The 72,089-nt window shown below is 34.0% G+C and overlaps 1 protein-coding gene across 1 annotated transcript; it reads left to right on the forward strand.

Annotated features, from left to right (window-relative positions):
• Positions 1–3,117: 3,117 nt before the first annotated feature.
• On the forward strand, positions 3,118–54,916 carry LOC132721128 (serine/threonine-protein kinase 11-interacting protein-like; the record flags this gene model as incomplete). Its single annotated transcript, XM_060705382.1, is given in 5 exon segments — positions 3,118–3,212; positions 10,210–10,388; positions 22,658–22,819; positions 32,791–32,957; positions 54,478–54,916. Coding segments are annotated over 5 exon segments (801 nt in total). The 3' UTR covers positions 54,694–54,916.
• Between the last annotated feature and the right edge of the window lie 17,173 nt (positions 54,917–72,089).

Below are 72,089 nucleotides of genomic sequence, written 5' to 3' on the forward strand. Positions count from 1 at the left end.
TAAGCATGAAACATCTTCTAGTGAGTGTCAACAAAGTTTGTTCAAATAAAAGCCCTGGGGTCAAAATTGGCCCCGCCTCGGGGGTCATTGATTTTCCTGATATGTGTAAAGCAAAAACTTAAAAATCTTCTTTGAAAAAACCCAAATAGCTAGAGTTTAGATATTAAGCATGAAACATCTTCTAGTGAGTGTCTACCAAGTTTGTTCAAATAAAAGCCCTGGGGTCAAAATTGGCCCCGCCCCAGGAGGTCATTGATTTTCCCTATATGCATATAGTAAAAACTTAAAAAATCTTCTTTTAAAGAATTCAAAGAGCCAGAGCTAAGATATTTAGCATAAAACATGTTCTAATGGGTGTCTACCAAGTTTTTTCAAATAAAAGCCCTGGTGTCAAAATTGGCCCCGCCCCAGGGGTCATTGATTTTCCTTATATGTGTATAGCAAAAACTTAAAAAATCTTCTTTGAAAAAACCCAAATAGCTGGAGTTTAGATATTAAGCATGAAACATCTTCTAGTGAGTGTTTATAAAGTTTGTTCAAATAAAAGCCCTGGGATCAAAATTGGCCCCGCCACAAGGGGTCTTTGATTTTCCTTATATGTGTATAGCAAAAACTTAAAAATCTTCTTTGAAAAAACCCAAATAGCTAGAGTTTAGATATTAAGCATGAAACATCTTCTAGTAAGTGTCTACAAAGTTTGTTCAAATAAAAGCTCTGGGGTCAAAATTGGCCCCAACCCGGGGGTCATTGATTTTCCTTATTTGTGTATAGCAAAAACTTAAAAATCTTCTTCAAAAAATCCGAATAGCTAGTGTTCAGATATTAAGCATGAAACATTTTCTAGTAAGTGTCTACAAATATTGTTCAAATAAAAACCCTTGGGTCCAATATGACCCTGCCCCAGGTGTGTCATTGTTTTTAACTATATGCGTAAAGAAAAAACTTGACCAGCTAGACCTTAGATGTTTAGCATGAAACATCTTCTAATGGGTGTCTACCAAGTTTGTTCAAATAAAATCCCTGGGGTTTAAACTGGCCCCGTTACTGGGGCCTATATACAGGTGAGCGACTTCAGTGCCATCATGGCCCTCTTGTTTAAGTATTTACGCATCGTTAATTCAATCAGTCACAGAGTAGAATAAAGCTATGTTAAGTAATGACAATTGACCATGTCGTTTACCTGAAACATTCGCTGAATCTTTTAGACTTCATCACCTCAGATTTAGCGGTAATTTTCACGGTGTTTGACCACTAATAACTGCCTCCAGGCGGATTAAATTTATACTGGCCAGTTGCTAATTACAGTGTATGACACCTTCGCTCAGGAAGCCACAGGGGGTAAACAATTAATCTTTCAATTGATCAAAATTATTGCCGATAAGTAATATAAAGAGCATCGAAACACGAGGCTATCCGATTTGTATGAGGGGGCGTAGTCCCCGAGTATTAATCAGATTGCCGAGTGTTTTGATGTTTTTTCTCTTTTGTATCATTGTCACACGTTCCCTGTTGTCACAATATGAAACCCCAGAAAAAGGGAACCAATGAACGAGCATCTGAATATGATATTTCTGTCGCTTTCCCTGTCCATGCCGTCACAATAAGTAATGAACCAATTAATGGGCATGCTCCGGAGTGCGGGTAACTAATACCTGTACTCCAGTTAACGCACTGTGCATGTATATGTATACGATTTAACTCTGACACATTTTAAACAGAAAGGTCCCCAAACTATGATACAATTGTTTGTTGGAAGGGGCACTTAGATATACCAGTCAAAGGATTAGTGTCACCATTGCAATGCTGTTAGGGGATATTCGTTTGTTAATAGCATTCTAGACTAGTTTATAAAAACTTGACAATAAAATTATATAAAAATGTAAAATTTCTTGCTTCAAAGTAGATTATTTTTTACGGGGACATAAATCATCTCCGGGACAGACACCTGATTTCCGGGACTGTCCCTGACATCCGGGACGTTATGGCATGTATGGTCAAGGTCACACTTGGAGGTCAAAGATTAACATAGTCTGTTACAGGGTATATTTTGTGTCCGGTCCATAACATTTTCATAGATCAAAAGATTTTGTAAATACTTGCCACAAATAGACACTACAATAAGACAATGTGTCATGCACAACACCTGCAATCCTACCTCCAAGTTCAAGGTCACACTTAGGGTCAAAAAGTAACATAGTCTATTTAAGGGTATATTTTGTGTCCGATCTAGAACTTCTTCGGGATTTTGAAATAACTTGGCACAAATAGTCACAAAAATAAGATGATATGTCAAGTACAACACCTACATCCCTACCTCCAAGGTCACACTAAGAGGTCAAAAATTAACATAGTCTGTTATAGGGTATATTTTATGATCTATTACTTTTTCATAGTTCAAGGGATTTTGAAAATACTTGGCACATATAGTGACAATAATAAGACGATATGTCATGCACAACACCTGCACCCCTACCTCCAAGTTCAAGTTCACACTTAGAGGTCAAAGCTTAACATGATAGATTTTTAAATTCCTCGTTTCATTTTATTTCTTTAATAAATTTATTGTTGCATTTGCAGATATAGCATTGATCATAAACTTGGACTGATAGCCCTGAGATCCATACCTCAATCTTTTGAAATAGCACAATTTTATGCTTCATATAAAACTTCCCCGAGGCGGGGGACGTTGGTAACTCTGTTACAAATTCTTGATCAAAAAGGATCAATGAGTACATGTCAAAATAACCAGACACACCATCAATGTACTTTTTTGACATTAACTTTCACTTTCTAACTGTTGACCTGCCTTGAGTTTGTGTGTGACATGTTTCTATAGCCACAAAAGTATGCCTAGTTATTTCCATTCATGATTGACAGAATTGATGACTAGATATGAACATCAATGTACTTTTATGAAAATATAATGTGATCTTGATTTTTAAGCTACAATCATGTTGTCATCACAAAATGTTTTAATGTACTATATATTTATTTAAGCCAAATTGTTTCAAAATATGTTAAAGGAACAACTTGAATCATACTTACTTGATCAAACCACATAATTGGAATTGCTCAGTCTTTGCAATGAATTTTATCTATGTTTTCTCTTTGTTTCAGTGTGATATTGTACAATATATGAAAGAAGAAGTAATTAAAAGTTTACTTGTCATCTCTACACACCGTATCATAATCTTTAGAATTGGAGTGGAAAGGTTAATATTTTTCTTTCCGTTTTGTTTTGTTTTTTTTGTAAAATATTTCACATGTAATGCATATTTTAAAAGAAAACCACGCAACAAATCCTAAAAGTACCTGCAGTGTAATCCTTTTATCCCCATTATTAACTAGGTTTTCAACGAAAACCGGTTATTGTAATGCTGAAGTCAGCGGGCAGAAGCAACTTTAAATTTAGTATAAGGATTGTACATGACCAGAAGATGACTCCTATTGATTTTGGGGTCAGGGTCACATTGTAGGTTAAAAAAGTTAATAACTTGACAACCCATGGGCAGTTGGCCTTCAAACTTCGTAACATGATCTTGGCATGTTGAAGACCCCTATTGATTTTAGGCTCAAGGGGTCAAAGGTCAAGGTAAAAGTAGGTAAAAACGGTTTCCAATCAATAACTTCACAACCCATGGGCTTTTGGCCCTCAAACTGCATAGATGCATTGGTCTTGGTCAGTAGATGACTCCTATTGATTTTGGGGTCAAAGGTCAAGGTCACATTGACCTTGCAGGTAAAAACGGTTTCCGATCAATAACTTGACAACCTATTTGCTGTTTGCCATCAAACTTCGTAGGTCTTGGCAAGTAGATGACCCTTTTTAGCTCACCTGTCACAAAGTGACAGGGTGAGCTTTTGTGGTCGCTTTTCGTCCGGCGTCCGTCCGTCCGTCCGTAAACTTTTACTTTAAATGACATCTCCTCATAAACCACTATGCCAATTTCATCCAAACTTCACAGGAATGTTCCTTTGGTGGTCACCTTTAAAAATTGTTCAAAGAATTTAATTCCATGCAGAATTCTGGTTGCCATAGCAACCGAATGAAAAAACTTAAAATATCTTCTTTTAAAAAACCCAAAGAGCTAGAGCTTAGATATTTGGCATGAAACATCTTCTAGTAAGTGTCTACCAAGTTTGTTCAAATAAAAGCCCTGGGGTCATTGATTTTCCCTATATGCATATAGTAAAAACTTAAAAAAATCTTCTTTTAAAAAACCCAAAGAGCTAGAGCTAAGATAGTTAGCATGAAACATCTTCTAGTGAGTGTCTACCAAGTTTGTTCAAATAAAAGCCTTGGGGTCCAAATTGGCCCTGCCCCAGGGGGTCATTGATTTTCCCTATATGCATATAGTAAAAACTTAAAAAAATCTTCTTTTAAAAAACCCAAAGAGCTAGAGCTAAGATAGTTAGCATGAAACATCTTCTAGTGAGTGTCTACTAAGTTTGTTCAAATAAAAGCCTTGGGGTCCAAATTGGCCCCGCCCCAGGGGGTCATTGATTTTTCCTATATGCATATAGTAAGAACTTTAAAAATTCTCTTTTAAAAAACCCAAAGAGCTAGAGCTTAGATATTTGGCATGAAACATCTTCTAGTGAGTGTCTACCAAGTTTGTTCAAATAAAAGCCCTGGGGTCAAAATTGGCCCCGCCCCGGGGGGTCATTGATTTTCCCTATATGCATATAGTAAAAACTTTAAAAATCTTCTTTTAAAGAACGCAAAGAGCTAGAGCTTAGATATTTAGCATGAAACATTTTCTAATGAGTGTCTACCAAGTTTGTTCAAATAAAAGCCCTGGGGTCAAAATTGTCCCCACCCCAGGGGGTCATTGATTTTCCTTATATGTGTATAGCAAAAACTTAAAAATCTTCTTCGAAAAAACCCAAATAGCTAGAGTTTAGATATTACGCATGAAACATCTTCTAGTAAGTGTCTTCCAAGTTTGTTCAAATAAAAGCCCTGGGGTCAAAACTGACCCCGCTCCAGGGGTGTCATTGTTTTTAACTAATTATGTGTCTATTAAAAACTTAAAAAATCTTCTTTTAAAAAACCAAATGAGCTAGAGCTCAAATGTTTAGCATGAAACATTTTCTTATTGGTGTCTACCAAGTTTGTTCAAATAAAAGCCCTTGGGTTAAAATTGGCCCTGCTGGGGAGGGGGGGGAAGGTCATTGTTTTTCATTATATGTGTATAGCAAAAACTTAAAAAATCTTCTTTGAAAAAACCCAAATAGCTAGAGTTTAGATATTAAGCATGAAACATCTTCTAGTGAGTGTCTTCCAAGTTTGTTCAAATAATAGCCCTGGGGTTTAAACTGGCCCCGCTCCGGGGGCCTATATACAGGTGAGTGACCTCAGGGCCATCATGGCCCTCTTGTTGATTCTGGGGTCAGCAGGTCAAAGGTCAAGGTCATATTGACCTTGTAGGTAAAAACGGTTTTTGATCACTTTAAAAATATTGTGAAGCTTAGACTACGAGATCAATTTTTAGCTCACCTGTCACAAAGTGACAGGGTGAGCTTTTGTGATCGCTTTTCGTCCGTCCGTCCGTCCGGCGTCCGTAAACTTTTACTTTAAATGACATCTCCTCATAAACCACTAAGCCAATTTCATCCAAACTTCACAGGAATGTTCCTTTGGTGGTCACCTTTGAAAATTGTTCAAAGAATTTAATTCCATGCAGAACTCTGGTTGCCATGGCAACCAAAAGAAAAAACTTTAAATATCTTCTTCTGTTTTGTTATAGTTATGGCCATTGACTTAGCAAAAATTGCAATTTTCATTTTTAGCTCGACTTTTTTTTTTTTTTTTTTTGAAATGAAAAGTAGAGGTATTGTTTTAGTCGCGGCGGCGTTGCCGTCCGCAAACTTGTACCTGGATCATAACTTTTTTATTTCTTGGTGTATTGTCTTCATACTTGGCCACAGCAACTCTTGGGACAAGACCTTTCAGTAGACCACACTAACCTTGACCTTCATCCATAAATGACCTTGACCTTCAAGGTTAAAAGTCCAAATTTTGCTTGTTCATGCTGTAATTGGCTGTAACTTTGTTATTTTTGAATGGATTGTCTTCAAACTTGAACATAATAATCTTCAAGGATATCCCTTAAAAATAACCCGACAAACATTGACCTTCACTCATAAATGACCTTGACTTTGAAGGTCAAATTATTGAAATTTTCATGTTTTTGGCTATTATTGGCTGTAACTTTGTTATTTTTGAATGGATTGTCTTCAAACTTGAATATAATAATCTTCAAGGATAACCCTTAAAAATAACCCTACAGACCTTGACCTTCACTCATTAATGACCTTGACTTTGTTTTGGCTGTAACTGGCTGTAACTTTGCTATTATTGAAGGGATCAACTTCATATTGTAACAGAACATACTTAAGGACAAGACCTTGTTGTTTATCGTGACTTCATCACGAGACTTCACCACGTGACTTCACCACGTGACACCACCAGGTGACTTCACCACGTGACTTCACCACGTGTCTCCACCACGTGACCACCACGTGCCTCTACCACGTGACTCCACCACGTGTCTCCACCACATGATTCCACCACGTGACTCCACCACGTGTCTCCACCACGTGACTCCACCACGAGACTTCATCACATGTCTCCACCACGTGTATCTATTTATAGAATTTTCTATTTATAGAATTGTGTGTTTCTATTTATAGAATTTTCTATTTATAGAATTGCGTGTCTCTATTTATATATATATAAATTAGTATATTTGTATATAAAAGATATATAGACAAAACTAATGTGACAAGACAGAATGATTAATTTTATAAAAAGGAAATGTTAAGATTTTGTTCAAACATTTCTTTGTTTGCTTTTAGAGAAAGTAAAAAGTCGAGCGTTGCCCCCGCCCGGCGGTGGCTCTTGTTTGTCTTGCGACTAGCTCAAAAAGTATTTGACCTAAGGTCATGAAACTTGACAGAAATGTTGGTCAGCATGGGAAGTTGTGCACCTGCAGGTTCTCTTGTGAATGTATTCAGTATTTGTAGAGTTATTGCCCTTGACTTTGTAAAAATTAACAATTTTCATCTTGTGTGGTGCGTAGCTCAAATAGTGTTTGACTTATAGTCATGAAACTTTACAGGAATGTTAATAAGCATATGAAGTTGTGCAGGACAGGGGTTTCTGTTGTGGATTTATTAAGTTTTTCTTGAGTTACTGCCATTGAATTAATAAAAACCATTCCAAAATGTTGTTATATGTACCTTGAGTGCTTGAGTCAGAACAGGAATGATAATCAACATCACTGTGAAGCTGTGCACCTGCATGCTGTTTTGCATGTGGATTTTTTTTATTATTTTAGTAATCGCCCTTGACTTGTATAAATTATAGACTTGTTCATGCATAGCTCAAAAAGTATTTGACCTGTAGTCCTGAAAGTATACAAGAATGTTGGTCAGCATGTGTAATGCACATTGGGACTTGCTTCTGGATATATTCAACATTTGAAGAGTTTGTCATTTACTAAGTAAAAGATTTTCAGTTTTCAACTTGTGTGACATGTATCCCAAAAACATTTGACCTAGAGTAAGTAGATTGATAAAACAATGGAATGTGGGGGCATCCGTGTCCTATGCGCACATTTCTAGTTACTAAATACAGTCGGCATCATACTTGTGTCCACCTTTATTAAGCAACTTTTTGTGCCCCCACTATAGGGAGGGCATTTAGATTTACCCTTGTCCGTCCGTCGTCCATCCTTCCATCCGTCCGTTCTCTTTTTGTGTCGCATGTAGCTCAAAAAGTAATTGACCTAGAGTCATGAAACCTTACAGGAATGTTGATCAGCATGTGTAGTTGTGCACCTGGGTATTTTTGTGTGGATATATTTACTATTTTTAGAGTTATTGCCCTTGAATTAGTAAAAATTTCCAATTTTCAACTTGTGTCGCACGTAACTAAAAAAGCATTTGACCTAGAGTCATGAAATCTTACAAGAATTTTGCTCAGCATGTGTAGTTGTGCACCTGCGTATTTTCGTGTGGATATTTTTAGTATTTTAGAGTTATTGCCCTTGACTTAGTAAAATTTTGCAATTTTCAACTTTTGTCGCACGTAACTCAAAAAATATTTGACCCAGAGTCATGAAACCTTACAGGAATGTTGATCAGCATGTGTAGTTGTGCACCTGGGTATTTTCTTGTGGATATTTTTAGTATTTTTAGAGTTATTGCCCTTGACTTAGTAAAAATTTACAATATTCATCTTGTGTTGCACGTAACTCAAAAAGTATTTGACCTGTAGGCCTGAAAATTTACAAGAATGTCGGTCAGCATGTGTACTTATGCACCTTGGGGTTTTCTTGTGGATTTATTCAGTATTTGTAGTATTTGCCATTTACTTAATACAATATTTTTAGTTTTCAACTTGGGCACATGTAGCCAAAAAAATATTTGACCTCGAGACATGAGATTGACAAATTGGTGGAGTGTGGGGGCACCCGTGTCCTATGGACACATTTCTAGTTTATTAAGCAGCTGCATAAAATCCCTCCCGATGATTTTCACTATATAAATTAATTCCATTAAATGACGTTTTTTATCGCGGCCAGCATCCACTAAATGTCGGCCAAAATATATTAAATTAAGTATTAAAGTATCAATTAAACGACCGTGGCAAATAATCATCGTTTAAAACCGAATGGAATGACAATTTCAATCGTTTCAAAGTCGGAAACGAAAGAAACAGTTTTCCGAGCAGTAACGTACCACAACACCGCTTTTGCACAGTTTTGTCATGTGCTCGGAGTGAATTCCCTTGCAGAAAATCAAATCGAAAATGACGTCGGAACGAGCGAAAAAATGACAGACAGCTTAAAAGACCGGTTAAATCAAATGAGGAAATCGTGTGTAGAATTGAGTCTGAATAAATAGCAAATGTCATCGTTTGAAGTCGAAAAAAAAATGTGAAACGTACTTCAGTAAGGTGCAGGTGCTAATCTGATGCTTAATAAAATATATGTAGTACCCCATTAAATATGACCCTTCGACAAAAAAAATCCTAGATCTCTAAAAAAAACCTCGGGTAGTGTAAAAAACTAATTGCTGAAAAAATCAAGAAGATTAAAACTAATTGCATGAAAAATTATCTGGAACTCTGGCTGAGATTTGAAAGTATGCTCAGCTGGAGATGTGCATGAACATATTAACAATATAAGACAATATGTTTTGTTTCATAGTCACAATGACCTGCTTGATAGTATTATGAGTGTAGGTCACATTTGTACACAAAATTTCTTCTTAAAAACAAAAAACAAACACATTGATGACTTTTTAAAAAAAGGCATAATGTAATTATGAAACTGTAATACATACATAATATTGTTCAGTTCTTGTTATTATAAAAAGATGCTATTATATCTTTGACTTGTAGTATAGAAAAGAAACCCTTGAGTCTCGAATTTTCTAGAATTCTATTGAGAGACCACTTTATTAAAAGACCACTTTTTGGCAGTCCCTTGAGTAGTCTTTTAATACAATGTTGACTGTATACACAACTTTTTTCTAAGTGTATGTGCATTTCAGCCTAAAATTGTTTCGCAGTAAACAGCTAGGTGCAAAACAACCGTGTTATGTATGACACAAAAAAGGTGGCATTGCAGAATTTGCCCTGTATTGTTAATATTGGAGCAATTGTTATACAGTTGCTCAAAATATAAATAAGCTACAGTGTGTATAGTCTTATTAGTCTCTACATACTTTTCTATGAAATTTAAAAGGAGTTACTGCACTCGATAAATCTGATAAAAAAAGCATTTCTATTTAAATTATAACTCTTAGTGACATATTTAAGAAACAGTCAAATTTGCGTGCATGTGTGTGCTTGAGTGTCAGTATATCTATCTCAGACATGTAATGTTAGAGCCACTGCTCAGTTTTTTTGCCAGTATTTGTAAAGAAACCTAAATGCCACCCCCACATCCAAGCTTTAGTGATGGGTCATTGTTTGAATGAAGCCAGAAAATAATATCTTTTTAAACCAAATATTAAACTGGTATGTTAGTTTTTAATCAAAATGTGCACAAATGTCTATATGGAACACTGTATGCATTTGTAGCATATTATGCCTATTTATCGTGATTTAAACCAAGATGTATTATTATTTTGTCTCCAGAGCTGATATAACATATTTTAGAAAGTCAAATGCCTATTGCCTTGTTGATATTTCAGTGCTGCCTCAACTGACTGGTTGAAATCATATGAGAATCAGCCAATCTCAGAGCTCCGCTATATAGATATAGGCTTAGGATACCAAACATTACGACTAGAATTTGAGACAGAGTGTTCTAGCTATACATTATTGATTGCTGATGAAGGAAAGTGCAAACAATTCCTTACTCTGATATCAGGTACAAATGTGTATGCCATTATAACCATTTGATATGGTAAATTGTCTTATTTGATAAATCTCTCATAATATCGTAAAGATACTACTTTGTGTTGCTTAAGTTCTTATATGGGTGACAAACATGTACTTAAAAAATTGTTTCTTCAATTTATTATACCCCCGCACAACAAAGTTGTAAGGGGGGTATACTGGAATCAGCTTGTTCGTTCGGTCATCCGTCGGTTTTTAGCTCGACTATACGAAGTATATGGAGAGCTGTCCTACTCGCCCCGGCGTCCGCGTCCAGATTTCAGATTAAAGTTTTGGTGCAGTAAAATATTTGTCACTATAACTTTGTTATTTCTTAAGGTATCAACTTCTAATATATGTTCCTTATCATCAACCACATCTTATGTGACAAGGTTCATAACTCTAGCACCAATATTTTCAGATTTATCTCCCCTTGAACTTAGAATTTTCCTCAAAAAATACTGTTTTTTACTGTTACTTCTTTATGTCTTAAAGGATCAACCTCATACTTCAAATATATGTACCTTATTATCATCCCCATCTTATGTGACAAGGTTCATAACTGTAGCACCAATATTTTCAGATTTATCTCCCCTTGAGCTTAGAATGTTCCTTAAAAATATTATTTTTTACTGTTACTTATTTATTTCTAAAGGGATCAACTTCATACTTCAAATATATGTACCTTATCATCATCCACATCTTATGTGACAAGGTTCATAACTCTAGCACTAATATTGCAAGAATTATCTCTCCATAAACTTAGATTTTTTTACTAGAAAAATTATATTTTTTACTATAACTTTTTTAGTTTTAAAGATATCTACCTCAAACTTCAAATACTTATTCCTTATCTTCAATTACATTTTATGTGACAATGTTCATAACTCTTGAAGCAATATTTACAGATTTATTTTTCTTTGAACTTAGGATTTTCTTTAAGAAATATTATAACTTCTTTACTTTTTAAGGTATCTACTTCAAACTTCAAATATTTATTTCTTATCATTACACACATGTTGTGTGACAAGGTTCATAACTCTAGCATGACTATTTCTACAATTATTCCCCTTGATCTTGGAATTCATGTTAACAAATGTTATTTTTTTACTATAACTTAATACATTATTATACATAATTGATTTTTCTTTCCGTATTTTATTAGTCGAGCTTCGCTGTCTCCTGTGACAGCTCTTGTTCCTTGTCCGCCCAGTCACTTGAGATTCCTTTGACCCACAGTCTTCATATTTGGTATTTAGATTGGTCATGATTAGTAGATAACCCCTAATGATTTTGAGGTCACAGGGTCAAAGGTCAATGTCACAGGGGCCTTGAGTAAAAAAATCTTGTCCGCCTAATAACTTAAGATTCCTTTGACCCACATTCCTTATATTTGGTATTTAGATTGGTCATGATTAGTAGGTGATCCATATTGATTTTGAGGTCACAGGGTCAAAGGTCAAGGTCACAGGGGCCATGAGTAAAAAAAGCTTGTCCGCCTAATAACTTAAGATTCCTTTGACCCACAGTCTTAATATTTAGTATTTAGATTGGTCATGATAAGTAGATGGTCCCTATTGATTTTGAGGTCACAGGGTCAAATGTCAAGGTCACAGTGGCCTTGTGTAAAAAACGCTTGTTCGCCCAATAACATAAGATTCCTTTGACCCACAGTCCTCATATTTGGTATTTAGATTGGTCATGATAATGAGATGATCCCTATTGATTTTTAGGTCACTGGGTAAAGGTCAAGGTCACAGGGGCCTTGATTAAAAAATGCTTGTCCGCTCAATTGCTTAAGAATGCTTTGGTCAACAGTCTTCATATTTGGTATTTAGGTTGTTTATGACTAGTAGATGACCCCTATTGATTTTTAGGTGACTGTGTCAAAGGTCAATGTCACAGGGATTTTTACTATAATAAGCTTGTCTGCTCAGATGCTTAAGAATGCACAGTGTATTGATTTGGACATTTTCACATTTCAAGTATTGACTGGCTTAGTAACCTCAGATTTGGCAGGGAGGTTGTCCTTGAGCTCTAAATAGCCACTGTTGATTCTGACAAAGTTGTTTGCGGGGGTATTCACGCCATGACAGTGGCAGTTCTAGTTTAAGCTGTAAGCCTAGAAAAGTGAACTATGCATAGCTTAATTGACTCAAAACAAAATATTGAAACTTGCCTGTACTAACATGATGAATTACTCTTGTAACCAGAACAAGGGATGTACAGATTGGTACAGGATAAATAAATAATCATAAGTCTTATTTTAAGTTGTCACGTGATTTGTACAGATAACATAAAGTTTAGCTGTCACATGATAGGTACTGCAGCGCTAGGATAACATTATAGTTATATTTCCCTTCAGATGTACACAAATGTTTACAATTATTGTCTGAATAGACAAAACATTGCATAATATATAGAGGAAATAAAGTGTAGTGTATTGAACAGGTAAAATAGGTATTAAAGAAATTATTACAAAGTAATTTAGCAATTAGATTGTAAAGGATAGCGACCTTTGTAAAGTCATTTACATTGCACAAATTTGAACATCGAAGAGTTTGTCTCATTTTAAGCTAGAATAACAATACTTTTTATATGCCTGAAAGAATTTCGGGCATATTATGTTATACCCCCTGGCGTCTGTCCGTCCGTCTGTCTGTCTGTACGAACCCAGAGGTACTTGTGTGATTTGGAGAACAATGGGTAACACTAAATTCTCTTTGATCCTATTCATTCCGTTTTTACTTGTGTGTCTTTTTTTAAGCCTTGTGTGACTAAAAATGGCCAAAAAGATCAAAGGAAAAGTCACATAAGTACCATTTTGTGAGTATGTCTGTCTATCCGTCCGTCTGTCCGTTAGCAATTTTGTTTCCGGAGCATAACTTAGTTCCATTTGGCCCACAATATTCAAACTTCAAATGATGATTGTTCATATTGGGTAGAAGACCCCTATTGATTTTGGGGTCACAATGTCAAAGATCAAGGTCACTATCACCTTAAAACTGTAAACAGTTTCCAGAGCATAACTGAAGTTCCATGTGGCCCACAATATTCAAACTTCCTAGGATGATTGTCCATATTGGGTAGAAGACCCCTATTGATTTTGGGGTCACAAGGTCAAGGTCACTATTACCTTAAAACTGAAAACAGTTTCCGGAACATAACTTAAGTTTCATTTGGCCCACAGTGTTCACACTTCATAGGATGATTGTCCATATTGGGTAGAAGACACCTATTGATTTTGGGGTCACAAGGTCAAGGTCACTATTACCTTAAACCTGAAAACCGTCTCCAGAGCATAACTTAAGGTCTATTTGTCCCACAATATTCAAACTTCATAGGATGATTGTCCATATTGGGTAGAAGACCCCTATTGATTTTGGGGTCACAAGGTCAAAGGTCAAGGTCACTTTTACTGAAAACAGTTTCCGGAGCATAACTTAAGTTACATGTGGCCCACAATGTTCAAACTTCATAGGATGATTGTCCATATTGGGAAGAAGACCCCTATTGATTTTGGGGTCACAATGTCAAAGGTCAAGGTCACTAGTACTGAAAACAGTTTCCGGAGCATAACTTAAGTTACTTGTGGCCCACAATGTTCAAACTTCATAGGATTATTGTCCATATTAGATAGAATACCCCAATTGATTTTGGGGTCACAAGGTCAAAGGTCAAGGTCACTATTACTTTAAACTGAAAACAGTTTCCAGAGCAAAACTTAAGTTCAATTTGGCCCACAATATTTAAACTTCATAGGATGATTGTCCATATTGGGTAGAAAACTTAATTGCTTTTGGGGTCACAAGGTCAAGGTCACTATTACCTTAAAACTGAAAACAGTTTCCAGAGCATAACTTAAGTTCCATTTGGCCCACAATATTCAAACTTTATCGGAGGATTGCTATTTGAAGGAGGTAATACTTTATTTAATTTATGCAATGTCTTACAAATGCTTCATCCTTACTAAAAAAAAACACTTTCGGGCATATAATGCTCTGCCTAGCGGTGCTCTTGTTTTACTCATGCCAGTGTCAGCGTCTATGAAAGTGTCATACTTTGGTTATTTTTTTGCGTGCAAGCTGGTATCTCCAAAACTAGTGAAACTTCACCCGCTTGTTCTCTGTGATTATCTAACATGATGGGCACAGGTCCATTCTGCGATGCTATGCAGTGGCAAATAACAATTCACCTGTGTACGTGCGTGCGTGTTTGTGTTATAGATTATATAGTGAGCTTAAAAAAAAATCTTCTTTAAAAGTTCAGGTCTGTTTTCATCCAAACTTTCCAGGAGAAGGGCTTCCAAAGTAGTCCAGAGAATTTGGCTCCATGTAGAAATCTGGTTGTCATGGCAAGCAAAAGGAATTGTAGAAAATAATTAAAAAAAACTTACTTCTCTAGAACTAAATGGCCTGGAGCATAGATATTTTACACAGGGCATTGGCTTGTGGACCTCTAACAAGACAAATTATGTCCTGGGTTCAAATTGACCTGGCCCCAGGGGTAATGTGTTTTCGTTATATGTATTAAGTAAAAATTTCAACTATCTTTTTCTTCAAAACTACTAGTCCTAGGGCTCAGAATTTTAGCATGAAACATTGTCTAGTGAACCTCTATTAACGTTATTCAATTTATAGCTTTGGGGTCCAAATTTGACTTGGCCCAAGAGGTCATGCCTTTCCATCATCCTATGAAATACTGTTCAGCTTATGAGTTAAAAAATGAAAAGGAAACTCGTCCAACTCATACTGGAATGTTTTTATGCCCCAAAAGGGTGGTATATTAAAATCTAACTGTCCGTCTGTCTGTCTGTCACTCAGTTGTCAATCTGTCCATCCCGCTTTATACATATAGACAGTGGCGATCGTGTCCGCTCTGAAACTTCAGTATGCATGAAAGGATTTTAATTTTTCTTTCATATATGAAATAACCATAGATGTATGGTGTGTTGCGAACAAGACTCAGGTTCCTACGACTAAGGTCAAGGTCACTGTGGGGGTTCAAACTTTGTCATTTTTGTATTTTCTGATCGAAGATCAGAAAATTCAATGCTGACAATTTCAATCTCTGACACATAATTTTCACGACAAACCTAACAACAAGTAGTTCTCAAAACAGCTTAAAACTAGCGATGTAAAAGAAAGAAATATTTTTATTTTGTTACAAGTATCCAACAAATTACAACGCATTCAAAGTTTAAAAGAATATAGAATTGGCAATAAATGCACAATCACAAATTACGCGGATGAATATCATTTTAATCAATGAAAATGCTATTTTTAGTGATGTTGATGCGTAATTTTACACAAATAAATCTGACTGCCGAGTAGTGGGATATATACATGTCGGACTGATTTGGCGAGAAGATTTTCGCTGAATTATTTACATTAGTGTTAAACAACAGGTTTATGGTGAACAAATTACCTCGAAATTAATAAGGATTACAAACCCGAAATGGAATTTCAAAATTTACAATTATTTGATTTTATTCAGGCTCTCTATGTGTAACTTCTCCGTGGTGCAGGGGTAACGCGCTCATTTAGCGGTGGCATATAGCGATTCACCTGTGTGTGTGTGTGTGTGTTTTTGTGTGTGTTCTATAGATTATATAGTGAAAATCTTCTTGTGAAAAACCACTAAGTCCATTTTCAACTAAACTTGGCAGGATTGATCCTTGAGTGAAGGGCTTCCAAAATTGTTCAAAGAATTTCATTCTATGCAGAAATCTGGTTGCCATGGCAACCAAAAGGAATTATAAGAATAAATTTAAAAAATCTTCTTGTAAAGACCCAAAAGGCCTAGAGCTTAGATATTTTGCATAAGGCATTGTCTGGTAGACCTCTACCCAGGTTGTTTAAATCATAGCCCTGGGGTCAAAATCCACCCCACCCCAGGGGTCATTGGTTTTCCTTATTTGTATATAGTAAAAACTTATCGTAAAAACTTAAAAAAAAATAATATTCTAGCAATTGTCAAATGCTAGAGGTTAGATATTTTGCATGAAACATTGTGTTGTGAACCTCTTGCATGATTGTACAAATTATAGCCCTGGGGTCAAAATTGCCACGCCCGGGGGGTCATTGATTTTCAATATATACATATAGCAAAAAATCAAAAAATCTTATTGTCTGAAGGTACAAGGCTTAGAGCTTTAATATTTGTTAAATGATATCATCTATAGGTACTCTACCAAAATTGTTCAAATTTTGCCTCTAGTGTCAAAAAAAATTTACAAAGGCTAGAGTTAAGATATTTTGCATGAAACATTGTGTAGTGAACCTCTAGCAAGATTGTACAAATTATAGCCCTGGGGTCAAAATTGGCCCCACCCCCAGGGGTCATTGATTTTCACTATGTACATTTAGTAAAAAAATGAAAAATATTTTTGTCTGAAGATACAAGGCATAGAACTTTGATGTGTGCTATATAGACCCTTTCATTTAAGACCGTATTCAAGTTGTCGCCCTTGGATGACGTCATTGGGGGATACGGTTGACAATGCCGATACGATTAAGTACAATAATAGAGGGATATAAAGAGCTTAATCCTTTCTTTTGTAAGATTGGCAGATTGAAATTGCCAAAATTCTGTGTAATTGAATAATATATTACACAAAAAGAATGGTGAAATGAATAAAAAGGTTTACTATAATAAGGTTAACGATTTGTTTTAATAGTAGACCATATTCCTGAGTAACTGATCATGATTACCATTTTCGTTAGATTCTTAATAATTCAAATTTTACCAGGCAGTTAAATCGGACTAACTAACAGAGATATAGATAATGTATCTATGTCTCTGCTAATAAACAATACCCAAAATATATTTGGAGTTTCAAAAATGTAAGGATTCTGTAGTTTCGAAAAAAGGCTGCGTAATAATTAATTGCAAGATACTCGTTTATTAAAAATCATTTTGATTTAAGCATTACTAAGACAAAGAAAAGAAAACAATATAAATCTATGTAATTTCAAAACAAAAAAATGTAAAAGGCAAAATCCTTTAAAAATTCTTTTGAATGTACCTGACTGTATACTATTTGAATTATAATTTTACGTATTTTTGACTGTGCCAGTTGGTAGGACTCTGGATCGAGTATCAAATCAGTAAGACATGACCAATAAAGTCCCTAGGATGATCCATAACAAAATTCGGACCACAACTAACAAAAGTGACGTAATCTGATGTAATGTTATAACTCTAAAAAATGCACCCTGGTGATTTATGATATCACAGCCAAGTGCCGCTTGATACAACATATGCACCCTGTTAATTAATATGTTACGACCCAGTGGCGCTTAAATATACACATCTATTTATCTAATGCTCAAGTCTGAAAATAATAAAATATTTGTTCTGTTCTATTAAAATTAATAAGTTGCTGGGAAAAGGTCTTTAAAGGTCTTTTAATATCAAAATTATCTTATTATCGTCTGTTGCGAATCTAAAATTATAAAAGTCAATGCCACATGTTTTTAGCTCACCTTGCACAAAGTGCAGGTGAGCTTTTAGTATGGCCAACCAAATGGCGTCCGTCGTCAGTCGTCCGTCCACATTTTAAATATTCTAAGGACATCTTCTATGATACCGCAAGGCCAATGTTAATGAAACTTGGCAGGAATACTCTTTGTATAAAGCTCTATCAAGATTGTTCAAAGAATTCCATTTCATGCAGAACTCTGGTTGCCATGGCAACCGAAAGAAAAATCTTTAAATATCTTCTTTTAAAGAACCCAAAGAGCTAGAGCTTAGATATTTGGCATGAAACATCTTCTAATGAGTGTCTACCAAGTTTGTTCAAATAAAAGCCCTAGGGTCAAAATTGGCCCCGCCCCAGGGGGTCATTGATTTTCCCTATATGCATATAGTAAAAACTTAAAAATCTTCTTTTAAAGAACCCAAAGAGCTAGAGCTAAGATATTTGGCATGAAACATCTTCTAGTGAGTGTCTACCAAGTTTGTTCAAATAAGAGCCCTGGGGTCAAAATTGGCCCCGGCCCGGGGGTCATTGATTTTCCCTATATGCATATAGTAAAAACTTAAAAAAATCTTCTTTTAAAGAACTGTAAAAGCTAGAGCTTAGATATTTGGCATGAAACATCTTCTAAAGAGTGTCTACCAAGTTTGTTCAAATAAAAGCCCTGGGGTCAAAATTGGCCCCGCCCCAGGGGGTCATTGATTTTCCCTATATGCATATAGTAAAAACTTAAAAAATCTTCTTTTAAAGAACCCAAAGAGCTAGAGCTAAGATATTTGACATGAAATATCTTCTAGTGAGTGTCTACCAAGTTTGTTCAAATAAAAGCCCTGGGGTCAAAATTGGCCCCGCCCCGGGGGGTCATTGATTTTCCCTATATGCATATAGTAAAAACTTAAAAAATCTTCTTTTAAAGAACCGTAAGAGCTAGAGCTTAGATATTTGGCATGAAACATTTTCTAGTGAATGTCTACCAAGTTTGTTCAAATAAAAGCCCTGGGGTCAAAATTGGCCCCGTCCCAGGGGGTCATAGATTTTCCCTATATACATATAGTAAAAACTTAAAAAATCTTCTTTTAAAGAACCCAAAGAGCTAGAGCTAAGATATTTAGCATGAAACATCTTCTAATGAGTGTCTACCAAGTTTGTTCAAATAAAAGCCCTGGGGTCAAAACTGGCCCCGCCCCGGGGGGTCATTGATTTTCCTTATATGTGTATAGCAAAAACTTAAAAATCTTCTTTGAAAAAACCCAAATAGCTTGAGTTTAGATATGATACATGAAACATCTTAAAGTAAATATCTACAAAGTTTGTTCAAATAAAAGCCCGGGGGTCAAAACTGGCCCTGCCCCAGGGGTGTCATTGTTTTTAACTATATGTGTATAGTAAAAACTTAAAAAATCTTCTTTTAAAAAACCCAATGAGCTAGAACTTAAATTTTTAGCATGAAACATCTTCTTATGGGTGTCTACCAAGTCTGTTCAAATAAAAGCCCTTGGGTAAAAATTGGCCCGGGGGGGGGGGGGCTATATACAGGTGAGCGACCTCAGGGCCATCATGGCCCTCTTGTTTGTTCTTTCCGGAATATTTATAAAATTATATCCTTCACTGGTTCTTTGAAATATTTTTATACGGCATAATGAAGTATTGACAGAATGCATTCTGTTATTATTCTATTAAAGCTTGAAAAACAATCATTAACAGACATTGGCAATCTTATTTTCAGGTTTGTCACAAATACGCCGGAATTTTCTAAATGACAGAAAATAACACAGAAAACTAGAAAATGGCCATTTAATTTATAAAAGGCAATTTAAGTGTGTATGAGTGTTTATAAAATATTAAAAGTTGATTTAATTAATAGCTTTTTATCCTGGCATTAGAGAAAATCTAGATCTAATAAAAATATTCACTTTGAAATTCCTCTGTTTTACCCCGTAGCAAGAATTAATCTAAATATTTGTTTTTGGATTTGTTTATGTCTTAATATGGAATTTATGTATGATAAAGTTAAATTTTTCATGTTATAATCATAATTGAACGATCAGTATTTATGCATTTAACTTTTCAATAAGCTAACTTTCTATGCTGCATGCATAGTTTTATCCCCCATTTACGTCACATCGGTAAGGGAAGTAACTCTTCCCTGACTGTTATCGCTTAAATGAAAGGGTATATAATATCATCTATGGGTCCTCTACCAAAGTTGTTCAAATTTTTCCCCTGGTGTGAAAATTGGCCCTGTCAGGGGGCAATGATTCTCATTATGTACACATAGTAAAAACAGAAAATAAAACAAATGATTTCTGAATGGGAGAACGCTACAGCTTAGATATTTGACTTGAAATGTTGTTTGGTGGACCTGTATCAAGATTGTTTTGAATTAAACCCTTTGGTCAAAATTTTGCCTTGCCCAAGGGGACAGTGATCTACTTTCTTGTCCTTTGATGTACAGCAATGAAATTTTGACCATGTGCACAGTTTTAGTTGTAAAATTGAACTTATATATCAGGTGACCTAGATTTTGATGATGTGACCTACTTTCTTGTCCCTTGATGTACAGCTATGAAATTTGAACCATGTGCACAGATTAAGATGTAAAGTGAACTTTGATATCAGCTGACCTAGATTTTGACAAAGTGTCTTACTGTGTTGTCCTTTGATGTAGTCATGAAATTTAGGCTGTGTGAAATATGACCTTCACCACCAAATTCACCAGACTCAAGTGCATTGATATAATCCTACTCTGATCTTTTATTATGCCACCGCAGCATCTGCGATGCGGTGGCATATAGCGATTCACCTGTGTGTGTGTGTGTGTGTGTGTGTGTGTGTGTGTTTGTTTGTGTGTGTGTGTGTTATATAGGTTATATAGTGAACTTCAAAAATCTTCTTGTGAAAAACCACTAGTCCAATTTTAACCAAACTTGGCAGAATTGATCCTTGGGTGAAGGGCTTCCAAAGTTGTTCAAAGAATTTCATTCCATGCAGAAATCTGGTTGCCATGGCAACCAAAAGGGATTATAAGAATAAATTTAAAAAATCTTCTTGCAAAGACCCAAAAGGCCTAGAGCTTAGATATTTTGCATAAAGCATTGTCTGGTAGACCTCTACCAAGATTGTTCAAATTATAGCCCTTGGGTCAAAATCGGCCCCGCCCCGGGGGTCATTGATTTTCACTATATGTACATATAGTAGAAACTTAAAATACCTTCATGTAAATACCCAAAAGGCCTAGAGCTTAGATATTTTGCATAAGGCATTGTCTGGTAGACCCTTACCAAGATTGTTCAAATGATAGCCCTGGGGTCAAAATCGGCCCCGCCCCCGGGGGTCATTGATTTTCACTATATGTACATATAGTAAAAACTTAAAATACCTTCTTGTAAAGACCCAAAAGACCTAGAGCTTAGATATTTTGCATAAGGCAGTGTCTGGTAGACCCTTACCAAGATTGTTCAAATGATAGCCCTGGGGTCAAAATCGGCCCGGCCCAGGGGTCATTGATTTTCACTATATGTACATATAGTGAAAACTTAAAATACTTTCTTGTAAAGACCCAAAAGGCCTAGAGCTTAGATATTTTGCATAAGGCATTGTATGGTAGACCTCTACCCAGATTGTTCAAATTATAGCCCTGGGGTCAAAAGTGGCCCCGCCCCGGGGGTCATTGGTTTTCCTTATATGTATATAGTAAAAACTTATAGTAAAAACTTTAAAAAAAAATTCTAGCAATTGACAAATGCTAGAGGTTAGATATTTTGCATGAAACATTGTGTAGTGATATCAGCTGACCTAGATTTTGACAAAGTGTCTAACTGTGTTGTCCTTTGATGTAGTCATGAAATTTAGGCTGTGTGAAATATGACCTTCACCACCAAATTCACCAGACTCAAGTGCATTGATATATTCCTACTCTGATATGTTATTGGATTAACAATAGATTTAACCACTAATCTGATAATAAGAATTAGATAGGTCAGGGATCTATGCATTATGACAATCTTCAATTGCATAGAAACAAAAAAAATCTGTTCCTACACTACTATTTAGTGTTGTATTAATGCGGTGGCATAGCATTTTTCTCAAATGCAATCTTGTTGAATTAACAATAGATTTAACCACTAATCTGATAATAAGAATTAGATAGGTCAGGGATCTATGCATTATGACAATCTTCAATTGTATAGAAACAAATCTGTTCCTACACTACTATTTAATGTTGTATTAATGGGGTGGCATAGCATTTTTCTCAAATGCAATCTTTTTTTTTCTTTAGTGTCGTATTTAAGGAAATAGCCACGATATGCAAGGATAAAGTGTAGCTGTCTAAAAAAAATTAACATAAATGATTTTTTCTAGTCATGCAAAATTCCGTATATATCAAACTCAAACTGTTAAAGTTAAAACACTAAACGCAGACGCTGCATCTTGGTGCCCTGTAAGATGAATTATAGTATATAAAAATAAACTTTAAAAATAATCTTTTAAAATAGCACAATTTTGTGCTTCATGTAAACTTCCCTTAAGCGGGGGACTTCGGTAACTTTGTTATAAATTCTTGTTTTATAAAGTATACAGCTAAGGTAACATTGACATAAACCATGTGACTTAGTAACAACATACTTCTGCAGTGAAGAGTTGTGGGTTTTTCTAGGAATATATATATCAAGTAAGTGATTCTAGGCCACCATATCCCTCTTATTATATGTTTGTCACATTTTTATCAAAGATAATTTCAATGATTATCATTGCTTATAATTATCTGTGTTTTGTTTCAGATATTGTTGCCCATTCAGACCATAGTCATTTGGAGGGAATAGGGAAGTCAAACCCAACAACTTACACAAATTTGGAAAATCAAGTCTTAAAAGCGGATGATAATTCCAGTTATCAGAAGCTAGTCAGCTTCTTAATGCTGAAATACACTCATGCAAACACTGGTTAGCTGAATATATTTTATGCCATTTGCTTTATGATACACATACAGACACTGGTAATACTGAATATATAGCTGAATGTAATAAATACATTCTATTTGCTTCAATATACAGACAACTATAAGCTGAATATACATTTTTGTGCTTCCGAAGGGCGGCATATTAAAATCGCATCATCTGTCCGTCCCTTACACAACATTTGTTTCCGGACTGTTACTTTGTCATCCATTGAAATATTTTTAGCTCACCTGTCACAAAGTGACATGGTGAGCTTTTGTGATCGCTTTTCTTCAGTCCATTCCTTACCTTTAAATTTACTTAAAATGACATCTCATAAACCGCTAACCCAATTTCATCTTAACTTCACAGGAATGCTCCTTTGGTGGTCACCTTAAAATTTTTTTTAAAGATTTTAATTCCATACAAACTCTAGTTGCCATTGAAACCAAAAAAAACCCTTAAATATCTTCTTTTAAAAACTCAAAAAGCTAGAACTTAGATATTTGGCATGAAACATCATGCAAATAAGGGGGTTATTGATTCTCCTTATATGTATATAGTGAAAACTTTAAAAATCTTTTTTTAAAAAGACAAAAGAGCTAGAGGTTAGATATTAAGCATGAAAATTTTCTTATGGGTACCTACCAAGTTTCTTCAAATAAAAGTCCTGGGACAAAAATATCTACCATATCATGATCTTCCTCCACTAGTAAAGATTGAATGTTGCAATATATCCTTATTTAGGCCTATATGTGCTAGTGCAACATAAAAACACAATGAAATAATTACAATTATTTTTATAATACTGCACGTTTGTAACGTCGCTTTTCATTGGATAATCGTGACGTTTATATAGTTTTATATACACGGCTGTTGTCGATTCATGAAGAAATCTTACTTTTTTCTCAAAAAAATGATGTTTGCTGTATTATAAATTCGTTATAAAGATTGTTGATAGGTTATATGGCCGTATATAAACAGCTGTTTGCAATATAACCCTCGCCTAGCGGCTCGGGTTATATTTACAAAAAGCCGTTTATATAGGGCCATATAACATGTCAACAATCTTTATAACTAATAATATACATTATAACCTCTTTTATTCAAATTGCCAAGGACTGAACATTTACTTTGAATAATCGATGGGTACAAATAATCGAAATCGGGATATAGTTGTTGACTACAACTACCCAACTTTGACTATACGCCAGTCATAGAAAATCTACCGTTTACAACACACCTGTCGAGAAAAATAAATAAAGAACAAAAGATGCTTAAAAATTCTTCTATTGGTATTTACTTGCATTTTTTTCCACATTATGTATACATGAAAATATTCGCTTTCATTTTCAAGCATTAACAGTAACAACACTGGACATAGTAAAATAGAAAAATTATTTATAAATACTTAGTTTAATTTTATTATTATTATTATTATTTAAAATTTTTATCTTCAATCTTTAATTAAAATTATTAAATTCAACTCCTTTATCTTAACAATTATTAAAACAGAAATCCCTTGCACACAATGAATTTTCGGTTTAAAAGTTAATTATTATAAGCCCCAATGAATTACGGCGTATATTGTTATGCCCCGTGTTCACAAAGATTTAAGGATCAAGATCAGGATCAAATCTAAAAACTCAAATATTCTCCATTGTTTATGATATCGTCGTAGATTAAATATTTAATATTAAAATGATAAAACAGGACTTGAAATAGCATGTTAATGAAATTTTAGAACAAATTTATTGTTATGTTTGCAAGACATGTGCATTTTACAGTTCATGTGGCGCGATAGCTCAGTTGGTTAGACCACTGACTGTCACTCCTGAGGTTCCGGGTTCGATCCTGGGTAACACCCTTAAGATTTTTCAGAAACACTTTCAGTGTTTCCCAACTAACTAGAGCTTTACTGGTACGAAACCCAGGTAATCCTCGCATGTATCAGTGCTATACACTGGGCATGTAAAAGAACCAAGGAATCTATTCAATAAGAGCTAGGGACTGACTCCCGGATTTCCTTGTATCTCATAGCTGTCTCTACTGGAAATAAGTGCTTGCACTTTCGTAGGTCATCCTTGACCGCCCGGTCTAAGAAAATCAATCAATCATCAAAATATTGATCTTGATCCTAAAATTGATCCTTATTTTGATCCGCTTATTTTTGTATTTGTTTTATTATTCATCGATTTTATCCCATAATAGTTTGGTTTCTTTGCAAATCAGCAATTGTTTACATTTTGAATATGTACCATTTAATTCTAGCAAAATACGATCAATATAAGTTATATAAAATAAAGAAAAGAAAATCAGGATCACTTGATCCTGATCCTGATCTTTTCTTAGTGAACACAACATCTGGTTATCCGTCTGTCTGTTAGCAGATTTTCTTGTCCAGTCTGTATCTTTTGAACTGATGGAAAGAAATTGAAACTATTTGGCAGAAATATTAACCAAATGAGGCGATGTGCAAAGGGCAGGTTTGAACTTTCTCAGGTCAAGGTCACACTGAGACATTTAATATCAATTTCAAAATTTTAGTCCGCTCTGTATCTTTTAAACTGATAGTATGAAATTAAATCTATTTGGTAGAAATATTTATATTACTGAGATGATGTGCAGTGCGCAATTTTGGACTACCTCAGGTCAAGGTCACACTGACTCATTCAAAATCCTTATATCAGTGTTTATATTACAATAGGAGATGAATGATTTTACTAATTTGTTTCCTCCCAATATATATATATTTACCTCCTTTTATTTTCCAAAATCTGTTACTTTATAATTGTTTTTATTGTTTTTTTTTGTTTTTTTTTACTAAACTTCATATTTTTAGAATTTTTTCCTGTTAAGATTATAATAATTTAGGAGCTTTTATAGGTTTATATGATTTAATTATTTTGAAATAAAACAATCTTACTAATAGAAACTGATGTTACTTAAGATATTTAAAATCACTAATAATAAGTTGTAAATGAGGCATATAAAATGTCATTTTTAGCTCGACTATTCGATAAGAATAAGTAGAGCTATTGCAGTCACCCGAGCGTCGGCGTCAGTGTCGGCGTCTGCGTCGGCGTAACCACTTATGTTAAAGTTTTTGTAATAGTTCAACTATTTTCAAAGTCCATTGACATTTGGCTTTGAAACTTTGCACACTTGTTCACCATCATGACCCCAACCTGTAGACAGGAGGAGGTAACTCTATCAAGCATTTTGACAGAATTATGCCCCTTTTTCGACTTAGAATTTATGTTAAAGTTTTTGTAATACCTTAAATATTTTCCAAGTCCATTGACATATGGCTTTGAAACTTTGCACACTTGTTCACCATCATGACCCCAACTTGTAGACAGGAGGAGGTAACTCTATCAAGCATTTTGACAGAATTATGTCCCTTTTTCGACTTAGAATTTATGTTAAAAATTTTTGTAATACCTCAAATATTTTCAAAGTTCATTGACATATGGCTTTGAAACTTTGCACACTTGTTCACCATCATTACCCCAACCTGTAAACAGGAGGAGGTAACTGTATCAAGCATTTTTTTTTACTATCAAGCACTAAGAATAGTCGAGCGTTGCTGTCCTACCGACAGCTCTTGTTAATGTTGTTTATCAACTTTAAGACATGAATACTCACAGTTTTGCTATATTGTGGGTAGTCAGTCTCTATTTGAATATGGGCTGATGTTAGGTACCTGGCTTTTCCTTTCTTATTATACATTAAAACAACATATATGTTCATAGGAAAAAATACAAATATAATAAGCTTAGCCCATGTCTACCACTGCATTTTGAATTGCTGAATTTTAAAGCTTCAAATCAAAGAAGGTAATAACAACACATTTTCATATGCCAAAAAATATTATATTTATGTTAAAACTAAGATATTTTGCATGAAGTATCCTTGTCTAACCATTTCAATTTTGAAAATGACATAAAAATTCAATATCATAGAATCAATTGATAACGATAAAAGTACAATTAACAGAAGGATTCATGAAGAGTTTTGGATAAACAAGTTACGAACATGGTCACCTATCGGACTGAATATCAAAACAAAATAAGACTTATTATTAAAATTACTATTGCTGTCATAATCACTATTGCTGGTATTTTTGTTATTGTAATTATTGTTAGAATAACATTGTTGTTATTAATAATGATGATTGATATAATGGTCATGATGGTGGTGGTGTTGGTGATTATGATGATATTAATAATATTATTGTTGGTATTATTGTTATTATCATTATTATTAGTGTCATTGGTAGTGTTGCTGTTATCATTAGTATTGTTGTTAAGATGATTGAGATGGACTTGATGATGATGATGGGTGTTGTAGGAATTATCAGTGTTATTGTTGTTTATGATAGTAATTATTGCATTCATCAGTATTGTTGTAATATTGTGTTTTTTTTTTTAATTTTGATCGATTTTAATTTTCTAGCTACTAAAACAATATTAATTTTGTATTTTCACTACTTATCATTATTATTATTATTATTATTATTATAGTTTCCCCCCTGGTGGCTGGTTGGGAAGCTGGCCGGCAGCGTCCGATTTTTGTCCGGAGCAGATCTCCTAAACCCATCTCCTAAACCCATGGAAAAATTTAATGAAACTTCATAGAAATGTTAACCACTATGAGAAGCAATGTCACGCATGGACCAGGCCACTAGGTCAAAGGTCAAGGTCACACTTAGAGGTCATTGAAAAACGATTGTCCGGAGCAAAACTTCTACATGCAGAGAGGGATTTCAATATAACTTGGCACAAATGTTCACTATTAAGAGACAGACTGTTGAGTGCAAAATTTAGGTCCCTGCGGCCAAGGTAAAGGTCACACATAGGGGTCAAAGTGCAGATAAAAAAATCACAAGAGATGATAATATATCCAGATATTTTCCGGATATTGCCCAGAGCATATCTCCTATATGCATATATATAATGCCCACATCTCTGTCAAAAGCTTCTGTGACGGACGTATATTGTGACAATGTTGCCCTTGTTATTATTATTAGCTCACCAGAACCGAAGCTTCGGGTGTCCGAGCTATTAGTATCAAAGGGAGATGCTCCGTCTTCCATTGTAATGCATCAACAAACGTCTTCTTCTCTGAAACTGCTGGGCAGATTAACTTCAAATTTGGTCTGTAGCATCCTTGTGACAGTTACACTTGAATTTGTTCACGTCATTTCAATTGGCCCCTTTTAGGGGTCAACAGAGCTCAAAATAGAAAAACCTTCAAACATGCTTTTCTACAGAACTAATTGATGGATGATCACGAAACTTTGTCTATAGCATTCTTGGGTAGTCTTTTATCAAGTTTGCTCATATTAATTTGATTGGCCCCTTTTAGGGCTAAAAATAGAAAAACCTTTAAACATCTTCTTCTATGGAACTATTGGATGATCACCAAACTTTGTCTGTAGCATTTTTGGGTAGTCTTTTATCAAGTTTGCTCATATTAATTTGATTGGCCTCTTTTAGGGGCTGCTAAATCTAAAAATAAAAATACCTTTAAATGTCTATTTCTACAGAACTAATTGATGGATGATCACCAAACTTTGTCTGTAGCATTTTTGGGTAGTCTTTTATCAAGTTTGCTCAAGGTAATTTGATTGGCCCCTTTTAGGGGCCACTAAAGCTAAAAATACAAATACCTTTAATGTCTATTTCTACAGAACTAATCGATGGATGATCACCAAACTTTGTCTGTAGCATTCTTAGGTAGTCTGTTATCAAGTTTGCTCATATTAATTTGATTGGCCCCTTTTAGGGGTATCTGGTGCTAAAAATAGAAAAACCTTTAAATAACTTCTTCTACAGAACTAATTGATATTGGATGATCACCAAACAATCTTGGGTAGTCTTTTATCAAGTTTGCTCATATTAATATGATTGGCATCTTTTAAGGGCCGCTAAAGCTAAAAATAGAAAAACCTTCACCCATCTTTTACTACAGAACTAATTAATGGATGATCACCAAACTTGGTCTGTAGCATTCTTAGGTACTCTTTTATCAAGTTTGCTCATATTTATTTGATTAGCCCCTTTTAGGGTCCACTCCAGCTAAAAATAGAAAAACCTTTGAACATCATTTCATACTGAAAAAAATTGATAGATGATCACCAAACTTTGTATCATTCTTTGGTAGTCTTTTATCAAGTTTGCTCATAGTAATTTGATTGGCCCCTTTTAAGAGCCACTAAAACTAAAAATAGAAATACCTTTAAACGTCTATTTCTTCAGAACTAATTGATGGATGATTACCTAACTTTGTCTGTAGCATTCTTTGGTAGTCTTTTATCAAGTTTGCTCATATTAATTTGATTGGCCCTTTTTAGGGGTCTCTAGGGCTAAAAATAGAAAAACCTTTAAACATCTTCTTCAACAGAACTGATTGATGGATGATTACAAACTTTGTCTGTAGCATTTTTGGGTAGTCTTTTATCAAGTTTGCTCATAGTAATTTGATTGGCCCCTTTTAGGGGCTGCTAAAGCTAAAAATAGAAATATCTTAAATGTCTTTTTTCTACAGAACTAATCGATGGATGATCACCAAACTTTGTCTGTAGCATTCTTAGGTAGTCTGTTATCAAGTTTGCTCATAGTAATTTGATTGACCTTTTTTAGGGGCCACTAAAGCTAAAATAGAAAAAACTTTAAACATCTTCTACAGAACTATAATTGATGGATGATCACCAAACTTTGTCTGTAGCATTCTTGGGTAGTCTTTTATCAAGTTTGCTCATAGTAATTTGATTGACCTTTTTTAGGGGCCACTAAAGCTAAAAATAGTAATACCTTTAAACGTCTATTTCTACAGAACTAATTGATGGATGATCACCAAACTTTGTCTGTAGCATTCTTTGGTAGTCTGCTATCAAGTTTGCTCATATTAATTTGATTAGCTCCTTTTAGGGGCCGCGTAAGCTAGAAATAGAAAAATCTTTTAACATCTTCTACAGAACTAATCGATGGATGATCACCAAACTTGGTTTTTGTAGCATTCTTAGGTACTCTTTTTATCAAGTTTGCTCATATTTATTCAATTAGCCCCGTTTAGGGGCCACTTAAGCTAAAAATAGAAAAACCTTTGAACATCATTTCCTACTGAAATAATTGATAGATGATTGCCAAACTTTGTATCATTTATTGGTAGTATTTTATCAAGTTTGCTCATATTAATTTGATTGGCCCCATTTAAGCTAAAGCTTAAAAGCCCCAGGTCATGGCATTTCTTCAAATTATTGTTTAAACATATTCTATGCTCAAATTTAATATTAGAAAGTATTGACAATTGTCAATTTCCAACACTGAAAAGCAGTTGTTTCTGGTGAGCGACTCAGGACCATCATGGCCCTCTTGTTATTATTACAGGCCTTCAACCGTTCCTACTTTATCCTTCTTTTTTATTGCTTTCCTACTTTTTCCTATTTTTCTTCCAAAACCTCCTTCTACTCCTACTTTTAAAAAAAAATATAAAGAAAATGAATGAAATGTTAAAATAGATAAAAAAAAATAAAATGAAAACAAGACATGTCATTGGAAACAGACAAATGCCTCCCAAGTAGGGCCTAGTAGAGGAACATTGACCTTTGACTTACAACAAGGCAAAGATTACTATAAAAAGAGTGTTACAAGAATATAGAAACATTAACAGATACTTTCTCATATTCTTAGGGTGCCAAATTATTTCAAGAAGCATCCATGAATTAATGACAAAGATATGACTAGACACAATGTACTACTGTAAAATCATTATTATTCGTGGGGCACGAATTTTCGTGGTTTTCGTGGGTAGGTCAATCCACGAATTTAAGATCCGACGAAATTTTATCCCAACAATTACTTCTAACCATGTCTCTATTCTATACATGCGTCGATTATTGTGTTATGATGGTATAAAGATAATCAGGTTAATGACAGATTAAATCTATAATTAGTTTAGGTTTGCAATATTTAAGAAACTTGAAAGCAACGTCGACTTTATGTCCTGATTTTCGGTCGTATATACACATCAGTGAGACTGCTTAATTGTTGAAGGCTACTTGATTGTGTAATCCAGAATATTTGACATAATCGAGTAAAAATGGGAAACCAGTGCAATAATTAGCGCTAATATAAATTGTCAGTTTGCTCTCATTAATTGTTGTTAATAGAATTAAAGAAATCTTTGATATAAATGTCGTAAGTAAAGAACACAAAAAATAATAAACAATCATTAAAACGGATGAATTGTACATCCTTTTGTCGTCTTTAAATGGTCCAGTTTAGATTTTAATCTGTAATTGTGCGACTGCTATTCCGTAAACATCAAAGACGCTGCCGACTTCTTAATATATCCACACAATCTCGTATTATTCACTCATATTTATTTATATGCATGTAAATTTACACAGTCGATGTGATGTTGCGTGTAGATACTGCCAAATACAGTAAGACCGATTCAGAGTGTAAACTTTTTAAACTCGCTGGTTAAAACGTGTCAGGGGTTGTATTAATTATGCAATGTTTACATCGGCGAATCACAGGGGCAGTGTGTACAATGGAGCTGCATATCATGTCATCTAGATGTGTAAATTGCAGTCAATTATCGGCAATAGCTGCTATCTTTATGTTATTCCTAAAGGCAAGGATTAGATTATTGACAAGCGCTGTAAAGATATGTTCACGCGGTAAGTTAAAATGCGCGACGGTTAATTTTAAGATTACTTTTCATTAAGTTTTTTTTTTTGACAAGAAAATGAAAATCCACAAATTTAAGAACCCACGAAAAGGCCCGTTTAGATAAAACCACGAAATTTCATGCCCACGAATATAAGTGAATTTGCAGTATTTTGACATATAAGTATATATGTAACCTTCACCTTTCTAGCTGATGTTTGTTTGTAATGTACCACAAAAGTTTGCCTAGTTGTCTTGAAATCCATCAATGAATTACATAATTGATGACTGGATATGATAATGCCAAGTTATTCTAGAACCATCCAAGAATGATGAACATCAGCTCACTTTCATGAAAAAATCATATCAGGATTTTGGTAATTCAAGTGTGACAATGACCTTTGAGCTAGGGTCCTGATTCTCGCGCACAACACATGGTCAACACAATAACTAGAGTTAAGAATGAAATATTGTAATCAAACTTGATGTATAGCAAGCTTATGTGAAGACCCCGGTTGGTATTGCATTTTGACCCCCTGGGGTCAAGGTCACCATCACTAAAAAAAGGAAAATGGTTTCCGGGCAAAAACTCGAGTGAGGAATGAGATATAGTAATCGAACTTGATGTACAGGAAGCTTATATGAATACCCCGGTTGGTATTGCAACTGGACCCCCTGGGGTCAAGGTAAAGGTCACCGTTACTAGAAATAGAAAAATAGTTTCCGGACATTAACTGGTGTTAGGAATGAGATATTGTAAATAGCAAGCTTATATGAAGACCACGGTTGGTATTGCATTCAGACCCCTGGGGTAAAGGACAAGGTCACCATTACTAAAAATAGATAAATGTTTTCGGACAATAACTAAAGTTAGGAATGTGATATTGTAATCAAACTTTGTGTAAAGCAAGTTTATATGAAGACACCTGTTTGGATTTCAATTAATTGAAATAATTCTTTATACACAGTTGATACTTCATTTACTGTAGGTTGAGTTCAAAATTTTCTTCAGACTACTTATTTTTCAAAAAGTCAAAGTTGCTGGTGGGGGGTATTTATCACCTTCAGTGATAAGTCTAGTTTATATAGAGATATAAACTGGCCGTCCATCTTTTTTGGATAATTCCGGGTATTCGAATAAAGGGTTTCCGATTAACCAGGGTTTGTCAGACTGTATTGTATAAATACCTTATATTTGAAATGTTTTACAAGTTGAATTGATAGTTTAGTTTACTATATTGACAAATGTTTAGAAGTCTATCATCTGCTAAAATAGTTTTGTTTGTACTGTTGTAGATGAAAAAGTCAGAAAGAGTTTAGCTATTACTCAGACAGATCTTGTATTAATTGATGAGAACCATCAGTGGCCATTACCAAGGTTACAGGCTTCATTAGCAGGTGCTATAAAAAAAAGACAATTTACTATTGTCTGGAGAGAGAAAATCAACAACATTGGCACACTGGTAATAACTATTAAATATTACAATCATTAAATTATTAAAATTAAAGCATGTAGAAACCATCGTTTTTAGCTCACCTGTCACAAAGTGACAGGGTAAGCTTTTGTAATCGCTTTTCGTCCGCCGTCTGTCCATAAATTTTAACTTTAAATGACATCTCCTCATAAGCCACTAAGCCAATTACATCTAAACTTCCCTTTGGTGGTCACCTTTAAAAATTGTTCAAAGAATTTAATTCCATGCAGAACTCTAGTTGCCATTAAAAAAAAACTTAAAATATCTCCTTTTAGAAAACCTAAAGCGCTAGAGCTGGGATATTTATCATGAAACATTTTCTAGTGGGTGTCTACCAAGTTTGTTCAAGTAAATTTTAAAAAGCCCTGGGGTCAAAATTGGCAAAGCCCCGGGGTCATTGATTTTCCTTATATGAATGTAGTAAAAACTTAAAAAATCTTCTTTTAAAAAAACCAAGCAGTTAAAGCTTAGATATTAAGCATGAAACATCTTCTAATGGGTGTCTACCAATTTGTTATGCCCCCGCCATATAATGGCTGGGGCATATAGTGTTACCCTGTTCCGTCATTTTGTCATTCCGTCATCATCAGTTTCCGTTCATTATCTTAGTAACGGTAGCACACATTCAACTCAAATTTGGCATATGGATATCCCATGAAAAAATACAGGTCAAGTTCGAATTTGGTCATGGTTCGATGAATTTTGTCAGAGTTATGCCCCTTTTACTTTGAAAATAACATGAAATTTTCAGTTTCCGTTCATTATATCCCCAATGGTATAACACATCAACTCAAACTTGACAAATAGATATGTCATGAGAAAATACAGGTCACGTTTGAATTTGGTCATGGGTCGATGATTTTTGGCAGAGTTGAGCCCCTTTTACTTTGAAAATAATAGGAAATTTTCAGTTTATGTTCATTATCTCCCCAACAGTATTACACATTCAACTCAAACTTGACATATGGATATGTCAAAGGAATGCGCAGGTCAAGTTCAAATTTTGTCATGGTTCGATGATTTTTGGCAGAGGTATGCCCCTTTCACTTTGAAAACAATAAGAAATTTTCAGTTTCCGTTCATTATCTCCCCAACAGTTTACACATTCAACTCAAATTTGACATATGGATATGTTAAAAGAATGCGCAGACCAAGTTTGAATTGGGTCATGGTTCAATGATTTCTGGCAGAGTAATGCCCCTTTCACTTTGAAAATAATATGAAGTTTCTGTTTCTGTTCATTGTCTCACCAACAGTGTTACATATTCAACTCAAATTTTACATATGGATATGTCAAAGGAATGCACAGGTCAAGTTCGAATTTGGTCATGGTTCGATGATTTTTGGCAGAGTTATGCCCCTTTTACTTTGAAAAAAGGAAATTTTCAGTTCACATTCATTATCTCCCCAACAGTTGTACATATTCAACAACAAATTAAAGATATGGATATGTCATAAGAATGCAATGGTCAAGTTCGAATTTGGTCATGGTTTGATGATAGCTGACAGAGTTATTCCTCTTGAACTTTGAAAAAACATCAGAAATTTTAAGTTTCCGTTCATTATCTCCCCTATAGTTGTACACATTCAACTCAAATTTAACATATAGATACATCTTAGGAAAAAGCAGTTCAAGTTTGAATTTGGTCGTGGTTCAATGATTTTGGACAAAGTTATCTTTCTTGAATTTTGGAAAAAATTTGAATTTTCAGTTTCAGCACTCATACTTTTGTGGAAATGTATGTACCCATTATTTTGGCTACATATATGCAATATGCAATTTACAAAAGGTTAACACTGAATAGTTTCAGTGCCTTGAACTTTGTATAAAAATGGTTTGTGTTAACATTGAATAGTTTTAAGGGCTTTGAACTTAAAATGAAAAAAATAATTTGTGGAAAGAAATTTGGAACTAAATATTATAACATCTGAAATTTTGGTTGCATGTGGGGGCATCCGTGGCATGATGACACATTTTAGTTCAAATAAAAACCCTAGGTTCTAAATTGGCCCCACCCCAGGGGGTCATTGATTTTCCCAATAATGTATATAGTAAAAACGAAAAACAAAATCTTCTTTTAAAAACCCAAAGAGCTGAAGCTTATATATTTAGCATGAAACATCTTCTAATATGTGTCTACTAAAATTGTTCAAATAAAAGCCCTAGGGTCAAAAGTTCCCCCACCCCAGGGGGTCGTTGATTTAAGAGCTTAGATGTAAAGCATAAAAAAATCTTCTTATGTGTGTCCACCAAGTTTGTTCAAATCAAAGCCCTGGGGTCAAAAGCCCAAGGGGATCATTGATTTTCCATATGTATATTGTAAAAACTTAAAAAATCTTCTTTTAAAAAACCAAAAGAGCTAGAGCTTAGATAAATAGCATGAAACATCTTCTAATATGTGTTTACCAAGTTTGTTCACATAAAAGCCCTAGGTTCGAAATTGGCCCGATCCCGGGTTGATGGGGTTCATTGCCTTTCTCTTTATGTATGTAGTAAAAACAAAAATCTTCTTTTAAACAACCCAAAGAGCTTGAGCTTATATATTTAGCATGAAACATCTTCTAATGTGTGTTTACCAAGATTGTTAAAATAAAAGCCCTAGGGTCAAAAGTTCCCCCGTCCCGGTGGTCATTGATTTTTCTTATATGTACAAAGTAAAAACTTAAAAATCTTCTTTTAAAATACCCAAAGAGCTACAGCTTAGATATAAAGCATGAAAAAATCTTCTAATGTGTGTCCACCAAGTTTGTTTAAATAAAAGCCCTGGGGTCAAAGTTGGCCCGGCCACATCAGGTCATTAATTTTCCCTATATGAATATAGTAATACAAAAAAAATCTTCTTTAAAAAAATCGAAGGAGCTAGAGCTTAGATATTTACCATGAAACATCTTCTAATGGGTGTCTACCAAGTTTGTTCAAATAAAAGCCCTGGGGTCAAAATTGACCCCTACCTTGGGGGTCATTGATTTTCCTTATATGTACATAGTAAAAACTAATAAAATAATCTTCTTTTAAAAATCCAAAGGGCTAGAACTTAGATCTTAAGCATGAAACATCTTCTTATGGGTTTCAACCAAGTTTGCTCTAATAAAAGCCCTTGGGTCAAAATTGGCCCCTCCCATGGGTGTTATTGATTTTCCTTATATGTACATTGTATGTAGTAAAAACTTTAAAAATATTATTTTATTAAAAATCCCAAAGAGGTTAGATATTAAGCATGAAAAATCTTCTGATGGGTGTCTACCAAGTTTGAGCAAATAAAAGCCCTGGGGTCAAAATTGGCCCCGCCCCAGGGGGTCATTGATTTTCCTTATATGTACATATCTTTTAGAGCAAGAGGAATCAATAAAAATGTTTTTACACATGTAATATTTCAGATACAACTATGAACTTCGTGATATCAGATTAAGATTTAGATTTTACACCTGCTTTCTTTATAGTTTACAATATTACTAGTTCCTTGTCATTGAGAGTTTCTATATTCAGGTGAGCGACTTCAGGGCCATCATGGCCCTCTTGTACACTGATGTTTTCATGTTTGAAAGGATGATAACTTGCATCCGTTGGCTGGAGTTTGGGTCAGTTGGATCAAGGTCACAATTGTTAAAAATTGATTTTAACCCTTTTGCCCATACAGCCTTTATTTTTGGACAGATGTTTTTCATATTTGATAGGAAGATATCTTGCAATTTGCATGTTTTGTTAGTCCCCTACCGGTTTAACCGGAGGGAACTTTAGGTTTACCCTCCGTCCGTCTGTCTGTCAGTCCGTCCGTCCACAAAACTGGATCCCGCGATAACGCAAAAAGTACTGAAAATATTTTTATGAAACTTGATATATGGATAGATGGCAGTATGGAGATTATGCACATGTTTTTCTTTTCTTTCTATGTTGAAAATTCTGGTTGCTATGACAACAAATAGTCTGAAAATATGGCAAATTTAACACATAAACTGGATCCAGTGATAACTCAAAAAGTACTGACAATATTTTTATGAAACTTGAAATATGGGTAGATGGCAGTCTAGAGATTATGCCATCTTTTTCTGTTCTTCCTGTGTTGAAAATTCTGGTTGCTATGGCAACAAATAGACTGAATTTCAAGATTTCTGATTTAAATTTTTAAGCTTTTTCACTATAAGTTCTTCATTTCTTAAGGTGTTTACTTCAAACTTTAAATATAAGTTTCTGGTCATCAATCACATCATATGTGACAAAGTTTACAACTCTAGCACAAAAAATATCAGAATTACCTCCTTTGAACTTAGAATTTGTATGAAAAAAAATGTTTTCTTTTTTAAATAACTTCTTTATTTCTTAATGTATCTACTTCAAACTTCATATATATGTTTCTTATTATCACTGAACATTTTTGAGAAGGTTAAATACTCTAGCAAGACTATTTCCAGAATTATGTCCCCCTTGAACTTAGATTTTTTTTCGAGAAATTGGTATTTTGTACTCCAACTTCTTCATTCCTTATAGGATTTACTTTAAAATCCCACATCATAATATGACAATGTTTATCAATCTAGAATTCAATTTTCCAGAATTATCTCCTCCTTAAACTTTGAATTTTTCTTTTTCATTCTTTAACTTTCTACTTTTTTCTTCATGGATTTTCTTCAAATTCAAAATAAACATTTATTATCAACACCTACCTTATATTTCTTTTTTAATTTTCATCTTTGTTACTTACTATACATTATAGTTAATGCTATATTTGAAAATTGTTATTTTTTTACTTATCTTCTTTGTGACTATAAATGGTATCTTTAAACTTAAAGTAAAACTCACATCATATATGACAATGTTCATAAATTTAGCATCTTTATTTCAAGAGTTATCTTCTCTTTAAGAATTTTGCATTAAAATAATAATAAGAGGATATTTTTTCGTTTGCGTGAAATATGGAATATATTTTCACGAAACATGATAAAATGCCACATATTTTCACGAGCCAGAACGGCGAGTGAAAATATGTGGCATTTTATCATGTTGAGTGAAAATATATACCATATTTCACAAAAAACGAAAAAATAACCTTTTTATTTAATTTCATCATCAAACAAAATGGTAACGAATTCCCTTGCTTGCTACCAACTGCAATTGTACAGCGCGCAGTAATTTATGCGTAAGCACGCGCTGTTTGGCGCTACATTGTGACGTCATGTAAACAACTCTTTAAACGTCTGTACAGCGTTAATTACTGAATTAAAGATATTGGTGTTCGGATTAATTTTCTTAGTTAGACCGTTTTCTATCATGCTAGATAGCTTTCAAAACAATATTCAAGAAAAAGTTGTTTTGTATTTATCAGATTTTTCAAACAAAACGGCGAAAGAAGTCCCTTAAAATAAATATGAGTTTTGACTCCGCCCACTTTCATATTTATATTTCATATTTATTTTTAAAAAATATGAAATATATTTGACTGATATAGCACCATATTTCATGGGTAAAATTAAATAATTATGTTATATTTTGGTAACAGGGATGTTTGAAAAAATAACTTTAGAGTCTCCTTCAGTCTGTCTGTATGTATGTCTGTCTGTCTGTTCATAAAAACTGTTTCCTGAGATCACTTTTAAAGATTTTTTCCAACAAATTTACTTAAAATAGAGAAAAGTTGAAACATTAGTTATTCTTATTCATCCTGAGAAAATTGGACCTGTAAAAATATAATTTCCTTACTAGGCAGGGAAACTTAACACATTACTGTGATATAGACAAACTTAGAACTCAAAAGATTTAAGTTCATTCATGTCATTCATTCACTGGTAAAATTGAATGGCCAATGGCCCATCAGAATGTTGCTGGGGTTCTAACTGGTAGGGGACTTATGGATTGCTTGCAATACTATGATAATTGCTTGTTTTCCTTGATATTTAGTAAGAGGTCAGTGGCTGAAGGTCAAGGGTGCTGAAAAAATATTTTTAGGTCGACTTTATTTTTCTTTTCTTTTTTGTGTCGACTTGAAATAGGCGACATATAGGGGTTACTTTTGTCGGCGGCAGTGGCGTCCCCTTAGTCTTGTCCGGAGCATAACTCAGTAACTATATGTCAGATTGACTGCAATCTTGGTGTGCCTGCTCCTTTCAATGACCCAAAGTGCAGTGCACAAGAATCGTTACTTTGCACGTCTTGTTTTTTAGCTCACCTTGCACATAGTGCAGGTGAGCTTTTAAGATGGCCTATCATTTGCGTCCGTCGTCCGTCCACATTTTATTCAAATGACATCTTCTATGATACCACTTGGCCAATATTAATGAAACTTGGCGAATACTCTTTGTATGAAGCTCTATCAAGATTGTTCAAAGAATTCCATTCCATGCTAATGGCAACTAAAAGAAAAAACTTAAAAATTCTTATACTTTAAAATTGAAAGGGCTAGAGCTTAGATATTTCTCAAAAGGCATTGGCTTGTTGGTTTCTACAAAGCATATTCAAATTATGGTCCAGAGTTGAAAATTGGTCTCTGTTTTGGTGGTGAAAGGGTTTTTTTATTGCAGGGATACATAGACTTTCTTTGTAGGGATAAATTGAGATATTGTATATTGTATTTTTGTTTCAACTGACATTGTTATAAAGATTTTTTCTATTAAAGCTTTAGAAAGATGAAAAGGTTGTTGAATTTGAATGTTAATTCAAAACAGAGTCAATCAGAATAGCACAAATTGAGAGCTACAGTGAAGTTGATTTCCCTAATCAATAATGGATTCTTCCATTAAGTTCATAACATCATTCGTATATAGTATGTTTCGTTTCCGAAATACAATGTAAAATATTTCGGTTCTTGACAATGAGTTGCACATTTTATTGTCTAATTATTTCACAAAGAAACGAAATAGAACAAAAGATGTTGTATATTTTTTTCATAAAAATTAGCTGATTAAGATAAAAGTTTAATTTACGGATATTACTTTTACATCCTTCCGGTTTGCCGGAAAAATGATTTGCAAATGAAAACGAAAGGGAAAGTAAGCATGTTTTGCAACATTAATATTGCAAAGTTTAAATGTCTGCAGTCATTGTTATTAGTGTTTGAATGTAGAAAATGGTTGCTCTAATTGATTGCTTGCATGCAGTTTGAAAATACAGCCCACGATAACAAATATTTTATACAAGACAAAATAGATGTTCGTACTCCATGTGCTTCGTACTCAAGCTGTTCAAGAATTTAAGTTGCTGTTACCTATGATTTTTATGCATGCATTTTGATACATATGTGGTTTTACATAACTGTTGCGTTGTTTGTGGGAGGAAAAAATGTTGAGCAATTAAATTATTGAATTTGCTATGATTAAATTGTTTTGAATGGCAAAACCAGTAGCAACAATCAGGGATTTTGAAAATTGCTTCAATGTATTTGTTGGTAGATGTTAATCAGGGCTCTCGTTTGACATAGTTATATGGGTTTTGACTCCTGAAAATCGGGAAATGCACACATATTTGACACTTGATAAAATTTGCACAAGAGTCAATTTGCCTGGGAATTTTCACTTATGCATTAATCATTACCTTCAATCCACTCCTGATTACCTATCATATCCTACATATGTTTAAATCACACTGAATAAAAAGTGTGTTTTTTTTTGTTGTTTTTTTTTTTGGGGGGGGGGGGCTTGTATATTATAGAAGGAATATTGTAAGGCATAATTATATTATCAATTTAAACTTGAAAATCTACTCAAAATGACTTCCTCAATAGTAATTTTTGAAACATGAAAATGATTCATGTATACAAATAACACAAGAAAAAACTGATTTGACTCATGAAAAGAGTCTGACTCGTGAAAGTCTGACCCTACTGAGAGCCCTTTGTTTGTTTGTTTTTATAACATTTTACAAGATTTAATTTCACAATTTAACCTGTGTTTAGAGCCACTCATGTGAACAGAAAGAAGTTTTTGTAGAAGGAGTGTTCTAATATGATAAACCACAGATGCTTGGGGGTTAGATCTTGCCACCAACATGATACGCTTCGAGTTAACAATCTATCAAAAAATATATTAATATTTAAACACGAATGGGATAACTGTTACAACTAAAAAACTGGTTTTCAAAGATGAAAAAAATACTGTTTACCATCATGTATTGAGACTTGATTCCGGGCAGGGCCATTTGTCGTAACAGTTTCCTCAGCAACTACTTACTACAGCCTTATGATATTTGGTATACAGTATAAACACATGGTCCCATACCATGGGATTCAATTTCAGGTCTGTCGCTTATCCACTTCCTGTTTACCGACTTAGTTAAATTCATAATAATGGTCAATGGTAGGAATTTTCGTACAGTTTTCTCAGCAACTTCTTATCACAGCCTCTTGATATTTGGTATACATTAACATGTGGTCACATACCATGGAATTGGATTTCAGGTATGTGGCTCATCCACTTCCTGTTTGCTGACTTAGTTAAATTTTCGACATGAATTGTAAATGGAAGGAAATTTTCGTAACAGTTTTCTTAGCAACTAAATGTCACAGCCTTTTGATATTTGGTATTATGACAGCATTAACATGTGGTCCCGAGTTCAGGTCTATCGTTCATTCACTTCCTGTTTACTGACTTAGTTGAATGTTCGCCATTTATGGTCAATGGTAGGAAATTTGTAACATGATACAGCCTCATGATATTTGGTATGTAAATGCAATCCAATTATTTTGTCTTTGACCCATTTTTATTGAAGTACATGCATTATCCAAATTTGTACTTTGTCTGCATTATTAAAATTTTCATGATGTAAAAGCGCTGCAGGGAAGTGTTTTTTTGTGTTTTTGTTTTAACCATTACTTTAAAAAAAAATAGAGGTATTTCCTGTTGCTTTTGGCAACATTTGACACTAAACCTTTAAATGACATTAAAGAATTTTATAAACCTGGTGCTTGTTTTTAAAAGAAAAATACTTTTAAGAGCTCTTACTTAAGGTGAGCGATATAGGGCCATCATGGCCCTCTTGTTTAGTTATTGCCCTTTGTTAATTTTCAAACTTTATTTTTGTCCGGGCAATTCTCCTAAAATATAAAAGCTATGTACTTGAAACTTTGTTGGGTGATGGATCTCATTAAGAAGAATCGCAGTGCTCAAGAACGGGTACTCTGTACTTATTTTTAGTACAAAGTGCTCAAGGGTGAGCTTTTGTCATCACTCTGCGTCCGTCGTGCGGTGTGCGTCGTGCATCCTTCAAAAAATGGCGTCAAACTTTTCAAACAACATCTCCTCCTAAACCACATGGCCAATTGCAACCAAACTTTACAGAAATGATCCTTAGGTGGACCCCTTTCAAAGTTGTTCAAAAATTTAAATTCCATTAAAAACTCTGGTTGCCATGGCAACCAATAGGAAAAACTTAAAAAATCTTCTTTTAAAAAACCCTAAGAGCTAGAGCTTAGATATTTGGCATGAAACATGTCCTAATGAGTGTCTACCAAGTTTATTCAAATCAAAGCCCAGGGGGGTCAAAATTGGCCCCGCCCCAGGGGGGTCTTTGATTTTCCCTAAATGCATATAGTAAAAACTTAAAAAATCTTCTTTTAAAGAACCCACAGAGCTAGAGCTAAGATATTTAGCATGAAACATTTTCTAATGAGTGTCTACCAAGTTTGTTCAAATAAAAGCCCTAGGGTCAAAATTGGCCCCGCCCCAGGGGGTCATTGATTTTCCTTATATGCATATAGTAAAAACTAAAAAAAATCTTCTTTTAAAGAACTCAAAGAGCTAGAGCTAAGATATTTAGCATGAAACATGTTCTAATGGGTGTCTACCAAGTTTGTTCAAATAAAAGCCCTAGGGTCAAAATTGGCCCCGCCCCAGGGGGTCATTGATTTTCCTTATATGCATATAGTAAAAACTAAAAAAAATCTTCTTTTAAAGAACTCAAAGAGCTAGAGCTAAGATATTTAGCATTAAACATGTTCTAATGGGTGTCTACCAAGTTTGTTCAAATAAAAGCCCTGGGGTCAAAATTGGCCCCGCCCCAGGGGGTCATTGATTTTCCTTATATGTGTATAGCAAAAACTTAAAAACTCTTCTTTGAAAAAACCCAAATAGCTAGAGTTTAGATATTAAGCATGAAACATTTTCTGGTGATTGTCTACAAAGTTTGTTCAAATAAAAGCCCTGGGGTCAAAATTGGCCCCGCCCCGGGGGTCATTGATTTTCCTTATATGTATATAGCAAAAACTTAAAAATCTTCTTTGAAAAAACCCAAATAGCTAGAGTTTAGATATTAAGCATGAAATATCTTCTAGTGAGTGTCTACCAAGTTTGTTCAAATAAAAGCCCTGGGGTCAAAATTGGCCCCGCCCCAGGGGGTCTTTGATTTTCCCTATATGCATAAAGTAAAAACTTAAAAAATCTTCTTTTAAAGAACCCAAAGAGCTAGACCTAAGATATTTAGCATGAAACATGTTCTAATGGGTGTCTACCAAGTTTGTTCAAATAAAAGTCCTAGGGTCAAAATTGGCCCCGCCCCGGGGGTCATTGATTTTCCATATATGCATATAGCAAAAACTCCAAAATCTTCTTATGCAAAATTTTCTTTAGAAAAAACCCAAATAGCTAGAGTTTAGATATTAAGCATGAAACATCTTCTAGGTGTTAAGTGTCTACAAAAGTTTGTTCAAATAAAAGCCTGGGGTCAAAATTGGCCCCGCCCAGGGGGTCTATATGTGTTGATTTTCCCTATATGCATCTTAGTGAGTGTCTACAAAATTGTTTAAAAAAAATCTTGATTTTCCCTATATTTTAAAGAACTCTTTTAAAGAGCTAGAGCTAAGATATTTAGCATGAAACATGTTCTAATGGGTGTCTACCAAGTTTGTTCAAATAAAAGCCCTGGGGTCAAAATTGGCCCCGCCCCAGGGGGTCATTGATTTTCCTTATATGTGTATAGCAAAAACTTAAAAACTCTTCTTTGAAAAAAAACAAATAGCTGGAGTTTAGATATTAAGCATGAAACATCTTCTAGTGAGTGTCTACAAAGTTTGTTCAAATAAAAGCCCTGGGGTCAAAATTGGCCCCGCCCCAGGGGGGTCATTGATTTTCCTTATATGTGTATAGCAAAAACTTAAAAATCTTTTATCAAAAAACCAAATAGCTAGAGTTTAGATATTAAGCATGAAACATCTTCTAGTGAGTGTCTACCAAGTTTGTTCTAATCAAAGCCCAGGGGGTCAAAATTGGCCCCGCCTAAGGGGGTCTTTGATTTTCCCTATATGCATATAGTAAAAACTTAAAAAATCTTCTTTTAAAGAACCCACAGAGCTAGAGCTGAGATATTTAGCATGAAACATTTTCTAATGAGTGTCTACCAAGCTTGTTCAAATAAAAGCCCTAGGGTCAAAATTGGCCCCGCCCCAGGGGGTCATTGATTTTCCTTATATGCATATAGTAAAAACTAAAAAGAATCTTCTTTTAAAGAACCCAAAGAGCTAGAGCTAAGATATTTAGCATGAAACATTTTCTAATGAGTGTCTACCAAGTTTGTTCAAATAAAAGCCCTAGGGTCAGAATTGGCCCCGCCCCAGGGGGTCATTGATTTTCCCTATATGCATATAGTAAAAACTTAAGAAATCTTCTTTTAAAGAACTCAAAGAGCTAGAGCTAAGATATTTAGCATGAAACATGTTCTAATGGGTGTCTACCAAATTTGTTCAAATAAAAGCCCTAGGGTCAAAATTGGCCCCGCCCCGGGGGTCATTGATTTTCCTTATATGTGTATAGCAAAAACTTAAAAATCTTCTTTGAAAAAAACCCAAATAGCTAGAGTTTAGATATTAAGAAACATCTTCTAGTGAGTGTCTACAAAGTTGTTCAAAAAATGCCTGGGTCAAACTGGCCGCCCATAGCAAAAACTTAAAAATCTTCTTTAAAAAACATCTTTTAGATATTAAGCATGAAACATCTTCTAGTAAGTGTCTACAAAGTTTGTTCAAATAAAAGACCTGGGGTCAAAACTGGCCCCGCCCCAGGGGTGTCATTGTTTTTAACTATATGTGTATAGTACAAACTTAAAAAATCTTCTTTTTAAAAAATGACCTACAGCTTAGATGTTTAGCATGAAACATCTTCTTATTGGTGTCTACCAAGTTTGTTCAAATAAAAGTCCCTGAATTAAAATTGGCCGGGGGTGGGGAGTAGATCATTGTTTTTCATTATATGTGTGTAGTAAAAACTTAACATTGTGAAACATCTTCTAATGGGTTTCTTCCAAGTTTGTTCAAATAAAAGCCCTGGGGTTTAAACTGGCCCCGCTCCGGGTGCCTTTATACAGGTGAGCGACCTCAGGGCCATCATGGCCCTCTTGTTTTAGTTATTGCCCTTTGTTAATTTTCATACTTTATTTTTGTCCGGGCATATTTCTCCTTAATTATAAAATCTATGGACTTGAAACATTATATAAATAACACATGGTTTTGTGGGTAACAGTAAAAATATCATCCCGAGGAAAATACTATTAACAGTATTTTTACGAGGAATGATATTTTTACTGTTACTCACAAACCCATGTGTTATTTATTTAATTACCCCAAACAAATACTTTGATGATCTGAAATTGTCAACTAAATCTAACTGTAACAAAAATAAAACAAGAGTAACATTAAATAAAGTGTGTTTTAAGTGTACTTTAGGCCTACTTGAGAAGTTTTTTTTATTCTTTAAGCTAGTGATGATTCCTTACCAGTCATAAACATGCAATAAGCTGAGTTTTATTTAGAAAACAAAACACTAACCCATTGATACGGTTAAGATCTGTGAAATCTGATACTTCTGTATCCAGAAAACTCTCTTGGCATGGTTTTTGACAAAGTGCATTTACAAAATAACGATGATATCCTATGTCTGTCCACCATATCTGTAACATTTCACTTTAAATTTTTAAATAATCCTTTGTTGCATGCTTTAATCGTCTGCATGTTCCAGTTTGACACATAATTATTCACATTGCAATTAATTCTGTTGAAAACAGATGAACACTTTTTGACTTTTAAACAAAAAGATATTTTAAACGCGAAAAAAAACTAAATTTTATGGGTGTCATAGTTACTCTTGTGATGCCCTGTTGTGGTTAACTTCGGAAATAAGAATGAATTGAGAAAAAAATGGCGGCCATTTAATTTCATTTTATTAGCTCAACTATACAAAGTATATGGAGAGCTGTCCTACTCGTCCTGGCGTCCGAGTCCACGTAAAATAAGTTTTGGTCCAGTAAAATATTTTTCACTATCACTTTTTCATTCTTAAGGTATCAACTTCAAACTTAAAATATATGTTCCTTATCATCAACCACATTTTATGCGACAAGGTTCATAACTCTATCATCAATATTTTTAGATTTATCTCCCCTTGAACTTAGAATTTTCCTTTTAAAATACTAAGTATTTGTTTGGGTCGTCAGACCAAACAAATAATGGTAGCGAAATTTCAGAGCCTAATGCTATTAATTGGAAATGCCTAAAGTAGTCCACTTTTTTGAAGCGGTTACTTCCCTTTATATGTACACTAACGCCGAAAAATTCAGGGGAAATCAATGCGTGAAGATTGTCAAATGACAGGCGCATTAATTTTCAAGCAAAGTTGTTCCCGAATGGTCGAAGATTTCTAATATTGTTTCATTCTTTATAGATAAACATGATTACAGTAAGCTCCATGATTATTTACATCTGTGTTAAGCGTCGAAATAATAAGTTACAAACCCTAATTTAGAATAATATGGTTTTCTTCAGGCTTATAACATATAACTTCACCGTGGCCGAGGGGTTTGCACGCTCGATTATGAATCGAGAGGTCTCGAGTTCAAATCCCATTTGAGGCAACTCATTTTTTTTAAGTTAAATAAACATTGAATTGACTATCAGTGTTGCAATTAGTCTTATAGCCAATTTACTACAGTTAAAACACTGGAAAGCATTGGTGGCACTATACAAAAACAAATTGGTTTATAATCTCACAACCTTCACCTTTCTGACATTCTGAGACCCAAACAAATTCAGCGCCTTCTGTGCTTTGATCTTTACTATAACTTTTTCATTTATTAAGGGATCAACTTCAAACTTCAAATATATGTTCCTTATCATCAACCACATCTTATGTGATAAGGTTCATAACCCTAGCATCAATATTGCAAGAATTATCTCCCCATTAACTTATATTTTTTTACTTGAAAAATGTTATTTTTTACTATAACTTCTTTAGTTTTAAAGGTATCTACCTCAAACTTCAAATTCATATACATATTTCTTATCATCAACCAGATCTTATGTGACAAGGTTCATAGCTCTTGACGCAATATTACCAGATTAATCTCCCTTTGAACTTATCATTATACACATGTTGTGTGACAAGGTCCATAACATAGTGTGACCCTTTCCAGAATTATTCTCCCTTGAACTTGGAATTTACGTTAACAACTATAACTTCTTGTCATAAGAAGAAATATATTTATATCATAATGGATTTTTCTTTCATAGTTTTGTCTTCCTTTCTGCGTCTAGTATTTAATTAGTCGAGTTTCGCTGTCTCCTGTGACAGCTCTTGTTTAGAAAAAAGATCATGTGTCAAGATTTTATACTGTTAAAAAGTACTGTTACCTATGTAACAGTACAAAATTCTTAGTTACGTGGTACACTTGCATTAACAGTAAGAATAACTCCCAGAGGCCTATGGGACATTAACATTATCAAAACAGTGAGGGGTAATAACATAGGATAATAGATTAATAAGAACTGCAGTGCACAAGAATGGTTACTCTGCACTTCTTATTTTTTGAGTTATTGCCCTATGTTCATTTTCATACTTTATTTTTCTCCAAGCCATTTCTCAAAAACCATAAAAGCTATGTACTTGAAACTTCATGGGATGATAGATTTCATTGTGATGAAGTGAAATGTTCAAAAACCGGTACTCTGTAATTGATGATTTTTTAGTTATTGCCTTTTGTTAATTTTCATACTTTATTTTTGTCACAGCCATCTCACCTAAACTATAAAAGCTATGGACTTGAAACTTCATAGATCAGATGATAGATCTCATTGAGATGAAGTGCAGTGCACAAGAACCAGTACTCTGTACTTCATGTACATTTTAAGAGCGGTGTTTATAAATAACCTATATTTAAAAAGAAAATGCCTAAGTGACAGCTATACTGTTCACAAGGCGACACATCTGAATTGCGTAGATCTAGTTTGAAAAAAATAGAGGTATTGTTACAGTCATGTCAGTGTTTCCATTGCCGATGCCGTTGCAGTCAGCAGACTTGTACCATGATCATATCTTTTTAGCTCACCTAAGGACAGCGACCTCAAGATGAGCTTTTGTGATTGCCCATTGTCAAGGGTCCTTTGTCTGTGCATCTGTCCGCCCATGCATGTGTGCATTAACAAATTCTTTTAACAACTTCTCCTTAACCACTTGGCCAAATTGGTTGAAATTTTGCAGGGTTGAGCTAGAGCTTAACTATTTTGCATGAAACATCCTCAAGTGTATGTCTATCAAGTTTGTTTAAATAAAACCTCTAGGGGTCAAAATTGGCCACACCCTAAAGGTCATTGATTTAATCTCGATTATTCGCAGAATATTCAAGCTAATGCAGTCACCCATTTGTCTGCGACAGCGTCCCTGTGGTCAAGGTGGTATCTCCATAACTACTGAAGGGAATGGATGGAAACTTCACACACTTGTTCTCTGTGAATATCTAACATGACTGGCACATGTCCCATAACTCCGATTTGCTTTCTTGCATAATTATACCCCTTTTTCGACTTAGAAATTCTTGTTTAAGTTTGTATCTCTAGAACTACTGAAAGGAATGGATTAAAACTTCACACACTTGTTCTCTGTGATTATCTAACATGATTGGCACAAGTCACATAACTCTGATTTGCTTTTAAGGATCGTTGAATGTCCGTCGTCCGCCCACATTTGTTTGTTAACACTCTAGTGGTCCCATTTTTGCCTCAATCATCATAAAACTTTGTCAGGATGCTTTCCTAGGTAATTGTCCTTATGAGTTCGAACATGGGTCATCTTGGATGAAAAAACTAGCTCACAGGATTTAAAAATAGAAAAGTCTTGTTAACACTAGTGCATACATGCCATAATTTTTACACTCATTTCCGGGACACTTTTCATTTGGAGGTGGAGCATTGATCAGCTAACTTATTATTTTAAAATTTATATAGTGGCATACAACCTATATTACCAGTATTTACAACTTGCAAATTTAATGACACCATAAATAAAAGACAGAATGTCAATAATTATTAACAGTTTTTCTATCTTTTTAAGTATTTAGGCATCGTTAATTCAATCAGTCACAGAATAGAATAAAGCTATGTTAAGTAATGACAATCAAATTTAGCGGTAATTTTCACGGTGTTTGACCACTAATAACTGCCTCCAGGCGGATTAAATTTATACTGGCCAGTTGTTAATTACAGTGTATGACACTAAACAATTAATTTTTAATTGATCAAAATTATTGCCGATAATTGTTTGTTGGAAGGGGCACGTAGATATACCAATCAAAGGATTAGTGTCACCATTACAAGCTGTTAGGGGATAATCGTTCGTTATTAGCGTTCTAGACTAGTTTATAAAAACTTGACAATAAAATTATATATAAATGTAAAATTTCTTGCTTCAAAGTAGATTATTTTAGATTTTTTTTTACCGGGACATAAATCATCTCCGGGACGGACACCTTATTTCCGGGACTGTCCCGGGCATGCCCCTTTTTCGACTTTAAATTTCGTGATTAAGTTTTTACGTGCCATAGCTACTGAAGGGTTTGCCTTTTTGTGACAATTTTATGCATTTATTATAATCAAGCAGTGATTTACCCGATACAACATCTTAATAACAAGCCTTTGTACCTTTTTGGCAATTTTATGTTTTCATATAAGTAAGCATATTATACTCAATAAAACACCCTTTGTGACAACTTTTTTGAATAGTCGAGCGTCGCTGTCCTCCGACAGCTCTTGTTCAAATCAGGTATTTTCCACGATGTTTTAATTTTCACTTTTTCTTCTGGGGTGAAAAGGGGCTCCACTTTGACCTTTTGACTTATTTCTCAGGTGATTGATTCAGGACCCTCTGGACCCTCTTGTTACATTTATGGTGTATTGTTTTCATACTTGGCCACAACCCTTGGGATAATACCTTTTGTAGACCAGACTAACATTGACCTTCATTCATAAATGACCTTGACCTTTAAGGTAAAATGTCTAAAGTGCTCAAGGTTAGCTTTTGTGATCACAATTTGTCTGGCGTCCATCGTCTGTCAATGTGTCCATTGTTAACTTTTTATACAAACTACGTCTTCCAGAAACCAATTGGCTTAGTAATAGAAAGAGCGTCGAAACACGAGGCTATCTGATTTGTACGAGGGGGCGTAGCCGAGTATAAATCTGATTGCTGAGTGTTTGGATTTTCTTTCTCTTTTGTATCCGAGTCAAAAATAAAAACACGTTCCCTGAAGTCACAATTTGAAACCCTAGAAAAAAAACCAATGAACGAGCATCTGAATATGATATTTCTATCTTTATCCCTTACTCTTTCATCACAATATGTAAACCAAAGACAAAATTAACCAATCAATGGGCATGCTTTGGAGTGCGGGTAACTAATACCTGCACTCTTGTTAACGCACTGTGCATGTATATGTATAAGATTTAACTCTGACACATTTTCAACAGAAAGGCCCCCAAACTATGATACAAATTTAATGAAATTTTCCCGTGATGTTCCTAGAAAGAATCCCTTCTTAAATTGTTCAAATACTTCTGCTTATTTGAACATCTGGAACTTGTACTCTGCATTTTATGATTTTTAAATTATTTCCTTTTGTTAATTTTCTTACTTAATAGGCTTGTCCAGAGTATAACTTGGTCACTATAAGTTTGATTGACTCCAAATTGGGTACGTAAGTTTGATTCATTGACCTGAATTGCAGTGCTAAAGAATTCATGAGAGAGTTCTCCATTTGATCTGTCAGTGTAAAACTTTTCAATGGTATGTTTAGCTAACCCGAGTACAAAATGCTAAAGGTGAGCTTTTATGATCACAATTTGTCCAGCGTCCATCGTCTGTCAGTATGTCTGTGCCAGTACGTCCGTTTGTCAATGCATCTGTCGTCAACTTTTTAGCTCACCTGACCACAAGGTGAGGTATAGTGATGGGACTATGTCCAGCGTTGTGTGTCGTCAACAACTCTCTAGCAGTCACCGTTTTGATTTGATCATAATCAAACTTTGTCAGAATGTTTGTCTCAATGAAATACAGGTCAAGTTCGAGTATGGGTCATCTCAGGGCAAAAACTAGGTCACAGGAGCTAAAAATAGAAAAAGCTTGTTAACACTCTAGTGGCTGCAGTGTTGATCCGAATATTCTGGAAATTTGTCAGAAAGGTTTTGTTTTGATGATTACTAGATCAGGTTCGAATATGGGTCACCTGGGGTTAAAAACTAGGTCACAGGAACTAAAAATGGAAATTGATCAGAAAGATTGTTTTGGTGATTTTTAGGTCAAGTTAGAATATGGGTCATCTTGGGTCAAAACTAGGTCACAGGAGCTAAAAAGAAAAATAATCTTGTTAACTCTAGTGGCTGCAGTTTTGATCCAAATATCCTGTAAACTGGTGAGGAAGGTTGTTTTGATGATTGCTAGGTCAAGTATGAATATGGGTCATCTTCGGTCAAAAACAAGGTCACATGTGCTAAAAATATAAAAAAAACTTGTAAGCTCTCTAGTGGCTTCCGTTGTTATCGATATAACCTGGAAATTGGTCTACAAGTTTGTTTTGATTGATGTCTAGATCAAGTTCTAATATGGATCACCTGGGGTCAAAAACTAGGTCACATTGCCCAAATATGGATAAACCTTGTTAACACTCTAGAGGTCACATTTTTGACTCAATCGTCATCAAAATTGGTCAGAACGCTTGTCTAAGACATTGCTCGGATGAGGTCGATGGGTCAGGGGAGTGATCTAGGGCCATCTTGGCTCTCTTGTTATACAAACAACTTCTCCTCAGAAACCATTGGGCCAAATGTGATGAAATTTTCCTGGGATGTTCCTAGCATGAAGTTCTCCTAAAATTGTTCAAATGGTCATGCTTAATTGAACATCTGGGTCAGGAGGGCTAAAAATAAATTTTTGAAATGAAATCTTTAAAAATCCCCTCCTGAAAGTGCAAGGCATAGGGCTAAGATATTTTGTGTGTGGCATCATGTGATGAAGTTTTACAAAAATCTGTTCAGATTATAGCCCTGGTGTCAAAATTGGCCTCACTTCAGGGGGTCATTGATTTTCCTGATATGTATATAGTAAAAACTTAAACAATCTTCTTGTAAAAAACCGAAAGAGCTAGAGCAAATGTATTTGGCATGAAACATCTTCAAGTAGATTTCTACCAATTTTGTTCAAATAAGACCCCAAGGGGTCAAAATTGAACCCGCCCCAGGAGGTCATTGATTTTCGTAACATGTATATAGTAAAAACTTTAAAAATCCTCTTGTGACAATCCAAAAGCACTATAGATTAGATATTTGGCATGAAACATCTTCTAGTGGATGTCTTCCAAGTTTGTTCAAATAAATGCCCTAGGGTCAAAATTGGCCCAGCCCAGGGGTCATTGATTTTCCAGATATGTATATAGTAAAAACTGAAAAAAAATCTTCCTTTGAAAATCCCAAAGAGCTAGAGTCTAGATATTTGGCATGAAACATCTTCTAGTGGATGTCTACCAAGTGTGTTCAAATAAAAGCCCTAGGGTCCAGATTGGCCCAGCCTTAAGGGTCATTGATTTTCCAGAAATGTATATAGTTAAAACTTAAAAAAATTCTTCTTGTGAAAATCCAAAAGAGGTAGAGCTTAGATATTGGACATGGACTTTGTTCTAGTATATGTCTACCATGTTTGTTGAAATAAAACCCCTAGAGTCAAAATTTGCCCCGCCCGGGGGTCATTGATTTTCCTTATTTGTACTGTATATCTGGTATTTTTATTTTTCATGATGTTTCAATTTTCACTATTTTTCGCATATGATATAGTGACAGTCTGTCAGAGCTAAAATTAGAATACAACAACATCTAAACAACATATAAACCACTGACTCAGTTTTGAAATTATTTCACAAAAGAATTTGCTTTGTGATAGTGTACAAAAATTGTTCAGATAAGCTGTCTCTTGTTTTCAAATTGTGCTTTTGTGGTGAAAAGGGGCTTCACTTTGACCTTTTGACCTATTTTTCAGGTGAGCAATCCAGCACTGTGCCCTCTTGTTATTGATAGCTTTGTATTGGTAGTTATCGGTATTATCTGATTCTTTGATTAAATGTTACCATTTGTTTCTTCACTTTCACCCTTTTTTTAGCTCACCTGTCACAAAGTGCCAAGGTGAGCTTTTGTGATCACAATTCGTCCGGCGTCCGGCCGGCCATAAACTTACTTTAAACGACATCTCCTCATAAAGCACTAAGCCAGTTTCATCCAAACTTCACAGGAATGTTTCTTTGAACCTTGTTCAAAGAATTCAATTCCATGTAAAACTCTGGTTGCCATGGCAACTGCGAGAAAAAACTATAAAAAAATTGTTTTAGAAAATCTAGAGCTTAGATATTTTGTATGAAACATTTTCTAGTGAGTATCTAACAAGTCTGTTCAAATAAAAGCCTTGGGATCAAAATTGGCCCCGCCCTGGGGTCATTGATATTCCTACTAGATATATATAGTAAAAACTTTAAAATCTTCTTTTAAAAACACAAATAGCTAGAGCTAGATATCAAACATGAAACATTTTCTAGTAAGTGTCTACCTAGTTTCTTTCAAACAGAAGCCCTGGCGTCAGCATTGGCCCGGCCCCAAGGGGTCATTGATTTTCCTTATATGTAAAGAGAAAAAAATAAATAAAACTTCTGTTTAAAAACCCAAAAGGCTAGAACTTAGATATTAAGCATGAAACATTTTCTAGTGGGTGTCTACCAAGTTTGTCCAAATAAAAGCGGGAGGGGGGAAGGGTCCAACTTTGCCCTGTCTTTCATTGATTTTCCTTACATGTTTAGTAAAAATATATAAACTCTTCTTTTAAAAAAGCCAAAGAGCTAGAGCTTAGATATTTAGCAGGAAACATCTTCTAGTTGTATTTACCAAGTTTGTTCTAATAAAGCCCTGGGGTCGAAATTGGTTCCCCAGGGGTCATTGATTTTTCTTATATGTACACATCTTTTGGAAATGTTGTTTTCCCTTAGCAATAGCAACCAGTATTGTTTTTACACATAAACTATTTTAGATACAAATGTAAACTTTGTGATACTTTTTCCTATCATGGAGAGTTTCTATATTCAGGTGAGCCCTCTTGTTAAGGTGCAACTATGTAATTGAATTTGACATAATTATGTCACATCTTTACTTACAGTTTCTCAAAGACCTGCTGTTTTCCCATATCAAGGCCAAAGGATCGTTTAGCATTGTTTGTGATGCCTTTTTTTTTTCTTTTTTAGTCTTTCAATGAATTCAACCCGAAAGAGCTTAAATTAAGTTTTCTTGAACCAACAGCTTTTGGAAATCCCTCAACATGGATCATTTCATTTGAAACTATGAAAGGTGTTAAGTCATTTGTTGATGCAATACGTGGACCTTGGGAGGCAGAATTTGGAATATCCCTGGATATAAGCTCTGTGGCTTTCGCTGATTCTGAGAACATTAGTGTCGCTTAATAGTACATGTCTAACTTGATTATGTTGAAAGCATGGCATTATATATAAGGTATTAAAGCCTTTTACTTACCTAATTCATGTGCTGAATTGTTAGATAATTGGGCAACAAAGATTAACTGCTGCCTGCAACAGTAAAATATTCATTGAATTTTCTTAAAACTAAGTAATGTTCATGTATATACAATGAATGGTAATAAATTATAATATACCAAATTATCACATATACTTCTTGTTTGTTCTTATTCATTCCGGTGCGTCCGTGACCGAGTGGTTTTGACTTCAAACTACTTTGCCCCTCACCGCTGGGGGTTCGAATCCCCGACAGGGCCTATGGATTTTTTCATGTGAGGAAGCTATCCAGCTAGCTTATGGAACGTCGATGGTTCTACTCGGTGACCGTTTGTGCCTGAAATAATGCACGGAAGGGCACCCGAGGTGTTCGTCCACCACTAAAGCTGGATCGTCGCCATATGACCTAAACTATGTCGGTGTAACGTAAAACCCAATTAAACAAACACATTTATTCTTTTCTTTTGTAAAAACTACTAGTCTGATAAACCATACTTGCCAGGCTTGTTTCTTGGGTGAAGGGCTTCCAAAGTTGTTCAATGCAGAAATCTGGTTTCCATGGCAACCAAAAGGAATTGTAATTCTTCTTCTAAAGACCCACAAGGCCTAGTGCATTGTCCTTTATTATCCCCCGCCGAAAATTTTGGGCGGAGGATATAGAAATAGTCTCCGTCCGTCCGTCCGTCCGACCTTCCGTCCGTCTGTCCTTTCGTCCGACATTTTTGTCCGGAGCATATCTCTTAAAGTATTTGAGTTATCAACTTGAAACTTCATAGGTGGATAGACCTCATTGAGGAGGAGTGCAGTGCACAAGAATGATAACTCTACCTTGCATGATTTTTGAGTTATTGCCCTTTGATATTTTTCAAAATTGATTTTTGTCCAGAGCATAACTCCAAAAGCCTATGAGATATTAACACGAAACTTCATAGGTGCATAGATCTCACTCAGGAGGTGTGCAGTGCACATGAATGATAACTCTACCTTTCATAGTTTTTGAGTTATTGCCCTTTGTTATTTTTCATACCTAATATTTTACCTGAGTGGAGCATAACTCAAAAAGTGTTTGAGATATCAACATGAAATGTCATAGGTGGATAGATCTTATTGAGGAGGAATGTTGTGCGCAAGAATGATAACTCTTCCCTATACAATTTTTGAGTTATTGCCCTTTGTTTTTTTTTATGCTATTTTGTCCAGAGCTTATTTCAAAAAGTATTTGAGGTATCAACTTGAAACTTCAAAGGTGGATGGATCTCATTGAGGAGGAGTGCAGTGCTTAAGAATGATAACTCTACCCTGATTTATTTTTGAGTTATTGCCCTTTGTTATTTTTCAAAATTAATTTTTGTCCAGAGCATAACTCAAAAAGCCTTTGAGATATCAAAATGAAACTTCATAGGTGCATAGATCTTACTCAGGAGGTGTGCACTGCACAAGAATGATAACTCTACCTTTTATAATTTTTCAGTTATTGCCCTTTGTTATTTTTCATACTTAATTTTTCAATTCAATTTTTTTCTCAAAAAGTATTTGAGGTATCAACTTGAAACTTCATAGGTGGATAGATTTTACTGAGGAGGGATGCAGCACACAAGAATGATAACCTACCCTGCATTATTTTTCAGTTATTGCCCTTTGTTATTTTCATTCATCAGTATTCAAATAGGTTTCAAATCTGTAATCACTATAGCCATCAGTTTTCATTACCAAAAGACCTCTTAAAATAGAATTATTCTGTTCTACTTCATATACATTCTTCCTATAAGCAAACACATTCGGCGGGGGATGGCCATGTTGACATGGCTCTTGTTAACATTATTAACATTATTTTAATAGTTTTGGGATCAAATTTGGCCGCCACCCCAGGCTATTATTTATTTTCCTTATATTTTGTAGTAAAAACAGACAAAAAAATCCATACTATAAAAGCTTCAGCTTAGATATTTGGTATGAAACAAATTTATTGTGGACCTGTTCAAAAATTGTTTAAGTTATAGCGCTTGACCCCGCCCTATGGGGAACATAGATTGTTCTTACATATACGAGGGGTGTTCAAATATCAATGCTACTTGGCCAATATCCCGCTTTTAACCACGGTTTGAACGAACTATCTACTTGTATCGCATAGATGGTTGCGTAGGCTTTCAATTGATACAATAAACGTGTAAACCAGTTCTATCAATTTTTGACAATACACGTAGATCGATAAACGTTATCTATTCATGTATACTAAAGCTAAAATGGTTCGGAACAGGTCTCCTTTCACTGACTACAGCCGCTGTATTCCTGGTAAACAGGCGAAACAATATTAAATGAAATATGTCGTGTTCATTGGGACAATGAACGTTCTTTTTCATGTGTCACACGGTGGTGTAAGAAATGTAAAAGTGGTTTGGATTCAGTAAAAGGTGCACCTCATGCACGCCATGCAAAAACTGCAACTTCGCCAAAAATGGTTGAAAACGTGAATGATTTGATTGCTACTGATGCAAGATTTACAACAAGGTATATAGCTAAATGCGTTGGTATCTGTGTAGGAGCCGCTCATACAATTTATTAGATGTGATTTAAAAATGAGAAGGATAAGTGCCAGATGGATGCCTAATCACCTTACAAAAGAGCAAAAAACTTGCCTGAGTTAGTGTTAGCCGGGTCAAATTGCAGATATGATACGGGAGTCTAAAAAGAAAAGAATATGTTGTTAATTCATTGCCTTATTCTTTCTCATTAAAACATTGCGAAGACTGCCGTTGCATAATAACATAAATGTGGCATTGTAACAATTCACGTATTGTTCACAACTAAAAATAACAATGTAATGTTCAACTTTACTCATGTCTAGGGGTACATGCAAAGAGTATTAAAATATAAATCATTAATTATCATGATAATACTGCAATGTAAAATGTTTGGAATGAATAATAATAACATGATTAACAACACAACCTTAATTATTTATATATCTGATTGAAATAAGAACATATTAAACTGATGATTACTAAACTGCTACTATAGATACTAAACTTGAGAGTTCACTATTATGCATAAAACAATAACAACCTTAATCATTGGCATAAATGATAATACTGACAATCAATTTATTTGGCACTTATAACTGTATATACTTAACAAAAGATGAAAGATAATAATGAATTTTTATATGTTCAGCTCGACAAATAGCATATAAACAATGTTCAAAACAATATTTTATATGTTCGACTTTCTGTCGGTTTTTTTACCGAGCTCTATCCAAATATGGCATAACACGTGCTTTTCTAGCTAATTGTCTAAACAATTATAATACATTATTACTAAACTGTATTTCACTTATAAAAAGTTCATAATTATCATGTTAAATAGTTATTAACAATAATCAGTAAATATATGATGATATAAAGATGAATCTCAAAATACGTATGTAAAACGTTTATCCGCGAAATCATATGACTCTAACTTTAAACATGTTTGCCAACTAAATAATACAATGTCAGTGATAACAGTTATGATAAAGAAAAAATACAATGAATAAACCTATCGAGGAAAGTCTTTTTCTTTGTCTTACTTGAAAGTACTTACCTAAAAAGAAAAGAATATGTTGTTAATTCATTGCCTTTATTCTTTCACATTAAAACATGGCGGAGACTGCGCCAAATTACCGCAAAGAATAACTTACGCAAAGAAAGCTCAACATTTTTTAAAGGGGTGCCTTCATCACCCTCACATAAGAATCTCCAAAAATTGTTGAAAAAGGTCCTTGAAAACAACAATCAATCTTTCGCAAATATAATCACTGGCAATGAGACGTGGGTTCACTTTTATGAGCCATTAGATACATAACAAAATATGGGCAAGCAAAGGAAGTCGAAGACCTTGCATAGCAAAACGCACCAATTAATGAGCGTCAAAAGTGTCATGTATGTAACTTTCCTTACCAATCAAGGTCCTGTTCTTTAAATTGTTGTACCAAAAGGTATTTGTAAATGCCAAGTTTAACAAAGGGAAGGTCCTTCATAAATTAAAGAAATATTTTTTAAAAAAACGTTGATCAGCAACTGGTCTTCCTGGTGTCAAGTGGTTGCATGACAATGCTTCATCACACAAAGCAGCCATTGTATGAGAATATCTGAAACAGGAAAAGGTTGTCCAGCTTCCTCAACCTCCTTATTCGGCTGATCTTGCCTCTTGTAACTTTTTAACCAGGTTTTCCGAAGGAAAAAACTGGTTATTAGATTGAGGTATGTCGGCGGACGGGCGGGCGTTAACAATTTCTTCTGTGCGCAACTCCTACATTTCTCAACGGATTTTGACCAAACTTTCACAGAAGCTTTGTCATTAAGTGCCCTGGCGCATATTGTCGGGGTTTTGCCATTGGATAATATTTGACCTAATTATGGCCCTTTGTTGTTTTTTCTTATATAGAATATATAGTGAACAATTTCTTCTGTGCGCAACTCCTCCATCATTTCTCAACGGATTTTGACCAAACTTTCACAGAAGCTTTGTCATCAAGTGCCCTGGCACATATTGTCGGGGTTTTGCGATTGGATAATATTTGACCTAATTATGGCCCTTTGTTGTTTTTTCTTATATAGAATATATAGTGAACAATTTCTTCTGTGCGCAACTCCTCCTATATTTTTCTACGGATTTTGACCAAACATTTACAGAAGCTTTGTCATCAAGTGCCCTGGCACATATTGTCCGGGTTTTGCCATTGGATAATATTTGACCTAATTATGGCCCTTTGTTTTTTTTCCTTATATAGAATATATAGTGAACAATTTCTTCTGTGCGCAACTCTTCCTACATTTCTCAACGGATTTTGACCAAACTTTCACAGAAGCTTTGTTATCAAGTGCCCTGGCACATATTGTCGGGGTTTTGTGATTGGATAATATTTGATGTAATTATGGCCCTTTGTTTTTTTCCTTATACAGAATATCTAGTGAACAAATTCTTCTGTGCTGAACTAGTCCTACATTTCTCAACAGATTTTGTTCAAACTTTCACAGAAGCTTTGTTATCAAGTGCCCTGGCGCATATTGTCAGGGTTTTGTGATTGGATAATATTTGACCTACTTATGCCCCTTTGTTTTTTTTCCTTATACAGAATTATCAATATATAGTGAACAAATTCTTCTGTGCTGAACTCGTCCTACATTTCTCAACAGATTTTGTTCAAACTTTCACAGAAGCTTTGTCATCATGTGCCCTGGCGCATATTGTAGAGGTTTTGTGATTGGATAATTTTTGACCTAATTATGGCCCTTTGTTTTTTTTCCTTATACAGAATACATTTTTTCCTTATACAGAATATACAGTGAACACTTCTTCTGTGGCAATTCCTCCTACATTATTCATGTTTTACATTGCACATAGTTACATTGTTTATTGCTTGCATTTGTATTACAAATACAACATATTTATCTACAATGGAGATAATTGAAAACCTGGTTTCGTGGCATTGCCATGTTTCTTGTTTCCTATTTCCGGGGCGCAAAAAAACACCTTGCTGGAAGAAAATATCGAGCTTGAAAAAAAATCTCAGTTCAGCTATTTTCCATTGTCTGAACAGTATACCTCGAAAACTTTATAAAAACGCATTTAAAAATTGTATTAAAAGATAAAAACTCACATGGTGGTGAGTATTTTGAAGGATTAAGAAAATTATTTTGGCACTGTTTGTTAAGCACTTCTGAAAATTGACCCAGTTGCATTCATATTTGAAAACCCCTCGTATAGTAAAAACTTTTCTTAAAAAAATCTCTAAAATTCTAAAAATAAAAAATTCCATTTAAAGCTTAGTTTTTGACATGAAACTTTATCTAGGAGACCTCTACTAACTTTGTTTAAGTTATAGCCCTTTGGTCAAAATTGACCCCCGCCCCAGGGTGTCATGGCTTTTCCTTATATACTAAATATTCCAAAAATGTCCTTGAAAACTGCAAGGGCTATATCTTACAATATGTAACATGAAACATAGTCTTGTGAACCTCAACACATTTATTCAAATTATAGCATTGTTATCGCCCAATGGGCAGGTCCCCTTGGACAGATATTCCGAACCGCACCGTATGACAGATATTGTTAATTCAGTTAAGCAAACAAACCTTCTGGTTCTCTGTTACGATAATATGTGCAGACTGATACTCATTTTCGAGAAATTAAACGTCTGTGTATGGTCTGTACAAAATTTCACAGTTGCGTAAGAACTCACTAAACCTTTCATGGTTCATAAACTATATACACTGCTTTTATATCTCTTTGTAAGTTAAAGACACGGATAATTTCTCAAGATTGACGGTAACAATTCCATTGTCAAAAGTAAATGAACAAGCAATTTTCATAATATTGCAAGCAATTCATAAGTCCCCTACCGGTAAGAACACGAGCAACATTCTGAAAGAGATTGGCCATTCAATTATACCATTTGTTGAATGAATGAAGGAATGAACTTGAATCTTTTGAGTTTTTAGTTTGTCTGTATCATAGTAATGTCTAACGTTTCCCTGTCTAGTTTATAATGTTAAATTATGTTTATACAACAGATAATGAAAAGATCCAATTTTCTGATGATAAAAAATTATAACTTATGTTTCAACTTTCTTCAATTTTAAGTAAACTTGTTGGCAAAGTTCAATGTTCTTTAAAAGTGATCTCATGAAACAGTTTTTAGAAACGGACAGACAGACGGACTGAAAGACTTTCTGAGGGTATATCTTTAAACATCCATAAATGTTACAAGAATGTAACATTTTTAAAATTAATGAAAAGTGAAAAGATAACAATTTGCAAATATACCTTTCATAGTAACAAAGAAGATTTTTTTTTCTAAATCTAATAAATTTCAAGTTCAAAATAAAAATAATCATAGAAACCAGCGACTCACATAATTGTGATGTAGGCTATCTATTATCTATTTTTATGAAACTTTAAATATACTGTGAATCCGGTGTTATTCCCAATGTTTTAATTTTCGCGAAATTGTTGGGTCGCGAATTTATGATGCCGCGTAAATTTTATAACAACATACATTGTACAAATATTTTATCCGATAACAAAATTGTCCGCATTGTGATCAAATTTGAAAATTAATCTTAAAAAGAATGTGTGCAATGTTTTATTTACATAAAAATAAAGATATGAAGATTTTCTAACATCTTTTTTTCACTTCCCGATCAAATTGGTTTTATTTCTGGTAGCTTCATAGGAGAAAAAACACAAGGACCATATATGATCTTTTGCATAATTCAGAAAAAAATGAAATACTAGGTTTATTATTGCAAATTGATTAGTCGCCGGTAGAAACCGGCGACTATATCTATAACAGTTTAATATTATACCTATGGTAGGAGAAGCCCTAAATATCTGAAAATAAAAGCATATCAATTATTGAACAATTAAAGACCACAATTATTTTTCAGTAATCTCAAAAATTCAAACATACGACAACTTTGCTCAAAAAAATGAAATATACGCATATTGACATCTTAAAAAGCAACAATAAAATGAATCAATAATGTATCCCTAAGGATCAGTCATTATATTTAGGGTACTTTTACTTTTTTGTATATGTCAAGCGTTGCTTTTTATGATATATAAATCATGAATGATAATTGAAATGACACTTAAATTATTTGGTTGTTTATATTTTATGAGACCTATTATATTTCATTATTTCATCTAATTATAAACAAATTCTCCCTGTTCTTTTGTAAGAATCACGTGACTACACGTTGTATGTTGTCGTTATAAAATAGTTTAATAGTAACAGATTGCTGATAAGACATACAGGTAACTTGTTAATGGTTGGCAAAAGCTATGGCGGCTGATAAGATGCAAATCATTGTAATTTTGTATAAACAATTACACTGTTATTTTTCGTTAATGAGTTTCATATTTTATATCATTAGAAAAACCTGTATATTCATATTTTACACATTAAAATAAAATTACAAAACCTTTTCCTTTTTTCTTGGTAAAGGGTTTAACTTGGCCCGTTCTGTAAAACTTTTGACAAGAACGTCCAATAGTTTTGTTTAGGTTGAACAACACTAAATAATTGTATGCTTAAGAGGCACATTATTGAAATATATAATGGTAAGCGTTGATTTCGTTATATTCCGTCGGTTTCCGTCGCGCAGGGTTCCAAAACGGTATGACGGTAGTGGTCCAGAATCGTGTTAGATACATAGAAGAAATAATAAACTATCTTTGTGTTGATAGGGTGTCGCACTGAAAGGCAATTAAACGTTAATTATATCGTATGTAACGATGGGAATACATGTATTGATTTTAACTTAATTATATATATTTTCGATACCGCACAATAATGATGGACAACACTTTTACAGTAGAATTGTCACAATATGGACTACGATAGAACACAGGCTGATCACAACAAAGCACCACTCAGTACAAACTATTTAACATTTATTTACAAAATAAATGAATATTTATAGTGAAAGTGAATGGTATGAAATGAATGAAAAGAAAAAAAAATCAAAGTTCCGTGTCACGTTTCTAATGTCCTGTCGAATAGCACTTTTTTCCGGTGGCGTAACTCAAAATAAATAGTTAATGATGCTCGAGATGTGACCCATCCAAAGCAGAGAGATCGATTCTGTACTGTCTACAGAGTGTAGATCCAAGACTGTGGATGTGGGGTCGCTACGTCACAATCTCCACTATCGTCGCTATGTTGAACACATACGTGATTCAAAATTAAGGGTGAATCCTCCGAGTAGAAGCTACAAAATATAAAACATGGTTAATATCCATGGTACACAAATATAAGGGTATAAGTATGTCCCTTTGGAATAGCCAGACCTTTGTCGGATTTCTATAAACAAAGCTTCTATAAAAATATAATGTCCCTTATGGGACGCCATACACACTGGTGTAACAAATTCAACGTTGATTATATATCGTAGCACGTTGTAAGATATAAAACATGATGCCAGACCGGATGCCACCTAAATATCGACGAAATCCTTCCTTGAATCGAATCCATATTATTTCGTACAAAACAAAATAATGATGATGATGTGATATGAAAATTACTTAAAGAAATAAGAATTATATAAAAAAGAACATCTGCAGCAGACTTAATTTATCAAATGACTTTTACTGTATTAAACAACATGAAAACTTATTTTAGTAAATATAAATGAAACATATGCATGATAAAGTAACGTGCACTCAAGGCGTTAACCCAGACATAACAACAACTATCAATGACAATAAACAGATTACCAATATTCAAGTAATGAATGAAACACTAGAGTCATAAATCTACAGAAGACGAAAAATTAGAGAACGAAAACTTACTGTCAAAATGCAAAATAAAATTTCTGTAAAACGAATTTGTAATAAATTTAACTGAATTACAATCTTCTAAAATAACAAAAATTTACTAAATAAAACAACAAGAAAAGAAAAATTTACCTTCCGCGAGCTTAAAAATTTTACACAACAAGAATAAATATGTCTGTCATAATGACCTTGTGCCTCTTGTGACTCCCCAAAGAAGATTTAAAGTTCGTTCATTATATAGGCATAGTTACCCTGAGTGGAAAGCGTGAAATATAACTTTCACGATTTTCTTGCATTCCAGAACGCATGTATAACAAAATATTCAGGCCCGTAATATCAAATTTATAGAACAAAAATAAATTTGCACTTTATCACAAAAATCTAACTTTCTTATTACTGGACCGAATTTTATGAAAAATATGTCAAAATGCTTGAAATGATACCAAGAAATTTAAGCAATCAATAGAATACTGAAATAAGTAATTTCACTCGATAACTCTGAATTTTACAAAAAGGTGATGCAATAATTTACATTGGATTTAGTATAAAACATAGGTTCGGCATGAAAATAGAATACGAAATGGTTTACTTTGTGACAAGAATTGCATTGTTTCATGCAATAATTAAACATATATATATTTTCATAGTCACTTTGCAAATATTCGATGATCGGTAATTACTTGTCGGTAATTATCGGATTCTGAACTAGTAACCCATACGGAATGGATGGTACAACAGTATATGTATAAAGTAGAATTACAAGTAGAATTACCAGCATATCACTTGCCAAACAAGCCTCTGTGCAAACATTACTCAACATATTGTTCCTCTTTTCTTTATATTTGAACAATTAAACTGATATTTTCTTATATTTATGATAAAACAATCATTTTCTATCCGGCGACTTGATGCTCTAGCATCAAAATCTCTACTTGTTTTGAAAAGGCTTTTGATTCTCTAGCATGGTCATTCATATCTTAAACGTTAGACTTTTTTAAATTTGGTTCTTCCATTAAAAATGGCTTAAGGTTTTCTACCCGAATATAAACTCTCGTGTTCAAATAAACGGGCAAATCTCAGAATGGTTCATTATAAAACGAGGCTGCTCTATCCCCGTATATCTTCATACTCTGTGCAGAAATATTGGCCCTCTTAATACGTAAAAATGAAAATATTACTGGTATCAGAATAGGTAATAAAGAACACCTTGTCTCACAATATGTAGACGACACGTCTCTGACCTTGGATGGTACAGAATTTTTTTTGAAAATGCGCTTTTGGTATTGAAATTCTATGCCATTGCCTCCGGCTTTCGCATCAATATGGAAAAAAACTAAGGTTATTTGGTTTGGAAGCATAAAGGGTAGCGATATTAAATTTCAAACTGAAGAAAATATTTCATGGAAAAATGAAAATTTCAATGTTCTTGGAATTAAATACTCGCCCAATCTGAATGTTATAATCAATCTTAACTATAATGACAAAATAGCAGATAAAAAATCATTATTACAGCAATGGTCGAAAAGAATTCTAACCCCTTATGGGAAAATAACTGTTATTAAAACATTAGCTTGATCAAAAATCAATCATCTACTTGTTTCTTTGCCAAATCCACCCAACGAAATAATCAAAGAACTAGAAACTTTATTTTTTAATTTTCTTTTGAATAACTCAAGAGACAAGATTAAAAGAGAAGTTAATTATCAAACCGATTTCAGAATGTGGCTTAAACATGATTGAACTAAAATCGGGTTGGATCAGACGTATGTTCAATGAAAACAAAAAATGGAAAAACATCATCGAACATTCTTTTCAAAATATATATATAAATTTTCAAAATTGGGTCCTGAGTCGACATTATAAAAAAATCAGTTACATAGAATGGATAACCCCTTTTGGAAAGATGTTTTATTATCATGGACTGACTATATTTTATCCGATAGTACAAATAACTAATTGGGAAGAATATCTTAAGCAACCAATCTGGTTCAATCCAACAGTGAAGGTCGGGGGCTTATCGATTTGTTTCAAAAAGGTATTACATTTGTTGCTGATTTGATAGATAATGATGGTCAATTTCATAGTTTACAATCTATACAAAATATTCTACAAATAAGCATAAATTTTCTGCAAAACGAGGGACTTTTAAGATCCCGAACAAATTAGAGTTAAACTTGAAATACCTACTGAACAATTTAATACTTTGAAACAATCATTCCCAAACAAATTCAAGTAATCACACAAAACATAAAAGGTTGTCTCCTATTTATGAAATATTAGTAATCATTAAAAAAAACACCCAACATCTCAAGATAAATGGAAACATGAACTATTATTACCCGAAACTTTCGAATGGAAAAAAGTTTATACAGTTGTTCACAAAATTACGTGGTACTTCCAGTATAAATTATTAAAAAGAATCCTAGCAACAAATACTTTTTTAAGTAAGATTGGAATAAAAGATGACAATGCGTGTTCTTTTTGTAGGCAAATAACGAAACACTGTTATATTTATTTTATGAATATCGGTATGTTTCATAATACGTTAGTTGTATTTTTTGTCCATGGGCCCGGATTTATCAATTAATCCCTTCGATTTACAGCTAAAAACAAATTCGGATTCAAGAACTCCTTCCGATTTCTATTTTATTGGTTTCCCCTTTGGTGATTCACATGTCATATAAAGGTTTGAGAACCGGAAAGCAGTACTGCTGTACATAAATTCGAAACCTACAAAAGTAGAAAAATGCTTTAATTTCAAACAATTACATGTATGTTGTTTTACATCACATACAAAATTATATACATATTGAGATTGATGGAGCTGTCACATACATGTTTGACTCATCGTTAAGTCGATGGTACTCCTGACTCCCGACCTTTATTAGGGGTCGAAGGTTGAGAGTGCAACTGGCACGGCCTGGGGAGCGCTTTACGGCTTGAAGACCGTTTTGGAGCTTCTAGGCCCCAGGCTTTCACTAACGTACTCAAAGTCAAAATCTCAGCTCAAATCTGAGATTTTTCTCAACTCAGAAATTGATATTGAGATTTTTCTCAGTTTGGCTTTCACTAAAAAATATTGAGAAAAATCTCAGCTTAATATTTGAGATTTTGCTCCGATATATTGAGACAAGGTTTGGCTGTCTCAGATTATGTCTTAGTGAAGCTAAATTATTATTCTCAGGGGTATTTTTACTTTCTGCATGGTTATTTTGATAAATAAACATTATTTGACCTTTTTTGGCAAATAAAGTTCCTATTAATTTCATATATTAAGTAATATATTGACTGATTATTGTGGGTGACATCATGCGCATTCGGAACTGCCTCGGCTATTATCTATAATAAACTCGGAAACAATACGGATTGAAAGTAGTTCTACCACGTGGTTTCAGATGTAAACAGAACTAGAGATAATGTAAAACGAATGTATATATTTCACATCTAATGTGTGTCCCGGTACTCTTATGCTTGAAAATATGTCTGACAACAATTTGCAATTTAAGTATTGCTTTTGTACCTATGAATTCACTTTTTTTAGGTGGACTTTTACTACATATATTGGAAATAAACTTTTCAATAACTCCAAGCATTAAATTACTATTTGTTTACATGTTTAGTTTCTTAGCGTAGGTAAGACCGAAATACCGCATCCGTTCTGTGTATTCATACTATTGTGTTCGAGGTCCTTATCCGAAGACTGACGGAAAGGGCCGAGTAGTTGCGATTGACATCATGCGCTCTAATTAATGACGTCATGAAATTATGACGTCACAATAAACATACTAAATATTATTTATTGAATTTTGTTTCGTTTTATTTACCGTTTGCAAAATATTATGAAGATCTACATTCATTCTTGATAAATTATTTTCAATAGCATTCAAATATTCACACATTTGCTTCTTGGTGATTTTTGTAGTTGTTTTTTTGTTGTTGTTGTTGTTGTTTGAAAATAAAACGAGAAAGATATAGATTGATCTGTAATGATTAATGTGATAAATATACAAAATAATTTTCCTGTTGCGTCATTTTACATCGAATTAGCAACTATATAGTTTGTAACAAAAAGAAAAACGTCATAATTATATAAGTCTTAGAAGCCCGTCAACAAGTCAATGCATACTAAGATTGAAGTTTTAAGATAGCCGCTTATAAATGTCTTGAGAAAAAAGCAGTCTCAGTTGAGAAAATTCTCAAATGTTGAGAAAAAGTTTAGTGAAAGCCAACTTGAGATTTTTCTCAGGTGAGTAAGAATCTAAGTTAGATTTGAGACAATCTTAAGTTGAGATTTATCTCAGTTTGAGAACGTTAGTGATAGCCGGGCAGCACACCGTATTACCGGCGGCAGTGATGGCAGATCACTGCAGTGATGGCAGATATCTGAAAATTACCGATCGGTACAGGTAGGTTATAAATTTGGTTGGTTTAATTATATTACACAAATACGGCCCATATCATTGCTATAAAACTATTGTCCATTGAATGGAGATACTGTAAGGTAATTTTGGACTCGTTTTTTCCTGTTTTAAGACTATTTTGAGCAGGTTAAAAGTGACAGCCTTGGAAAAAATCCGTGAAAATGTCTGTTTTCTGTTCAAAATATCTCAAGTTTTAAGTAAATGGCAGGATTTCCTGTTATCAATATAGACGTTCATCCATTGGGGTCACGCAAGCCAAATATCTACCCCGTGAGTCTTTTCTTGAAAGTTTTACAGACGCTCAATCTTGTCCGGTCGAAGAAAAAATGCTGCCGTTGTAGGCAGATACATATTATAAATGCTGCCGTCGATGGCAGAAATACCATGAAAGTGGCTAACATTCTGACAGAAAATCAAGTTCAATCTTTTATCAATTCCTCTTTTCTTTGCGTCCTTTTAGTCGGAATTGAGACGTTAAACTATCATTTCTAATATTTTCTCAAGATAGAAAAGTTATTAATGCGGTGTGTGCATCGAAAAAAGCTTTTTAGCAACATGCAGTTACAATACAAAAAGTGATGATTTAGTACGACAAAATTTTACTATAAATAGAGAAATGAACATGATATTGCTAATTATTTTAAAAAAATGTGCTTGAACAAGATATTTTTGTGTATTGAACGTTATCTTCGGACTTGCGAACTAAACCATTTGTACAGCATTGACAGAAACATATTTTGTTATTGTTAAATGCAGTTCAAAACTTACAAATTCGAATAAATTAGGAGAAAAACCGACCAGAACCGTCACATGTCAAATTTAAAAATATGAACATGATCAGTTAATATCTTCAATAACTTTGTCAAAACAGAATCTAGGATGCTGAAACCTTTAACCGAGTGTGGCATATATATTGCATTATGGAATAGACATACTAATGAACTTCAAAATAACAAAGAAACCCACTTGCCTGGCAAGAACTCGTTCACCCGTTTCAAAAAATCACGCCGATATCGCCATTTTGTCAAGTTTGCAACCAATTCGCTCGCTTGAACCAAGTGTGCAACCACTTCACGTCCTGCCCCTTGTTTTAGATAGAGTATGCAAGATTGTTAATAGTTTTATAGGGAATTAAGCACTATAAGTTGAAAATAGTGTTTAAATTCAACCTTATAAGTTTATGCTTAAACAAATTACTTGCATTTTTCTTTCGTTTATCTAAGTTTAAATAATCATTTAATGTATTTCTTGTATGTTTCATATGTAAATCAAACGTGTGCGCTTTCTTTGGTCCATTTCTACATATATTTCCCGACCTTTCATGTAACTGAGTGGGTGGGGTACATAACTCATTTTGATATTTCAGGTAAGAGTAAAAAGCCAAATAATAAATATAATCACTTTTTCACCAAAGTTTTTGAATTTAAATAAAATAAAGGCACATTTGATTATAGTCAACTTCCTGAAATAGGTGAAAAGGAATGTAATGTAAAATAAATTCAAGAACAAGAGGGTCATTGTAGACTAGCACACCATGTTGTAATATGTAACTTTGGGTGATTTTCATCTTAAAAATGGAAATAATGGAACAGGAAAAGGCACGATCAAAATCTAAATTTGATAAAGATCCAAGTTTGTTATGCCAAATCGTTAATATCTAAGGTCTCAGTGATATATAGAATAGAATGCTTTATTCAAAATTGGATTTAGTTTAAAAAAAAACACACACTAATTACTGTCGTCTTTAATGCCATCAAACTGTCAGAGATCTACAATATTAATTTAGGATTGTAAAATAAAATTTTTCTTTTAAGATGTTGTGCGTTACTAATACAGAAAAAAAACAACAAACCTGCCATTCACTTGCATGTATAGTAAAGTTTGACTGCAGAATATAACTTAAGCAGTTGCGGTATTGGGTTAAACGGTTACACTTAATATGAAGGCCTTTAACCTTGATGTTTCAAAGAATTTTAATAATTTAATAAGCATATTGAAATGGGAGACCCCACAATGTGATAAACTGAAAATAAATGAAAATAAACAATGTTGGTAGTGATGAACAAGGTGATGTCACTAACTAAATCAAAGGGTTTTATGCAAAAAGTACCCCGTCAACATTAGCCAAGAGGTTTATAAGAAGATCCCGTTTGAAGAAAATGCGAACACCTTGAAAAATAATAGAAAAAAAGTTTAATAACCTAAAGAGAGAAATAACTGAATTATGAAGCAAAAGGAACATTACACCAATGAAAAGTATACATATATAAAGATAGAAGGGGGATTGAAAGAGAGCCAAATCTCCAGTTTTATGTCAACAGTCCAAAACCCTGTGACCAATGTATAAGTAGTATTCTGGAAATTGTCGTTAAAAATGTACTTAGAAATTAAATTTGCCATCTGGTTAACTGAATTCTTGGTTTGGACCCAATTGACATCTATGTGTCTAGAGACAGTTTTATTTATTCATTTCATACTATGTATATCTTAAAAGCAGGAATGAGAAAATAGCTCATATTTTATAGTTTTATAAAATGAATTAGCAGACATTAAAAAAATCAGTTAAACATTAATTTTGCTTTTCAAGATCATTGACGTGAGAATTACAACCTGGCTATCGTACGGAATTCAACAATGATTATAATTACAGTAAAACAGATATATGTTTTAGAATACGGTTCTTTTTTTTTCGGTATAACCGAGCTATTTTCTAAACTTCTCATATTATATAATTTAGAAATAAGCAGACATGATGTGTTTGAGCCACTTTCTATAAGGTAATACTATTTTTATGAAATAAGCACCTAGACAGTACATGTAACTTCATAAAAAGTGCCTCAAGTCTTATATGATACCTGCAGATTGGAATGTTTCAATTATACCTTAAATTAAAAGCAATATTGAATTGTAATTAAACCAATTATCAGCGTCGAGAATTAGCCTTCAGTTTAGTCAGGTTATTGTGGACTCAATAAATACATGTAAAATGCCTTAGCAGCCTTATACGGTTTTTCATTTCTTTCATTTTAATTTGTTGTTTTACTTACTATGTTGTTTGTAAATACCAGTATATTGCACAGATTCTTATGTATGGCGACTGTTTTGTATAAATTGAGTACTGAAGATACATTGCAATTAAATGTAAAATTAAACTTTATTTCATCTGTAATCAAGAATATTGTATGTTCAGAATTTTTATTTGAATCGTAAAAATTTTTTAAGATATTTTGTTAGCCGGTAGCGTTATAGTACTCATAACTGTTGCCAACGATGCGCAGCAACGCCATATTCGAAAACAGGCTTTCATGGTCAACTTTGATGTAATGTGTGCATAACATGGCTGAAACTATTGGAATATAATAAACAGAATCTTATTTGAGATATTGTCAACTTTTCATGATAATTTTGAAGACACTTCTCCGAACGTTTGCAACGTGTCTTGTTCTATCTTAGAATAAGTTATTGAAAGTATGAGGTTTTTAAAACTTTACACTTGGTATATAAATTCAAAATATAAATGTAGTAGTCTACATATGAAACATTATTTTATATAACATTTTCTCATCTGTGAAAACGATAATGATTTAT

The sequence above is a fragment of the Ruditapes philippinarum genome, unplaced genomic scaffold (genome assembly GCF_026571515.1).
Source record: "Ruditapes philippinarum isolate M1 unplaced genomic scaffold, ASM2657151v2 ctg3022_1_1_1_1, whole genome shotgun sequence".
NCBI lineage: Eukaryota > Metazoa > Mollusca > Bivalvia > Venerida > Veneridae > Ruditapes > Ruditapes philippinarum.